Source organism: Pyrgilauda ruficollis, unplaced genomic scaffold (genome assembly GCF_017590135.1).
Source record: "Pyrgilauda ruficollis isolate IOZ18807 unplaced genomic scaffold, ASM1759013v1 scaffold11, whole genome shotgun sequence".
Taxonomy (NCBI): Eukaryota; Metazoa; Chordata; class Aves; order Passeriformes; family Passeridae; genus Pyrgilauda; species Pyrgilauda ruficollis.
In genome coordinates this window covers 6,012,538-6,075,908 of record NW_024509210.1, presented here as the reverse complement: position 1 = coordinate 6,075,908, position 63,371 = coordinate 6,012,538, and the positions used below count along the sequence as shown (strand labels likewise).

The window sequence follows — 63,371 nt, the reverse complement described above, 5'->3', positions numbered from 1 at the left end:
GCAAAGCACAAAACATAAATACTATTCAATCCTACTTAAGACCTTTTCTGTTTTTGCATTGGAATTAATTTAGTTACTGTGACTGGCAGGAGAGTGAATGCAACCACACAAAATCAAAGAGCAATAATTAGAATGAACAGGTAAATTTGCAATATAAGGAAGTCTTCAAGCTAGAGTTATAAATACCAGTACTGGTACTCATATCAGCTTTGCATCATCCCGCTTGAAGGGATTTATATTTTATATTTTTTAATAGCAGAGGTAGGGTATCATATTCTGCAATACACAGTAAATTCAACCAGGAAAGTGGAAATATATAGTGTCTGGTAATTTCTATTTTATGTGAATGTTATCCTGAGGTTTTTCTAATTCTCTCTTTCACTCCCTGTAAATCCTTCCTGGGACCGGTATTTCCAGTTACTTTCTCATGAGGTCAGTTATGCTGCCTTACTTAGAGGTGTTCAGTACCATTGTTAGAACACAACTTACTCACTGACTGAAGACACTCAATTCCAAACTCCAGCGCAGATCCCGTGCTGCACAAGCTGGAACCCACTCTGAGGCCTGGCCAGGGATTGCTTCCTTGCGTGTGGAGAGGTGATGTTCTCTCTTCCTTTGTAAACCGAACAATCACACCTTTAAGCACTCTGAAGCCTAAAAGCAGAATGGATTTATTGCAATGACCTAGAGATGCAGATATGTTTCTGTTTAAGAACTCTAGATACAAATTCAGGAGATTCTATGTGTCCATGATTATTTTGCTGCCTCTTTGGAGGTGCATACATACAAGTAAGCAATCTGCTGGAAAAAGGATATCCCAAACCCCATATATGAAAGCACAGTGGGCCTGATAATCAATTAGAGCAAGTAGCTATGTTGAAGTAAATCAACTATGATGATTTGCAGACATTAAGAGCTGGGCTCATTTTTTTTAAAGTTATTATATTTCACTGAAAAAATATGTATGTTTTATTACTCCATGAGCTGTGGTTCAAATCAAAGATGAAATCTGGATTTAGATTACATCAATAGTATTATAGCATAAAAGCTGCCCCAAAGTTACCATAGAATGGTTTAGTTGGAAGGGATCTCAAAGATCATCTTCTTACCACTTTCCTGCCATGGGCAGGGACACCTCTCACTAGACCAGGTTGCTCCAAGCCCCATCCAACCTGGCCTTGAAAAATTCCAGGGATGGGGCATCCACAACTTCTCTGGGAAACCTGCTCCAGTGCCTCACTGCTGTCACAGTAAGAGAACAGTGAGTAAGTCTCCTAACATCTAATCTAATTTAAAAGGTAAGATGTAAAAGCGCATGAACAAAACCCAAGAAAACTGTTGCTGAGACCCAAAAGTTTGCTTAAAGAATACATGCTCAAAATAAAGCTTTAAATTGTTCCTATACATTTTCATAATTATGAAAATTTCTTCAAAACATTCCCAGTAATTTTTCTTTGTATCATTTCACTACAAAAGTATTCTGCATTTCTAACATAAATGTGACATTATATATTTTTGTAGAATTATATGTTATAATTGTAGTCATGTTTTAAGTGTATAAAAGATACTGTGAATAGTTATTTGATAATTTATTCATTTTCTTCTAATTAAATACATACTTTTATTTTGTAATCCTAGCTACATAAGTACAGATAGTTATTTGCAAATATTACCTGTTTCTCATTTTACTTTTTTTGTCTGGAATCTCAACAGTAGCTCAGACACTATGCTCAACGCAGTCACTGAGAACTCAGGAAGCACCTACACCCACACCTAATACTTAATACCAATTTATCATTAAGAGCCCCTTAGTTGTCTACAGCTGCTGTAACAGGTGTTTTGCATTCTCCAGCACTGGAAACTACTGGTGGTGGAAAATACTGACACTATATTTTTACTCAAGGACTAGTGATAACCCATACTTCCTATTTATTTAGCTAACCATTCTGTACTTGTATCTTACTGATCTGGTTTTAGTGTTCAGCCTGAATATCTGAAAGGAGCAGCTTTGATGACCTCAGTCCCTGCAGAAGTAGTCTTTTGTGTACATGGTTTACCTTTGCCACTTCCTGTGCTAAAAGCACTATCTATCTGCAAGGTACCTGAATTGGTGCAGGAAGCTTCAGGCTCAGTTCAGGTCTGTTTAAATTGGAGGCTTCTGGTTAAATTACAGACGGATAAAAATTCACAGGCATTACAAACTTCTCTGACAGCAGGAGCTTCACAAGGGACTGAACTTCTTCTCAGTTAACACACTTCCCTGCACCTGTGTGGTGTCATCCCATGCTGTATCTATCAAGGATTTCAGGAAATAAGTTTTCTTAAGTTCTTATTTAAAATTATTTGTGTTATGCAGATGAAGTTCTTTTATGAATTGTAAAAATACACACCTTTATGCACTTATGGAAACCAAACATGAAGCTTTTAAAATGTTTCTAACCAGAATACTGTGGAATAGATTGTTGAGTATAAAAAGAGAGAAAATTTTGATTTACAAACTAGGTGTAATTACATAAATGTAACAAGTGGCTATGATTTAATGAGCCCTCTTTGTGGGACCCGGGGCACACAATCCCCTGCAAGAGAACTTTCAGTAGGTCATTGTTTCGCTCTCCCCGTGGGTGTACACCAACGTACACACAGTGCTGGGGTGCAGAAATTAAAAAACAAAATTTTAAATGAAATTCCATGTTCACAGTGATCAAAAGTAAAAGACGTCCAACTTCCAAACAGGGGTGGTTTCAAAGAGCCCGACCTCGCTCCTTTGACAGGAGTGCTGCCAGAGCCCCGGTGCCACGGGTAATTTGGCAGGACACGGCTGTAAAAACACAGCGTGAGTTGCAGAAGACAGAGAAATATTTTAGTGATACTTTTATTTTTATAGAAAAAGTATATATTTATGACAAATGTAAATGTGTATTTACAGCACATGTTGTTCCTGTTATGTTTTGTCTCTGCTGAAATATATTTATCTGTCTATATCTATATGTATGCCCTGAAGTGTACGCTGGTAACGCGCATTCAGCTCGTTCACGGACGGAGCTCCGCACCGCAAATAAAAATCAAACTATCTATCAAACGAAAAACCTTGTCGCCTTTTTGTGCCTTCAGCCCCGGCCCGTCGAAGCCTCGGGGGTCGCCCGGCGTCCCACCCTGCGAGCCCGGCGGGGAGGGAGACGGGGCCGGGACCCTCCGCCCGTCCCGCCCGGCGGCTCCGCCCTGCCCTGCCCTGGCCTGCCCGGGAGGAGGTGCGGGCTCCTGGCGTGCGATCGTGCGGCGTCACGAGTCGGAAGGACACACAAGGATCAGCGGCTCCTGGCCCTGGACAGGACATCCCCGGCCATCCCAGCACGTGCCTGAGAGCGTTGTCCAAACGCTTCTTCAGCTCTGTCAGGCTGCTGCTATGACCACTGCTCTGGGGAGACCCAGCCACCCTCTGGGTGGCTTTTCCTGATACCCAGTGTCAACCTCCCCTGGGGCAGCTTCAGGCCGTTCCCTCGGGTCCCTACTCGGGTTCCCGGTGGCCGCACCGTCCCGGAGGCTCTCGGTGTGGCAAGGCTGGCAGGCCGCGAAGGGGGCTCCAGCAGCTGTGCCACGTGTGAGGCAGGGGAAAGGGCTGCTCCTCAAACACGCCTCAGAAAGCACAACCTCCATCTTTTGTGTTTGCTAGAATAAGCTTGCATTACAGTGTGCATATATTTTCCAGTTACACAAACCTCGTTAAAAACACGGGCTGAAATAAACACATAAACCAATGATGAAGACATCTAAACCCAAATGCAGTTGTAAAGTGAAGTACTTGGGGGTAGTTACATTTGCTGCTCACAGCTCAGCTATTATTTCCAGCAGGCAGCAGATACCCCCAGGCTCGGGTGCCGCGTTTTGGAGCAGAGCTGCTCCGAGCTGCCACACCCGCAGGTGAGGCACCGAGCCAGCTGTGCGGCCCGGGGCGCTGCTGCAGGGCTTCAGAGGGCTCCACGGCAGCTCTGACAGAAGAGCAGTGCCGCGGGGCTTTACAGAGTCTGCAGGTGCTGCAGAACTTCACTACCCACACCTAAAGCTGCAGTGATGTGTAGCCCATAGAGAAGGGTTGTAGCTATTTTTTTTTTCTCATTCATCTCATTAAGGACTGGTGTAGTCTATTTCCTGTTTATGAGGGAATGAGTAACACATTTCCTCTGCTCCAGTGCTCTCCAGCTGTAATAATAACCATTTCTGCCTAGCAAAATTCATCTAAGGTTGCAAGACAAATCAAATTGCATGCATGTGATCTCAAGTATTCAAATAAGTACAGTTTCGTGAATTTATAGGCCTTAGATGACATAGAACCACCAAAAAAAAAAAAATAAACTAAGCATCAGACAAATCCCTATTTGCTTGACACTGAAAATTTACAAAAAAAGCATGAGTCAATGCAATAAGTGGGCTACAAGCAACTCATTCCAGTTTTTCTCACTGGGGTCGGTAGATCATTGCAATGCACCGGTCATGGCCCTGACCTGGGGGAACTAATCAGGTGGGTTTTTAATTTAGAGCCCACAGTACAGAGATGTCATCTCTCTCACCCATTTTATAAGTGTGAATTAATTGTCTGAGATTACTATCAAATCTTCCTAGAAAGCAGTGAGAGCTGTCTGATGAGAATGGCAACACAGCAGCAGAAGCTGAAAGCATGCTACTTTATGAAAGACACTTTCCTCAGCCACTTCTACTTTTTCAGTAAGCTGAATTAAAATATGGCAAACAGCCCTCACAGGTGGATGCAGTTAAGTTAAATGTTTGAGAAAAGCTGACACTTGCAAGTCATATAGCTACAGTGGAGCTGGGACAGAGAAAGAACTTCCACCTGCCAGAGTAACTGAGGTGTCAGTACAGCCTTAACACAGCTGGTAGAAACCTGGAAAGGTGAGACCCTGAATGTTTGACTGTACAGGAATTTTCTTCTGCTTTGTAAAACAACTCAATAGAAAGTGATGAATTAAAACAAATTTAAATCTGGGGTGTGCCCAGGCAAGTACTTGGCATTTCTGTGTTGCTGGAACTGCATTATCAGTCAGTTTTCTTATTTCCCCAGTTTTGATTAATTTAACATTATACAATGTACCATAATAAACCTGAAAAGCACCTAATTCGTCTAAAAAAATACGTGGATCAAGAGATTATTTTGTCCATTCTGATTTGATTCTCAGCTTCACAAAAATCTCAAGTGTTTAATGTCCTGAGAAATTACTCTTTCAGTAGAAGAAAGAGGAATTATGCGTCAATGAACAATTGGGTTATCAAGGTGGTTCACTTAATGTTCCAGCTGTTCTATAACACCATCTTAATGCTTACTGGAGAATTCTTTTGAATTTAGCCTTATTCTCTGGTACTTACAAATAAATGCGTTTTTTTTCTTACAGCTGCTCTGCCAGTTAACAGCAAATGCAAGTACAAAATTAATTTTTTGCCTTTTACCCCTAGACCTAGAAATGACAGAGGCTGGAGGCTTCATTCAAAGGAGATCCATTAATGTAATAATAGTGAAGATGGAGATTGAAGCGGATAGGCTTTGTGGGGAGTTTTGTACAGCACTTAACTACATTAACACTGGGTTTTTCTCATCCTCATAAGTGCTAGAACTTAGATATACTCAAAATTCACTGGGAACCAAGCAAATACAGTACTGGCCACTGCTTCTTTGCCCTTTTCCAGCTGGCCTGAAGGCAGATGGACATCACCTTATTGTGGAAGTGGTAACAAACTGGAATGCTGTAGACCTGGTGGTTAACAGGGACACGGTATTTCATTGCAACATCTATGAACTTGATTTTGGTAACTCCTGAATTTTATTATTTGCAGTTTCTCCAAAAGCACTTGAATTTTGAAATGAGCACTTCCTAAGGCATAAACAGTCCAGGTTCTATCAATGTTTACACTTTTAAGCTCTGTACTGCTTTATATTCAAGGCAGTTTGAAAGGCACAGTCAGGAACAGAGACTGGCTTGGGAGTTAAGGCCATGCTTGGGAGAGCACTGTCTGGGGCCATCCCACATGCACCAGCCCACAACCACATGAAAACCTGCTAGGTTTTGGTCCACAGAGGTATTAGGGCTTCCTTCTTCTTTCAAAATAGCAATTTTCATTTTTTGCTTGAGCTGAATCCATCTCAGATTACAGAATTAACCACAGCAGAGCCAAACTGGGTCCAAGTACTGTGAGGGAGAGCACAAAGGGCTATATGTGTTAGGGTAAGAAGGAGAAATGTAAAAGGTAAATACCTTTACTTGCATATATTTTGTAAGTTGTAGTTTTCTCCTTTAGGAGGTGATGGCAAGTTAAATCCACTTTGTGAAGAAGCCAGAAAAGCAGTGTTAAATGCCTAACAATTTATGGGGACACTGCCCCTTTAATCTTGGGTTTCTGTCAGGCAGTTTACTTGCATCACAAAGATTGGGTCTTTACACTTCTGGGTCTCTTAATGAAGGGGATAATCTTGTTACATCCCTATGTCAACCAACAAGAATAGAACACCTTTTCCAGAAACAGTTGTATGTTATTACCCTGAAAAAAAAAAAAAAAAAAAAAAAAGGGTAAAACTGACTTGTATGGCATTTTAACAATTTGAATTAAATTAAAAGACTGAAACTCTGAATATCTTTCATTCTTTCAACTTTATAAAGTTTCTTATGTCAAAGATACTTTCAAAGTCATTAATAGATGATGATATGTCTTTTTACAGTTTATCATTTGTACTAGTTTACAGTTCAGCTCTTCTCTTGGCCACAAATATCTCACAGAACATTTGTGCATCACTAGGGAGCCCAAAAGTAGAGAGAAAGAAGTTGTCATAGCCATAAGGACAGGATTAAAACTGACTGGGTGTTATCACAGCTGATATTCCATGTACCTCAAAAGTAACTAGAGTATGAAGCTTCTTTTTTGCTCCTTATTTGTCAACATACATTCAACTTCAATTTTATTTTAAAAACAATTTACACTTAGGTAAATTCAGCAGTTTGAGAATAATCATATGCCAGAATGCTGGTGCCCTAAGCAATATTCAGTTTGGCTCACAATTAGTTATGAAAGAAGGAAGTGGTTAATCTGCATCCTAACAAAGGGGGTTGGGTCAAGAAACACAAGGATTTGCTGAGCCCAGGAACAGCAGGCAGCAAAGCTGCAGTTTCCTTCAGGGCTGCAGGAGAGCAGGCTGCCAGCACAAGACTAAAACCCATAGAAAACCTGTCACTCAGTATCTTCTACCAGCTGAAATCTGCAGGGAGATAGCAAACCACATTTACAGTAACACTGATCCAACATAAAAGTGTGTCAAAATAACATTATCACTATGACCAGGTTCAGTCCCCTTCCCTCGAGGTGACAGAGGCATTAAACCAATATTCTTGAATAAGGAAAACAATACTCATAGTTAAAGCTGAGCAAAGCAGCAATTGTATTGTTCCTTTAGAAGACTGAAACATTTTTGCTTTCTACCGCTCTAATATAACAAGATTAGAAAGTGGGAACATCCAGAGTGAGCTGGATTGGGAAGATCAGTACAATGAAGCTTGGCACAGCTGGCCAGGGGCACTTTTTGCAGGAAGCATTCACACAGACAGCAAACTGGGTTTGCAGCACCTGCCCTGGGCAGAGGGAGTTTGTTCACACCTTGCTGTCACCCTGAGCCTCCCTGCCACTACTGAGCAGATTGTCCTGCCCATAAAGCAGCTCCAGTGCAGCTCTCAGCAGAGGCAGGGCTTTCTCAAACACACCTACCGCATTCATCACTGGGACACCAGCAAATGGCTTTCTGCTCTGGCAGTAAATTGTTTATTGGCCTCTTAGGTAAGTGCAAATTAATTAGACTAAAATAGTTTATAATGCTAGTTCTGGGCAGGATTTACTCCCAAAAATAGCAGAATAAACTCCCCAGATGTCTTGAGCATGGAAAGCTGTGAACATCACTGGAAACACAGCAAGCAGATGAGCTCACTACTGTGACTACACTTGGGGTAAATTTTTTGGTTTGTTATTTAGTTTGTTAGGTGGGTTAATTTTGCTGTATTTGGTTCCCTCTTTAACATCACTCTGAGGACATTTCTGACATACCTCCAAGTCAGAATAACAGCAGTTATGTAGGGAGATATTAGACCTTAATAAATCAACATGTTTAACTGGAGTAAATACAAACAAGCTTAGAGGAACACAAAGCTGCAGGTTTGAAACAGCAAGCTTTCAAGAAAAGCACAGGTTCAGGGCAACTGCTCTGACTTTGCTTTAGAGTAATATTATGACCAAATTGTGAGTGAGGCAAAAAATCAGCTGCACCAAAAGAGATCTCACAGCTCCACATAGAGAACTCGGGCCCCGTTACTACGTTTTTGTTACAGAAGGAAGAAATAAACACAAATTTGCAGTAGCCCTTTGAGTCTGGTAGCTGCCCCCAAACACTGCCTGCAGTTAGTTGCCACAGCACTAGCAGGCAGCTGGATATTGAAAGGCACTACAGTACCCACATGGACAAAGGCATGGCATTTTTTTATAATGAAATATCCATTTTTTTTCTCCTCACTTTTTTCCTCATTTATAAGGGGATTATCTGCCCTGTGGATAATCATGGCCATTCAAAACTGAATTTTAGCCTCCAAGTCTTCTCTACAGCAACTTCCAGCCAGACTATTGTGACAAAGTCAAATCAGGAAGAAGAAAGCAGCCGCAGCAAATTATTCCAGTAGTAACACCAACTAAATTGCTGTGCAGCTTTTATGGTTTGACTAATTGTCTCATTAAGGCACATTTCTGATCACTGAAATGGATCTCAAGTATTATTAATCACTGAAAAAACGGTACCACTAAGAGCCTCTCTCCCTCCTATCCTTGGCACTCTTTGCAATGGAAAAGGCTCACAGACTCCTGTTGATTGGAGCCCCACTGCTGCACAGTTGGCAGTCAAACGGTACTAATGGCACAATAACCCAATATAACTAAAATAGTTATGCCTTTCACAGTAACAGTCTCTTATAACATGATTAAGCTCCATCATGTGCATTTCCTTGTGCTTTGCAAATGGCTCCAAAAAATCTGACAATTTTTCCAGTAACTTCTTCAAAAGGAGAGGGAAAATACATATAAAATTCATTAGATATCATGAAATAAATTTTGAAAACTCAATAAATTCTAGGATAATATGAAAACAACTGCGGCAAGCATGGGCTGCATGGCAGCGTGATTGTGTGGTGCCCAGTCCACTCCCCCTTGCAGAACACACCTCCAAAGACTGGCTTTGGCTCTGTTATTTGCAGGCATTTCAGGGAACCTTAGTTTAGGAGCTGGCTTTCCTTGAGCTAGCTCTGTAACTGATGGAGACAGACACCTCCACAAAGCAGCTCAGATCTCTGTGTACAGACTGTAGCACCTTGGGCTCCTACTCTAGGTACTTCATTGCTGTTTGGTTTGAAAGAATATTAGGAAAGATGAAGGAGCCCATATAAGGAGCCAATTTAAAAGGAGCAAACTGGCATTATCCAAGACACCACTGGTGGGCTCTCTTGATTCTCAGCAAACAGGAGGACTTTGCTCTTGGCCATCACTCCCAGTGGCTGCACAAGCCATACCCTGCAACAGGACAGTTCTCCTTACCAGGGGAGACCTTTAGGTGTTTATCCCATGAATTATCATGTTAAAGACAGCAGACACTTAACTTCCAAGCAGCTAAATTTCAGAAGCCTAATGCAAAAGTGGCACAGTCATTGCTGCAAGACATACAGACTTTCATGGTTACCAGTTTGATCAAGCAGAAAAAAAAAAAACAAACACCTGCAAAGGTCTGGGAGCTCTTCTGAGGAGATGGAAGTGGTGCATGGGAAGGAAATTACAAAGGTAATCCTCAGTATAGGCTCCTTCAAGTGAGAGACAAGATGCCTCACTAATTTAAAATTAATTTAAAATTTATTTGAAATGCAGCCATTCCTTGTTACAGCTTTCATTGCTTGCCTCAGTTTTTTGCAAGGCAGTTTTAAGAAAAGACAGGGTTGTTCTGCACCAACACAGGCACTTTTCAGGCACATAAATATTTGCTCACGTATAGGTGTATATGCAAATGTGCCCAGGAATGACCCACCAAGGCTGTATGAAGTATAGCCAGAAACATCACAAACAAGTGGTCTTTGTTGATGGCTGTGGAATTAATTCTGGGGAACAGAACATGGCTACAGAGATCTCCTTCCCTTTGGGCTTTGTTACAGAAAAGGTACCACAGAGCTGAAATCTGCATAAATCTGTTGAGCTCCTGAGCTGGTCTATATTATGCTCACTGTGACAAATACAGTTTTACTGATGAGTCTAATGAGGGCCCTCAGGGTTGTGGTAAATGAAAATGAAAAAAATAACAAAAATAATCACACTTCATGTAGCATGTCCCTGATTTTTTAATGTACGTAAATATCAGAAAAGTAATGCTGAAAAGAAGGAAAAAATATTTGATTTTTTTTTCCTGGCAGTCCCTTCAGAAGCCCTATTTATGAGCAGTCATAAACTGACATGCACAATCAGATATATTTTCCTGAAGCCTGTAGAGCTTGGTCTAAGCAAAAGCTTCAGAATATGTGTGTGTAAATAAATTAAAGACTGTCTGGTTTATAATGAGAAGGGTGTATTGTGGTATAAATATTGCAGAGCACATTAAATAAACATGGTCACATATGACCAGGTATCTATTAAATGAGCACATCACAGGAGAAGTTAATTATCTGAGAGTGTAACTAGGAACCGTTTAGAATCACTGGAGATTAAGTTGCTTTATTTCTGTTTATCTTTCCTTCTGAATAGGCAGTAGGTTGTTGCAATGAAGAGTCCCTAAGCAACACAGAGCTTCAGCTCTTCATCAACTCTAAGATGACAGTTTTGTCAACACCAGTTAGAAGTCAGGATAAGCCAAAAATTTTATTCAAAGTAATTTTGTGCAAAATGAGTTGGCACAAACCAGTATTTTAAGATGCAAAAGTGCAAAATATTTACAGATACCTTACAGTGTTCAGGGGAAAGAGGAAAACTTTAATGCTAAGTATTTATTTGTCTCACATACTGCAGCCTAAAAAAGTATATAAAGACTTTTTCAAAACAGATTTGTAGTGTCAGAGACTAGCATCCTGAGAGTAACATACAACTTTACCACAGTAATAAGATTTTTCTAGACTTCACACACTTATTGTGTATTTCAGTCCACATGCAAAAATTATCAGTGTTGATGGAATTTGATTTTGCTTGGGTTGTGAAACTCACAAAGAAAGCTGTCCACTGTTCATCCTATACAAAATAACCAACATTGCAAACATGGACAAATTAAGGATATGTTTAGGCAAACTGCTGTAGCACAAAGAACAAGTGATGAAGGAGGACTTAATCACATACAATTATTGAAAGCAAGACGAAGCCAATCCCCTTAAATTACTTAAGTACTGCTTAAACGCTATAATTAACATATAGTAATAAATATTTCATCTTTAACAAGCCTACTGGGAGCAGTTTGTTAAACATTTATTTCTAGTCATGGGAAATCATGTGCGGTCATTTTGTCATGTTCTATATTAGACTATTTTATTTTATCCTCTATTTTACCCCCAGCAGTGGGTATGCTAATTTGGGGAAATATAATCATTCCTCTAATGTATATGAAACATACTCTTCCTTCATATGTCTTTTGGCTTTTACTAATTAACTTTACCCTTGCAAAGTCTGGGCCAGCACACAGTGGCTGCTCACATCTACTTCCCAGCCTCTCCTGTGGAACTGACTCACTCCAGCTAGGGGAGCTTCAGTGGGAACCCCAGCAAAAGCACCCTGGGCAGCACTGCAGAGCTGACCTCACAGCCTGGGCACGGTCACTTGGGGCCAGAGAGAGAAGAACCAGGGCTCCTGTGTGGCACAGCCAAGCCCCAGACGCAGGGTGCAGGGGTGTATTTTCAGGCAGCTTCTAGCACTGATCTGCACTTCCTCCTTCAGCCCAGGTAGCATCAGAGGTGCATGGGAAATTTTGTGAGAACACCAGACATCACTGCCCTTCAACCAAGTCTATGTGCAGACAGCTGTTATTCCACTGCAGGTGGAATTCCAGGTGGAATGCAGCCACTTAAACCAGTACAAAAACAAACCCATTACAGGGATAATCTAGGACCCACCCAAGGAATATAATCGAGAGCCAAGCTGAGCTCTCACACAGACCTCCTCCTCCTGTGGCAGGCTGAATGCACCCTGTCCTGAAGTGGAGGAGAATCTCACACTGGCTGTGTCTGATATGGGTAGAAAGTGTCTATGTGCTCTTTTTGTAAGAGTATCAGGGAATTTATGGGCTATTGAGCAGGAAGTAAAGACTTCTGAAATTATAATTCAGGGTTTCACGCAGCATCTTTAGTAATGACTACAACTGTTTTCTCCTCTAAACAAATTAGATTTCCATTTGCCATTAATGACTGAATCACTTAAGTATCACAAAGGAACTGCCTGGTGCACTTATTAATAATTGAAAACTTTGAGGAAATCCGTGAAACATTTTCAATCAAAGCTAATAATTCTCTAAAATATTATTTTTTGTGAATAATTACTCCTTTTGTTCTTTTATTCCTTTTGGATAATAGGCAACATTTTAAATAAAGGCATTAAAAAAAACCTGAAGTAACTGTTAAGAGGTATCTAAAACCAGAAGTGATTTCAATGTTAAAAAGCACAAATTAGAAAAGAAAAAATATTAATCTGTTTCCTTCCAGCAAGCATGCTGAATTTCTATTTTAGACTGCATGCTGTTCCTTGATATCTTACACCAATGATGAGGAAAATGTACTCACTTAATCTCTGTCCTCGTTCTATATAAATATGAAGAAAAACTTTCAATTGTCTGTTTGATCAGTAGAGACCATGAAATCAAGATTTCTTTTGCTACACAATTGGACTTTGCAGAACTACTCAACAGTCAAAAGGAGCAAAGAAAAAAAAAAACCACCTTTTTTTTTTTATCAGACCTAATAGGAATCCTGAATGCCATATTGTAGTTACTCTACTCAGTAACCTTTACTATTCAGGAACAAGGGCAGAAAGATATGTGCAAAATTACCAATATATGCAAGGGGGTTTTTGGTGTCTAAAATGATCATCAGCACAGAAAGGTTGTATGACAGGTACTGACAAAATCTCCAAGACCTGCAACTTTGTCCACAGGACACAGAAGGAGGGAGAAGTAGAGGTTCAGCGTCTCTCCATCCCAGCAGGTCTCACCTGGGGATGATGGCTGCAGCCTGGAAAAATCCAGGTTATTCTATAGTCCTCCCCAGGAAAGGAGAATTAATTTTTTAAGTGTTTGGCGTTTTTTTTGCAAAAACAACAAAATGCATTTTTTTACCACTGGCAGGTCCCCTTACTTTTCCCAAGCCAGCCTCACTGCACTCACACTGCAAGTGGCAGCATTCCCCACTGGCTCGCCTCAGAGATCCAGAGCCACGCTGTACTTTACCCCAGGCCTGACAGGCCTCAGCAGCTCTGACAATAACTCAGTGTTCCCTTCACCCCAGGGGCAGGACAACGCGTCCCCACCCAGTTCCTGTCTCTTACCTGCCCATACAAAGTCCAATATCTGGGAGCCTGAGGCCACTTCTCCCTCCTGAGCCTTTCCCAGCAGCCATCCTTGGCCTTGCTCCCCTCACCGTGACTCCATAACTTCTTCCTGCGGAAATGGCGGCAACGCCACACAAGGCCCTCACAGGGCGCAGCCACAGCCCTCCATTCTGGGAAAACAAGGTAAAATGCTCGAGGTATTTAGGGCAGGACAGCAAATTAGAGAGAGATGGGCCAGCTGCGACCACAACCTGGGCTTTAAGCCCCACAGCGCACAGGCCAGTCCCATCAGCCATAATTAATCATCCCCACCTGCACTGGGCTGCTCGTTAGCCTGGCAGCGGCCCTGGCGCCCCTCATCACATCCCAGGGCCCAGCTCCAACCCGAGCAGCTGCCTGGAAAATCAAAACATTCTGAATTCACTGAACCTATATAAGAGACAACAATGGACTCTTCTTCCATCTTTGACCAGACTTGTTAACCTCACAAATCTATTCTATCTGCTTTTACAGCCATTCTGGCTTATGTAAGTATTGAGTGTGCCTCTGTTTCATGTTTTAAACAATGTTTGACATCATCTATGCCAACAGCAATTAAAAGACGAGATACACACACACACATATATATATATTTGCATGTGTGAAAACACAGAGGACATCATCTATGCCAACAGCAATTAAAAGACGAGATACACACACACACACACACATATATATATTTGCATGTATGAAAACATAGAGGTTCCCAAGCTTTCATTTTGTTGTTATTCTTAGCAGCAGTGGGTATTCCAAGCTCTTTATCAGAGGCAGCACATCTGCTGGTTGTGCACCCAGGTAGGAGCTACCCAGAGCTCTTGGAACAGCAGCCAGAGATTCTAGCAAGGGATACCTAAAGAAAAGAAACAGACAACACCTCCCAAGGCACACACTTTCATCTACTCAGTTCAAACAATGCACACACATTCCTGGCTTTTGTCTAGTCTCATACATTAATTTTTACCTCCTGGAACAAACAGAATGTGTTTTCTTCTGGAGAACAGGTTCCTCCTCTGTTCTAGCACAGACTCTGACTGTGCCATGGGCAGAGCAAAGGTTGCCATCAAGCACACTCCTGCTGTCTGTCAGGAAGGAAGAACAGAAGTGACAGAAGCTGATTATCTTAGCAAATCTTGCTGCTGTGGGCATGCACAGCATGGTGTGTCCCCAAGTAGAGGAAGTCAACTCACTCTCACATTTGCTGTTTCTTCCAAATTGCAAAGCTGTCATTTGAATTTCCATGCCAACTTTTTTCACAAGAAATCTATATAATACTTCAGTCCTTGTCAAACATTATACAAAGATGAATCTTTTATTCATATACCGTCTCAAAGCTGAAGACACAACATGTTTAGAGAAATTATTTACAATGTTGAGAAATAAGGGATATTAATTCCAGTATTTTAAAAACTCTTCTTGAAATAAAAATGCATTAATATGTTATTTCAAATAATTACCAAATGATAAAATGTTCTAATATAACCTCAATGTTATTGTCAATTTTCACTCAATGGTTTTGAATCATTTTCTTTTGCTAGTCCAAATGCTGTCTACCTCACCGCTTTTATGTTTAAATAACCCAACACTGAGGAAACAAATAGGAAACAGAAAAATGAGCTGTCCTAACACTTTTACAAATAGGATGTTAATGTCCCTACTCAAAGGAGAAATTGTCAAAAAGAACAGCCATAACAGAGAATTTTCTTCTTATATACTTTTATTTTAATGAGTTTTTTTGCATCTTTGATGGAATTTTTATGCAAGTATTATGCCACAATCTATGATACAAAATGAGAGTGAAAATCTATTTACCATTTATATTTCTATGTTAATTTTGTTTTTTACCTCTGCATATACTGTGGCAAAAGTGCATTTATCATATTTCATGCAGCGCTGACTGTTTTATGCAAACTGAGAATACAATAAACAGAGCCAGAATATTTAGCTGCACTCAATTCTTGCTACAGAAACAAGCATTCATGAAAGCATTAAAATACTTTGGGTGATGGTTACTGTCTATCAGCTTAATGGTTTGAGCTATAGAAAGGGATAGGAAACAACATTTGTGGCTGTCAACTGCAGTACTTTCCAAGTTCATTAGGTTTTCAAAGACTGAATTAGCTTAAATGCTTCAGTGAGAGAAAAAGCCCAGGGCAACCAGCCTGATTTTAAAGGATGCTACAGAGTTTCACAAACATTAGACTAAGTTCAGTTCTGGATTCCATGGTAAGTACCTTTCCACATCAATTCTTTGCTCTGACAGAAGGATTGTTTCTTCACCATCACGGTGTATCCAAGCCAAATGAAAGGACAATACAAGGCACACAGGCCTTTTTGGAAACCTGCTTGGGTATGTAGTACCTGATCATAGCTAAAGTTTTTAATTACAGCTTTTTATTTTGATGAGACAAGAAGCTTTCCAGCATCACCCGACTCTTTGAATCAGACATAAACTGATATGCTTCGTTATGTCACAGTCCATACAGCAGCAGCAGGGCAAAACATACTCCCAGAGCAAAAGCATGTCCAAGTAGCACGCTCAGCACAGGGAGGTGGAGATGGGCTGAAGCCTCATCTCTGTGTTTTCCAGTCACTGTCTCCAGGTAGCTGCTCAGGACATCCAGTCTGACCCTCAGGGCACTGCTGGGGCACAGGGCCTGTGTGCAGCTGCTTCCAGCTCCCAGCCCAGCACAGGCATGGCCATCCCTCTGCACCCCACTATTGCTCACCTCACCATTCCCTCTGCCAGCCAGTACAAAGAGGGCAAAAAGCCTCCTGCCACAACACAGGTTAGTGCTGCAGAAACCTGCAGTCACAAGGTCCACTCAGAGCCAAGCTCTCCTGGGGCAGAGGGAACAGGACTTCTCACAATACCAGTTCTTACATCAAGAGGGGAGAGGAAAGCTGGGCTCACCTGCCTTCTAGCACTATGGAGGAAGCACAAGCAATGGTTCTCAGACCACCCTGCCATGCAGTGCCTCCCCAGAAACCAAGCACTACTTCCCAGCAAGAGAAACATCAGCCCTCTGACACAGACCAGCTCTTGAGGTTGTTCACTTTTATGTCCATACTAAAAGTACATGGCAATTGAGATCCTAATTGACAGATAAATGTAAGGGACCAAAAAAAATCAATCACTACTTGTGCAAAACCACAGCACGTGCCTTTGGTAAATCAGCAGCTGCTGCTTGCCCACCTTACTCTAAAAAAAGGGTGAATAAATCAGAAATAGCTACTTCAGAGCTGAATTAATATCAGCAAGGAGATGTGAGGTAGAGAATAGCACTGGACAAAGCAGAAAACCAACTGCTTGTTACAAAAACAGAGATTTCGCATCCAAACACCATCTTGTAGTGGTCAAGGAAAAGCATATCTTAGTAATATGGTGAGGGAAAGACTGTTCATCCAAAACAAGGATGTTTACAGGACCCCACAGTTCCCTAATACCACACAGCATCAAAGCAGACAGCCCAGGGAGCAGGAGTACCTCTTACTTTTGAAGTACTTTGATGCCAAATTCTCCTGGTGATCACCCACTGCTCTGTCAGCTGTGGTCTCATGTACACTTCTTCCCTCTTCAAGTATCCCCAAACAACCTTGTCTTGGTCCCTTTTACTTCTGCCCTTCTTGACCTCATATCTAAGGGGTTTATGCTACTTTCTGTTATCCCCAGTTGAACAACTTTGTAAAGTGACTGCCTGTTTCCAGCCTCCTCCTCACATCTCCAGGTTACCTCACCATCTCCTTCCAACAAACACAGCTGGTACATTTCTCCACCAAAGTCATCTACCAACTCTGCTTTTCAGTTTCATTACTCTTCTCTAATATATAGACAGAAATAAGTAATTTCTTTTCCTGGTGGTAATGACTCTTGTGTGCATAACTATGCTGCTGTCCATGCCTGCTCTACTTACTTACAGTAATTAGACAGTGCCCACAGACTGAGATATGAGCCTCACCAAACACACATTGCATCCTGGGATAGGAGAAGCTTCTTGTGTCAAAGAGGTCCCAATTTAAATAGACAAGTGACAAAAAATGGTGGAAGGTAAGCTGGAATTGTTTTTTCCTTACAAACTGGGCAGCAAGGTACAGAATAATGAAGTCAGCTGCTGGATCCTTTTATTTGGTAAAGCAAAAATACATAATTTCCAGAATTCTCCCCACTTTCCTTTTGGATGCAGTGTTTTGAGGGACTACCAGTCAGAGACAGGTGGGGGCCCTGCAGTTAGAATGTCTTTCCCTCAAAGGCCTCCAGGTTGAAAGCTGTATCCAAGAACCTTCTGAGTGACACCAGATGTGTGTTCTTGTTGCCTGTGGCAGCAGCAGCAGCAGGCTCTCGGCCAACATACCTTCACGACAAAAAGAATTGGGCAGACAATGAGGTGAGAATTTTGATAATATTTTGACAATAACAAGCATGAGAACATGGTGATAAATGCATTCAAGTCAGCTTGGCAGGTTTGGATATTTAGTCATCAATCTTTTTAAAATAAAAATCAATCTAAGTTGTACGAAGTTATACCTTCTGGTCAGCTTCCCTCTCTTTCCTCCCATCATTGTTAAGCTGTGTCTTCTTCCCATCCCTCCCAGGACAGCCAGGTACACTGTCTCATAATTAGGTAACTTGCTTTTGGCAATGAAGACTCTCATTCCTTTGACACAGGCAGATCTGAGAGTCAATCATCTAAAATAAATGCCTGGACTGAGCTCTTACAACAGCTGTTTCCTGCAGAAACCTAACATCTGGAATGAAATTCTTAAAATGACAGAATCTTCAAAAAAAGAGAGCTAAGTGCTGGGCTAAGTAGCAATAAATACAGACCTAGTTGCTACTGATCTTCTTTTAGATCTACAAGGAGGAGCAATAAGTGCATCTTATATTTGAGAAATAGTAGTCTAGATTTTTCCCTCCTTCACCCAAGAACCCAGACTCAGAGGTTTTGATTTGTGAAGAACTTGACTTACCCATACATACCCATAAACAACCCCAACCAAATTTAAAAGCAAACATCAGCCCAGGAGACAGAGCAGTTGTTTAAAGTCTCATACCAGATGGGTCGAGTGCGGTTCACAATAGTGCGGAAACGAGGTCTGACATAATCGTAATATCCACTGTTTTTGTGCTCCTCCTGACACCAGACTAGATCAGCAGTTGGATACTTATCAAGTTCTTCTTTCAGCAAGTCAAAGGGGAATGGTGAGATCTGGAAAAGGAGGGTAATAATTGTCAAGGCTTTCTCTTATGTGGTATTAGCCCATGGTGAGTCATGACTTTTCCACGGAGAGTGTGACTCATGTTTCTCTAATTGATTTAATGCTCAGAAAAGAATACACAAGTATTTTATAGTTGTATTAGTAGGAACAGAAGTAGGTCTAGTCCAGACCACCTGCACTCCTACAGCTTTTTTAGTGAAATACCTGTAGCATATCTTTAATCAGTGAATGACAATATAGCTTCAAAGTGCACTATTCACAACATTTAAACCTAGTAGACTGCATATAAAAATTAAGGTGCTATCATATTTTAACTTAACTTTTCCAGAACAACATAACAAAGTGATCAAGTTTTCTGGATCTCATTGTCCAGTATGCTATTGATGTGTTCCTTCTTCACAAGTCCACAAAGGATTAGAATATGTCTTGTAAGATGCTAAGTGCTAGAAAAATGCTATCACCATCCATTCTAGGAGGGGTCTGCTTAAATGAACAGAAACTCCATCACCCAGTCTTCTGAGGATCAGGGAGCTCACCTGTTCAAGTCTGGTTATAGCCACTTCTTTCTCCAGGTCTTGGTTCTTTCTCTCTTTCACAAGGTCATAGTAGACTTTTCCTGTGCAGAAAATCACTCGCTTGACCTCATGTGGTGCCTGAGCTGCTGGCCCATTCTCAGGAATCACACGTTGGAAAGTGGTACCTAGTTGGAGCACAAATTAGAAAAAGTGCCCTCAGTGGACCTGACATTTCAATACAGCAGCCCAAGAAACAGTCCTTTAGTCTTTTACTGGGCAAGCAGCAGGTTGCAGTGATTGAAGGGCTCTCCTGCCTCTTTGGTCCTACTTTTCACACTGGTGACTTGGCTAAAGTGACTTTCAGCAGTTCTGTTTCAAGAAGATAGAAGATTTCCTAGAATCCAGTCTTTCATCACACTTAATAGACAGAATCACATCAACAGTAGACTGTTTTTCAGCTTTGTGCTGTGTATTACATCTTTACTTTTAAATTGATTGGGCAGCTCAACTTTGCTTCCAATTTGGGGTTTTTTTTTTTCAGAGAATCACCTGAAATACTCTTTCTTCTTTCCAAGATTATCTCAACCATGCAACATTAATACAACTTTGCAAATTTCAGAATATTCTATAAAAATAAAGTACATATCCATAATGCAACTAAATCTGGCAACTCCAGAAATATTTACCCAAGCACACATATTACTGCTGTATATTTGATTTAAACTTCTGTTTGAGACCTAAAACAGCAATAACCAAAGCAAGAATTAGCACAGAACTTAGCCATATGTTAAAATGCATCTACAATTTCAGATGCATATCTTCACTGCTACCACCTCCCAGAAGTATCATGTGCTTGGGATACTGGAAGAGGGACTTGATGGTCTAAAAGATCCTTTTCTTTGCTCTCATATATGATTGAGTAGAACTATTTCCACATTAAACAACTGCAGGGTAGCAGACAGCAGCTCAACCTCCTATTCTGAACCAGCACACCCACTTACCAGGAGAATAAGCTCCTGTTTGACTCATTTATCTTGGGGAAGAAAAGCAACAGCACAAACATATCAAAGAAGAACTGATTTATATCAGAATTATCCTGTCCCACTGAACAGCAGAATTCATCATTAAAAAAGACTGAATCTGTGCTTCATTGGGTCAGCTGGAGTTAATCTTCCTCTCTCTCAGCTTTCTATTTAAAGCAGGACAAAAAGGGTTAGCTGAGAGTCAGAAACGCTTTATTAGGTGCTGTCCTCTTCAGCAGAAACATGAAAGTATGCCAAAATTCAATGTTAATTTGGAGTTTGGCCACTACTGAGGTTAGCCTGAAGTAGAGGGGACTCCCAAGACAAAGTGACAAATCCCAAAGCCTACAGAATTTCTAATCTGACCCATTCTACAGAGCTTTTAAACAGTAATAAAAACAGCAAATGCCTTTGCTTGAGAAGAAAATTTTACACACTTACAAAAATAAGATAATACACTATATAAGTGTGCTTAAATATGGTAAGTTGCTTTGAAAAAACTGAGCAGTTGCTCTCTTCTGACAGCAGTCAAGACCCTCACTGGAACTGGAGATAGACTAGCACATCTATGCCCACATTCTCACTCTGAACAGTCACTTTAATCCCTCACTCATTACATGCCACTGCATTTCCTGATGCCACTCCAACACAGTCTAACCAGTGCAAGTCAGGACAAAACCACTGCAGTGTTTGGTATTCCCCTTGCAGCCACTGTGTATCTTTTGGTGCTGATGGCATGCCAACAACAGCTCTGAACTCACTGATCTCACTTTAGATGACTGGTGTGACACAGCAGCCCCAAACAGAGCATTGTAACAAGAACTGGGCACACTATTCTTCCAAATGGGCCCAGTGTAATGACAACCTATCCCTCAGTCATGGGGCAGGAGGCATGGGCTGTACAAAGAACAACTACATTTATATGTGAAGACAAAAAGAGCAGAGGGACACAGTAGCCTCTTGAGGGGAAACTCCCTGCAGAGATGGGAATGCACGTTCCATTAAGGGCTGGTTACAAGATAAACCTGTTAAAACTAAGAATCTATATGTGAAAGCAAATTTTTCAGCAGAAGTCCCTGCCAGCTCTCACTATGGCAGCTCCACAGAAATTATGCCGAAAGATAAACTCTGCAGAGCAGATTCTGTTCTTCACAGTCTGACATGCAACTTGGTATAGCTAATTATTTCCCCACAGTACTTTGAGGTGACCTACCAGACACCATTTCATCAAAACTGGATTTAGCTTCTGGATGCCTCAGCAGTGACTTGGGTGTCAAAACAATCAGCTGTAAGACAGAAATTTTTCCAAGTGTCAGGAGCTGCTTTATCTCCATTACACATGCAACATTTGTAACACTGTGCACACAAAACCCACAAAGTGAATATGCTATAGAATAAATTAGTATGAATAGCAAACACAGTAAATTATTTTTTTCCTGTTTTGAAAGACATGAAAGTTTCAAAAATATTCAGAAGATTTGGTAGCCTACTCCTTTTACAGGTTCTCAAAACTCACTGCTTATGCTTTTTTTTTGACAACAAAATCAAATCACAGGCTATGAACCAGTAAAACATTCAACAGTTGTATCATGGGTCTTTGAAGTTCCAGCAATTAGACATGCAGATGATAGTTCTGCAACCTGTAAGCTACATCACTAATATCTTGACAAGCTCATCTGAAGATCTGCATAGCCACATTGGAAGCCAAGCTGAAAATCAAGTTTTAGAGCCATAACAAAACAGACATGAGCTTCTTTCCATCAAACTGGCAACTTCAACCTGTGTTCAGTTAAGGTTTCTCACCAGAAATCCTCATTCTTTTCAGCAGTGTGTCATATGCAAAGGCCACTCCTTGTTTGATGGCTAATTTACCTGGAATAATCAAGTCCATTCTGGTAACCTTACCGGCTTTCTGAATGGCAGCAAGATCTGCCTTCGGAGGACATGAAAGTAATTGGCTGGAGTTGAACAATTCACCACAATCCAGTTGCATTCATACAGCTGGGAAACTTCAAAATGCTCAGTGAACTCCTGAGAGAAACATTAAAGGCATTAGAAAAATGTCTAAAAGATCAGATAAAAGGCTTGAAAACCATCCTATTTCTGACTCTCACCAACTCCCTTCCTCAAAATATTTATTTAGCAGCTCTCAGCTGAGCTTGTTTTATGGGCGATGGAAACACCCCTACAAATCATTTTTTTCTGTTTCTACTTCTTCCTAAAAATTTATGCAAATTAACATGAAAAGGTTCCATTAATTCAGAAAAGATGGGAAGTCCAGGAAAGAAGACTGAGGAGGACTAGGATATCAGCAGATGGAAGAAACCAAATAGAACCGCTTTGAAAGAATGTTAAACTATAATTCATTTTTTCAGTGTACAGTTGGCTTTGACTCTCTTTCCCATCCTGTAGAGCTATGTACTTTATTTGTAGAAGTGAATTATCAATCTATGAAAGTCTTAGCCCAATCAAAATTAGAAGTTGCTTATTTTCGTGCTCCTAGCAGTACAATTTAGCTCCACTGCAAAGGGCCAGGGTAGTCTCACTTGACCTCCTTTAGAAATTGGCTAGAGACATCTATTTGCAGTACACACAGCAATACAAACAGCCATAAAAAGATCATGCTGCCAGAGATTAACTGTATGTGACCTCAGCTTTGTAATGAGCAGCAATGCTACATGCTTCCATTACTTTTACTGGGATCAAGTTAAAGTTACACCAAGACTTGAAGCTAAATCCTAACCTGCTATACCTAGCTAAAAGGATGCTACTAACAAAAAATCTCTGGGATGTGAAAGGCAAGAAAAGGACAAAGCTACTCACTGGATAGGCATCAGAATCATCATTGCTCATCTGCAGAAACCTCTCAGGCCTGGCTGATGAATGCTCTGGACCCTGGTAAAGGTATAATTTAATACAACGTTAAAGAGCCAAATGAGCAGTTAGACATCAGTCTAGATCACTCACTGCATAAGTACCTCCTGTCCCCTCTGCACCAGCTGCACACCTGCCCCCCAGCCAAAGGCATCAACAACAGCAGTGGGAGAGAGGACACACAGCAGGACAGAATTCCTCATCTTCTGTTTTCATAGGAGTTTGGATTATCACATGCATTTCCAACATTTCTACCAGCTACAAGTGATTTCTACCCTCAGACTAGCTGCACAATGAAGACCAGAGGAAAGGCAGTGGGTCCATGTGGGCACAACAGTCACCTTGCTAATGCAGAGCAAACAGGAGCACGAGGAATGTCAGAAAGAGAAATACTGGGTGCCTCAGAGTACTGCAGTTACTCACTCTTTGTGCATGCTCAACAGGAGCAAACACGGTGTTAACTGCTGACTACTTTTGCTGTATTAGCAACAAAAGCAGGCACAGAATCTGACCTACTATTGTTCACTGTTCAGTACAGGACCAAATACTGAGATGAATGCTTTAGCTAAAATGGATCAAAATACACACACGCATTATCTGCCAGACTAACCTATGATTAATTTCTGCCTCCTCAGAAGATATTTTATGTTCTGTCATTACTGAACACTACCATCCACTGTCTCACTAGCAGTACCCATGGCAATTACTGGAATTGCACAAATGCTGTTAGCTTCATTTTATATTAGCAAAACATGCATGCTGGTCACAGAAATTATAAGGAATAAGGAATGTAGCAGAATCTGCTGTTTTTCCTTTTCATGTCCCTGTTTATTAAGGATAAGAGAAAGCTGTGAGGAGCGTGAGAATGCAATGTGCTTTTTTATGTATTTCTGTTGTTGACAGCCTTGGCTTGTTCAAGTGACAGGAGCCCTTAGGAAGGGTTTTCATTTTGCACACAGCTGTTAAGGATTTTAACCCCAAGATAAACTATTACACCTCTCAACTCTCTCCATGTCTCCTAAGCTAATAATGTTCATAGAGAGATTTCTTCTTTATATGGCTATCTCTCATAGTAACTTTTTCTATTAAAATCTTAATTCATTAACTCCAAAATCAGTCATTATTCTGACAACTGGTAGTCCCCCTTCACTGAACACATCATCCTTCCTAATTCCAAGTGCAGGATTCCAGATACATAGGAGGGACACAAAGGTGATCCGAGGACTGGAGTACCTCTCCTATGAAGACAGGCTGCGAGAGTCAGGATGGTTCAGCCTGGGGAAGAGATGGTTCCAGGAAAATATTTTACAGCACCTTACATTACCTAAAGGGGACCTGCAAGAAAGCTGGAGAGCTACTTTTTACAAGGCCAAGTAGCAATAGGACAAGGGGAATGTCTTGAGGCTGCAAGAGAGCAGTTACAGGTTTGATACAAGGAAGATCTTTGCTGTGAAGGTGGTGAGGCACTGGCACAGGTTGCTCAGAGCAGTTGTAGATACTCTGTCCCTGGAAGTGTTCAAGGCCAGCCTGGATGAGGCTTTGAGCAGCCTCTGGTCTAGTGAAAGGCTCCCTGCCAGAGTGAGCAGTTTTGAACTAGATGGTCATTACAGTCTTTTCCACAAAAACCATTCTATGACTCCATGGACTACAGGAATTCAAAGGAAAAAACATTCTGTTGGCAACAAAGGTATAGCACAAACAGCCTAGAACTGTGCCTTGTGTCACTGCTCCTTTGAATTCTGCCTCCACTTTTGAGGTGCCAAATAATCTGGTGACAGACAGGAAAGGACTTGAGAACAAGGAGCAAAGCTGCACAAAACTGTGGTGCACAGTAGCAGCCCAGTTTATTGTAGCACCTGTGCTGTTCACATCTGTTTGCTGCAAATCAAATCCTTCACCAAGCATGGCACACTCAGCACAAAATCCAGTGCTTCACAAGCACACTGCAGAGTACACTGGGAACAGAGATGTTACCAGCAAACAATTGCAGGAGAGGCAGGTGAGGCTTTCCCATCACTCACACACTGCCCCAGCAACAACCTCAGTCCAGAGCCTCAATGTTCACATCCATCTTCGGTTTCTGTGCTGACACCACCAATCAGACTGCCAGCAACTGCTGCGTGGGATGGGGTAGGGTTTATCTCTGCTGTGACCACCTATCCAGTGAGACCTATACTGAATCCATTAGCTACTTTCAGATGAGTCCCCAAGGAGCCATTAGGCCGCAGACTCTTTCAATCACAGCCAACTTGCCTGTGAATGCATGACCTAGAGGTGAAGGGATCCATATCCCATTAAGAATCCTTCCCCAAATCATCTTGCCCCCAACACTGTAGTTATAGAAAGACTAGTCCTCCGGTAATGAAAAGGTCCTCTGGGAAGATAAAAAGATTTCAGCAGCCTGGTGGGATTCTTAAATATCCCAAAAGCAGCTGACACTAGTAGCAAAATAAGCATGTTTCAGAAGACTTGTGCAAATCTTCTCTGCCAAGTGGTTATGGGAAAAGAAAGATTAAATGTATTCTAAGTAGCAGAGAACCAGCCCCTTAAGCTGAGTGCCTCCCTGCAGAGGACCACACCTCCTGCTGAGGGCTCATTCAGGTTGTCCCCTCAGGATACAGTTAAAAAAATTAATTTATCAAAACCCTTGTGAACAGCATCAGACCTGTTATTCTTTAAGCACAATGGATATGGAAAGCCATTCATAAGATATGAATGCACCCCAGTGTATTAGGACAGGATCATAATTGAATGGAAATAAACTAAATTGTTTGTGAGAATAGAAATGACACAGTTTGCAGTGAAAAGGTCTAAAGCATTTATACAGATGCAGATTGCCACTGTGGCACATACTATGCCTTTTTAAATAGAAAACTAGAAACATACATGCAACAATTCATGAAGGTTAATGTATTTGAAAAGGAGAAAATTAACCTTGCCTGACATGATGCTCATGTAATCTTAAAAAGAATTTAAAATATTTGAAGAACAATTCCACTGCTGATATGAACTTCATGTAACTTTACACATAGGGTGTGCCCACGCCCTTTCCCTCGAAGACATTGTCTTGTTCCTCCTACTAGCCACCAAAGAAAAGACAGTCAACAGCCAGAAGAAACATTTTCCTTTCTAGAAAGAGGAAGATTTCTTATTATATCAAAATTAACCAAGGTCAATGATTTTTGAAGAAGTTTTGAAGTTGTTTTATATCATTTCATAGCAAGAGAATTTAGTGCAGAGTTTACAGAGATATACTTTATGCAAAATAAAACCAAGCAAGCACTCTTAAGACATGATTTTTTTTCTTATTGTACACTGAGAATGCAGCTTTCTGGGGAAAGAAGGCAGTGTCTTAGGGAAAGATACCAAAAAAGAGAGGGGAAAAAAAAGGAAAAAAATGGGAGAAGTGCACATGCCACTAAGAAGGACACAAAGCTAAGAGCTCTGAAATATTTCTCAGGGTTTTCACCAGTCACTCTATCTGAAATCTTCTCGTAACACTGAGGCAGCCCCACATGCTTAACAGTGCCTTCCTCCCCCGGGATCCCCAAGCCACCCTTGGCTTTTCCAGCTGCAGAGAAGGCAGTGCAGCCAGCACTCCCCTCCGGCACGTGCCAGCCAGCAGCGCTCACCATTCCTTCCATGCCGTGGGGCAGGAGCAGGACGATCCCGTTGTGCCGGACCCACTTGGCCTGGCCGGAGCTGATGAACTGGTCTATGATACACTGAGCCGTGTTGTGAAAGTCCCCAAACTGGGCTTCCCAGCACACCAGGGCATTGGGACTCGCCATAGCGAAGCCAAGCTCAAAACCTGACAAGCAAACAAGTAGGAGAAATAGAAAATAAACAGGTTTCCTGAAAAATTTATTAATTCCTCACTAAAAATTAAAAATAAAATTCAAAATTTGAGCATGTACTGGATTTTTGGAGCCCCACTATAAATTGTGCAGTTTTCAACAGTACTATTTCCAAGCCTGACTTCAGTCCTTCAAGCTTTTCCTCAAACACTTCAATATCATACGTTTTTTTAAGAAACTAAACTCCCACCCTCCGCTCCAACTTTAGTATAATCCTTTCCTAAGAGCTCACTACTATCTCTTCCTGTAAAAATGCATTTACAGCCCAGTTAAAGAGTTATTTATTAATTTTAACATTTCCACAGCCCTCTACAACACTGTCTTTCTTTCCCCCTCTCAGACGCAGATGATAATTACAGGTGACATCATTTTTCAGTCTACAGACATGGTCCTAGTCTTCAGATCTTCCCAAAAAAATTGAATATAACAGCTGCATGGCAAACACATCTGGGACTTGGATAAAAATCCTTTCTTAGGTAGGGCTAAGGCCCTTTTTCTGCTTCAGTGTTAAAATATTTTTTTTCCTATTTTCCTTTGACTCCTTGATATAGCAGAGCCTGGAGTGCTGAATGAATACCTGTACTCAGATTCTTCACCTATAGTTTGGAGTGATTATAACCAAAAAGGTTAAAGCTCTCAGTATAAAGCAGAGCTATATAGCAGTGCTTTGGGTGTAGAGGTTCTGACTGAGGCACAACTGATTCAATACACACAGAGAATAAATATTCAATTGATAGATACATTTCATGTTGAAGCTTTACACAGAATATAATGATCTGGTTTCAAATACAGAACTCCAATATGGGAGTACTCTCATTGAAGCTTACCCTAGCAGATCAACTAACATTTGGGTCTTCATAGTCTACTCCTTGGTAATTCCAACCCAGTTTTCCATTTACCATCCCTATGGCATGAAATCTTTGAGTCACTTGGCTTTTGGACTACTGATCTCTGAACAGTCCATCCATGTCTCCAGCAGATGCTCACAGTCCCACTAAAAGGCAACTGATACATTGGAGGCCAAAAAAAAGACTGCAAAGTCAGACAGACAGCCCTTTGTCTGTGAGTGCCCATGACAGGTCATTACCAAAGAGAATGACTTCTTCTGGCCTTGCCTTCGGCCTGACTGCCTGAGCAGCCTTTCCTTCATCTCTGGCCTCCTATTTGTGTAATTCCATGGTTCTTAACACAATGAAAACAAGGGAAAAATTTACACAACTCCTTCAATCATATTCCCAAAGGTATCTGAAAAATAGATTTCCCTAGATAGGCTTGAATCCCATTCTAATTTTACACAAGCATTAAGAGACCATTTCCACTGATGGGGTGACATGGTTGAGAAAATATGCAATATGTTCAAGACTTATTTGTGCATATGCCTGCTCTCTGTAAGGGTAAAATCTAGCTTTTAGAGAAGAACAAACTGAGATCTTGACCACTCAAGAGTTATCAATAATCAAACAGTGCTTTTCAGAGTATGGAGCTCAGTGCATACTTAAAATTTGGTAACAGCACACACATAATTCTACTTCATGTATGAAAGATCACCCCTAAAATTCACATGGAAAAAGGAGTATAATTTCTCATTTCCTATCTTGTTGACAACTTCATACTAACCTCTACAGGTTAAAAATGTTCTAGGTGAAGCTGTATTGAAAAATGTGATCTTAACACAGATACCATTTGCAAGCTTTCTGACAGCTATAAAAATGTCTAGGAAAATATATCCCAATGTAATCTATACATTCTGATTAGTATTTTGAGAAAAATGTTGCTGAGACTACTATTTCATGGCATATGTGTCTGTGGTACAAGCATCTTTGATATACCAGAACTCAATTTTCCATCAGGGAAATGGCAATGAGAGTTACTAAATTAAAACTATTCCAATTGTGATTGTAGCAGTGGAATACCTTTAACTCTCGACAGACTAAGCAGTCTGTGAAGAATTAGTACTACTACCTTCACGGGGAGAAAATCCCTTAAAGAATGAGAGCTGAACTGCTAAATTAAAAAAAAAAGTGCTGGTGGAGAGAGATCTAGACAGATGCAAGGTAAACAGCCCAGGAGATGCAGGAGATGGTGGGGTGTTCTCTTCAAAGGGAATTGTTCGGGCACTAGAGTCAAGATCAGGAACATGACCTGAAGTAGAAAGTCTCCACTGTTCTAGAGATGGGACATCTAGAGATGGAACTGCAGAGGAGCAGGTTCCTACTCAGGCCCCTCATGAGGGCTCAACCTCAGACCAAAAAAAAACCAAAAAAAAAAAAAACCAAAAAAACCCAAAAAATCAAATAAAAACTACAGCAGAGACCTTGCAAACTTTATTGTTTGCATCTGCAGAAACAAAAATGGAACATTTCTTCTAAATCCTCTCCAATATGGTGGGTTTAAAGTTTAAAGGATTAACTCTTACAGAGCTAAAAACAGAATAGGTTGAAGCTGTGAGGAAATCCAAGGCAACCAGGCAGCAAAACAACTTTGAAAGAATGTCAGGTAAGGAATCTGCACACCCAAAGGGTGTTGGAGAGCAACCAGCCAACTCCAAACAGCAGGCAGCTGCTCAGGGCACAGGGAACCAGGAACCAGCACAGCAGTTTGGTAAATTTCTACACTGAGGAGACAGAGGGAAGGAAAATACACAGCACTTGATTAAGGCTGCAAAGTTAATGTTTCAGTTGCTGAAGTTCATTAAGGTCCCTAGATGACAGACCTAGCAGAAGTGCTTGTTTCTATTAGTCCAGTGCCTGCTGTGCTCCCTCACTGTTCTTCTGCCACTCTGGCACAGAAAGAAGTGTTGTCAACCAAATTGGCAGCTTACACAGCATACTGTGCTGTGTTTTTCCCTACAGCATTTTCATGATTGTCATAAGAATAGCTGTTTTTCAATTAATGTAAGTAAGGCTACAGCCATAACTTAATTCAATATGATTTTAAAGTGACTTAAGGCATGGATGTTAACTAATGGTTAAAAGGGATTATCAGTACAAGGATTCTATGTCAGAATGAAGAAAGCAAAAATCTATCTTTGAACCTATCTTTAACAAAAATTCTAAGCACATGGACTACAGAGGGATATGCATCCTTTCACAAACCCAAACACAGCTCAGGTTAAGGTGAAGTTAGTACCCATCTGGTAGCTGACTGTTAAAGAGGGAGACTGATGCCTTCTGAGAACTCCATACAGATGTCATTGTTTGCTACAGTCTGTCATAATTTTACCTTAATACCTGTCTTCTTCCTTTCATCTTTTGCTTAAAACTTGACTTTTTCCCTTGAAAAAAATATACTCCAAGTCCCATGGTTCACAAATTTCCTGAACTACACACTAGTTCCAAGTCTATCTTGCCTGATTTTCCTTGAAAGCTCCCAGTATGGAATGCCCCAACCCAAGATCTCTCAAAGGCAGTACTGAATCTGACAAAGAACCTCACCTCTTGGATAGAGGTTCAGCACTACACAAGTCATTCTGAGGGCCGTAAAGAAAGACAGGAAATACTTTCACGTATTTCAAAAATGCTGAAGAGCTAGAATGGAGCATCTGTAAGTTACTTTTGTTTTTCTCCTCTATCCTAATCAACAAATAAGTTCAGACAAACATCTTTTGCTTAAATGACTTCTCACGGCCATCACTTACACTTCCAGATATTCAGTTTCAGTACAAGGGAAAAATTATAGCAAGGCAAGTGGATGCACAACTAAATTTATTATAATTGGGTATAACTAAAAATAGTAGACTTCGGATGTCAAACAAAATTATCAGAGATTGTTAAATACTCTAAATTATGAGAGTTTGTTAAGTACTCTGATTTAATGCCCAGGTTACACCCACTCCAGAGCTTCCTGTAGGCAAAACATAAGCAGTTGTCAGAGCTACAACTGAACAAGACTGACTTTGTTTTCTTTCTAAGTGAAATCAATCTTGCTGTCATTTTAATGGAGCAGTGGTTCCCCAGGTGTTCCTAAATACCTTGACTATAACTTTGTGCAAACCTCACAGCTCTGAACAGACACCAGCTCTTGGCTTATATACCTGCCAAGGAAATAATCTGTAGTTATATCATGCTGGGCTGTTTAATCCATTTTTACTTAGCTCTCCCTCACAGATATTAAGTAAATTCCTAAAATGCTTCTGAGATGCTGCATGTTAACACAGTCATAAATAAATTCCTAACACTTTTTCACCATTTTCTTCCCTTTATATTATCTCACAACTCTCCCTACAGCCACCAAACACTTCAGTGCACTAATTCTAAACTGCTTCTTTTAACAAAATTAGATAGTAGAAACAGCAGTTAGAGAAAATAAAGTGTTCAGGGGTTTTGGTTCTCCTGAAGAACCAGTTCCATGAACTGCAAGCCTTCACTTGTTCTTGCATGTATTAAAAAGGAGACCCAGTTACCAGTGAAGTTACCAGCCAAATAAATATAAATTCTGATAGCTCTTCTTTGACTCAGAGCCTTTAACTGGAAGAGACATGTTCACACACTGCTGCTTATCCCAAAACTGTCTCTCTATGGAGGCAATACACAAGAGTAAACATGTTGGAAATGGTCACTAAATAAATGCCAGCAAGAGAGAGAAAACTTCATTATAAAATCACTTCAACACAGAACATGGCATTTTTAGTTTAAAAAAACCCAACCCAACAAACACACAAAAAGCCACATCACTTACCAACTATTTGTACCAATTTAATCTCCTTTACTGTTAGGAAGCATCTTGGATGGAAGGGATTTAAAATTCTTGAAAATTAGAAGTTATTAAAAGTAAATATTAGTTTTGGAGAACCTGTCATCCCATCTGCTGAAGCAGAAGTGCACAGAAATGGTATTCTTGTTTTCACCATACAAACAAAACCTATTTTACCCTATTGCTTGTATTCAATGAATTTTATTAATTCAACTTTCACCCATCTTTTGCTGGGTAAGGTGGAAGGGAAATGTTGAGCAGGATGAGATCAAGAAAGTGAAAGAAAGAAAGCCCACTTGGTTAATTCCATTTTAAAGAATGGAATTGTGACAGACAGAATTGCCTTCACGCCATATCAACACTAGGCTTCCTATTGAGGTGTTATTTTTGAAACAAAACCAGATTTCAACCATATCCAGACATTTGTCACTTCTTTTGGAATGTAAAAAAAACCAAATCCAGAAACCTATGACCCACTTACCCACAAGTTTTGCAGCAACACTGTAAACAGGCTCAAATTAAGAAAACCCAGAACACACTGTGAGAAACAATAGGAAATTTGAAACAATCATTCTCTGAAATTAAGTCTTGAATTTTATCTATGCCAATTATTTTTCTCCTGTTTATACACTCCTTGCTTGCACTCTTCTATTAGGGTTTACCTTTACATGTTAGCAATACAAAAATTGTGATTCTGTTCACACCAATTCTACCACAGAGCTAACAAAAATACCTAAAAAGTCTAGTCTCCAGGCCGTGCTCCAGCCTGTACAGTTTTATACCACTTTAATTTTAATATTATTAGCAATGGGCAATATGTAGCATTGCGAAGATGACTAAGTAACCAAATATTTCTGAACTTTGAAACAAGCAGCTGTCAACTACCACCTTTACCTACTACAATGTTTCAAGTTTTTTCTTCACACTATATTTTATTATCCATAGAATCAGTAACGCTTCTGATGTATTATTAGATGTATTTGTTTCATGCTTCACATTCCTCTTGCCACCCTCATCATGTCAGAGTAAAGTTATCCATTCTCTGTGGCTGAAGGTAAAATAATTCACTATGATTAATGCTATCACTAAAAAGAATTTGTTTTCTTGAAAGAGCACATTCAGAACAGCAGTTCAGATAAGGCCAGGATGGATTTTTTATACCTCTATGACAAAGTGTCTCTGGTTTTCTTGTCAGTTCCTCTTAAGAAAGCATCAGGTGCACATTCCAGCACTTCCAAGATCAACAATAGCAGATGGATGCTTTTAATTGAATCCCAAAACTGTAAAATGTGGGGATGCTTGTTTAAGGGATGTCAGAATCTGAGAGGAAGAGCTCTGATACCTGTTTCAAACATGACCATTTCACAGCCTGTTTTCCCCCCACATGCTTTTCCTTGCTGAGCTCTGCTTCCTGTCTAGCAGCCATAGCAAACCCCAGGCACCCTGAGACATACCTAAGACCCCGTACTCGGAGAGGGAGCTGTTGCACACAGTGTAGGGGGCCTGCTGTTCCCACAGGTGATTCATGGGAACACAAATTCTCTTGTCAACTTCCTGATCATGAAGCACATGGTGACGATGGCTGCAAAGAGTTGTTGAAAGACATTTATTAGCCAAGAATAATTTTGGGCTTTAACTGAGCTATTTTCAAAGCTAAAGCAGCAAAATTGTGGTCTGGAAAGCAAGCAAGCACCACGGTTATCTTTGCTACACACAACACCCTGGTCTGGTTGAAGCCATGGGAAATACAATCACATGTCTAAATACAATTGCTGCACTGTAAGGACTTTTACTGACTATCCAGGCTTCTCAAGCACTCACAGAAACTGAAAATACCTCATTGCTAGTAGAACTGGGAGAAAGAGAAAAGGATGGGGAAATTGTTGATATAAAATAGAATTATTTTAGAAATTCAAAGGAACAAAATTGTTATTAAAAACATTTCCTTCTGCCTTCCTCACAAATTCTAATATTTTCCTTGAAATAACTGTTGTTTGTCTTTAATGGAAAAAAATGTAATCTTCAGCAGCGAAACGTGAAGGAGTTGTATCCTCTTTCCTGCTATTTCCACTCGCACTCGTGTGCACCATTTACAGTTCTCTAGAACACATTAATCAGCATTAGAATAGGCCACCAAGGAATACTACCAAAACAGAGATGACTGAAGTAATTACTGCAATCCATTAACTCTCTGAGCAGACTGAGGGAATCACAGCAATATGCCCAGCTTTACAACCACCACCATCAGGCCAGTTACTGTACTGATAACAATACTGTGTGTTGTAGAGCTGCCAGCACTGAAGACTGAATCTTTTTGCACTTCCCTTTGCTATAATGAATGCTAGCAAAAGAGCTCTGAAATTTATCTAGAACTCAACAATGTAAAGCCAGAAAAAGACTCAACCTTTGAAAAGCAGCACAGGGATGGAAGTAGAGACAAAGGGGGAAATTCACACACCAGGCAGCTGTTTGGCAGAAATAATTTTTGCCACTGTAATTTTGATTTTGTCATTAAGCCAATGACAGAAGACCTAGCTGTTAAGCTTCTTGAGTACAAAGTTTTGTGTTTCCCTAGCAAAAGGTGAATAAGATGAGCATAGATGGCCAGCCAGAAATATACAGACATACAATTTGCAAATGTGCAATTGTGAGAGTTATTGACATCAAACCAGTACAGAATCAAGGCTGTCCCCCCTTTCCTCTGTCCTCAAGAGTTTGTCTCCAAGAGGAGAAGGGGTCTGGTGCCTCTGTCAGCAGCTTTATCTAGCTTCTATCTATTGATAGAGTTGAGAACTGAAACAGGAAGAAAAGAAGCCATCACATGGAATATTGAAAGAAAGAACTATTTTCTAGACATCACTTTAGAAACTCCAAAATAGTGAAAGCACCCCATTGTGTTGTTTTATTATGGCAACACAGTATATTCAATGCTTCCCAAATTCTAGCCAATGCTATACTGTATTGTATACCAGAGAAGACAGGCACCAAAATTTAATTCTCTCTTCTGCAAGCATTCACAATGAAGCACTGTGCAGCATTCATCCCAGGAACTGGCATCACATCAAAGGTTTCAATTAAATACATCATTAATATTTTACCCTACAGAGAATCAGGTAAGGCAGCAAACTGTACATATTTTACCAAGTGATGAGATCCTGCCTTCATACATGCCCCATAGGCATTAAAATTCTCAGTACAAAGGACCTTACTTCACTTTAAAAGCCTCACCAAGTGGCAACATGTTTGTTCATAGGGTACACAAGCCCAAGCAGCCACCACTGGAATTTAAGAGACTCAGGATCTGCTGCAGCAAGTATCCTCTCTTACTTCCCAGCAATTAGATGGAATACAACTATATTTCTTGTTAGAAAGCAGAGGGAAAGATACCATTTCTGCTTTTCAGCAAGAAAAGGTAGAAAGCATCTAAAAATGTTTGTTCTGAATTTAATATTATACTTTAAAATGCTGCTTAGACATACACAAGAAATTTTATTATTAATGACTGCAAGAACCTATAACATTCAGATTAATGCTGAAGAAAGAGCCCCAACTTCCCCCTCCCTGCAGAAAACCTTATTTTTTAAACAAATGCCAAGTTGTTTTTTGTTTAACTGTGGGACATCAACAGTTTTAGCATCATTTAACAGTTATCTCAGTACTGACCTGAAAGTACCTCTCTCCACATCCTGCCCACTTAGTCGGACATGGATCCCTTCTTTGAGAACAGAGCCAAAAGCCATGTACTCTGCTAGGGCCCAGTCAACGAGCCTGTTCTGGGTCATTTCCGAGCGGGCTTTCAAAATCCGAGAGAGTCCTACATGAGAATAAAGACCAGAAATGAATGGCTCTATTTCAGAGAAATTCTCTGTTCACATTGCATTCACCATTCTCCTTTCTCATTGCCTAGACTAAATGCAGATACCAAATCAGGTCTACAAACTGTTTTTCTAGAACTGAACTGCTGGCAAAATAAAACAACTTGCTTCCTGAGCAAACAGTTGTGTAATGTTCATACCCTTCTGTCTGAAGAAGTAAGGCTGACTGTGTCAGAAACTACTGAGGACAATTAAAAAGACCCATGGTGAATTTCTTCTTTCTCAAGATTTATTTTCACATCTCTAACATCAAGTACTGTTTTATAAGAGAGTGAAAATAGCAACTTGGTTTCTGAATTTTTGTCTTCCTTCCTTTCCTCCTTTTTCCTTGGCATTTGTCTTATTGCACCTCTGGAGATGTTATACAGTGAAACAGGCTAGATTGATCAATACTATGAATATCATATAAATAGAAAAACTGTAGCAGCTGCCAATGGATTTTCAGTTGATGGCAAATGGCTGACTTTTCAGTGAAGACTTTATAACCCCTTGAGCCAAAACACAAGTTACAACACTGTCACTTTCAAAGGGAACAAAACTTCACAGCTGCACACAGGTGCTTCCAGCTTTGAGGCCACAAGTCTCCTGTATTCACTGTCAATTAATAGCATCTTATTTTCACATCTGCACTAATGATTTTGGTAAGCTGTCCCATATGCTATTTTCCCATTTTTCCCTTTCCTTACTTTCCACAATTTTACAGAAAAACATCCCACTTTCTTTCCACATAAAACTCTCATTGAAATTGCCTCATTTTAAGTTTAAAAAAAATCTTGAAAGTTTTTCCTTTAGAATGTACTCAATATTTGATAAAAATTAATCTTACCGTTGTTTTTTGCAAGACTATATGGTAATAAGCTTTTTCATTCTAGTGAAAGGACAAAGTACTTCAAATTTCTGTTTCTCTCCCCTTCTGTTTCTCCACAAATTCTCTCTCACAGCCTTTTAAATTGCATAAAAGAATCTAGCATATCATAACTGTTTTGAACCATAAATCTACCTTATATACTGGCAAGTGTTCCCTAGTGTCAATGGTTAATCAACTTACTAACAAGAGACCGATTCACCTTTCTAAATAGTACGTCTAATACTAAATTTTATTGGGCAACTACAAGTTTTAATCAGTGTCACAACAAAGTGCACAAATGTGTGGAAGAGTTAAATTTACCCATTAATTCTATCTGCTCAACAAGCCTGTAATTAATAACTGGGAATGCCCCACCATCATTACTTGTGTTTCATTTCCCAAAGGAACAGAAACACATAGAATATTTACAGAAGGCAAACTTTATTCTTTGATGGATGACTCCAGAGAGGAATAGCTTTCTCTGTTTTTAAAGAGAAAGAAATCTCTTTATTCCTTATCCTTAGTATGTGCCCTACAAATCAACAAAAGAAAAAAGATCCCTAAAAAAAGGGTCTCCATGTTTCTCCATGGAATGAGCAGGTTACTGTTCCCAATAGTTGCTAGATTTCAACCTGCCCATAAAATAAAACTATCTCAGAACTCTGACACAGTGTTGGGGCTCCCCAGTGACACAGGCACTTACTGTAATAGATGCCAAAGTGAGGACTGAATCTTTTCAGAACGAAAGCTAAGACTTTTTGGGGGGAAAAGGCAAGGACTTGAAGAATGAAAGGAGTTATTAACTTAAGGTTGCAAAGAGACTTCTACCTCCCTCAGAGGAAAATCTATTTTAATGAGGTATGAAACAGAAGTAGTGTGATACTGAAAGAATATTATGCTGAGAACAAGCAGCAGGAACTTAAATGTCACATTCTCCTCACCCATGGAATGGAAGAGTCAAAGTAAAAAAAGTCACAGACATTTTTCTCTTTGAGAAATGGCCCAAGAATAACTTCTCTGCAGAAATACAAAAACTTAGCAGGACACAAAGCTAGGAGGAGACACAAAGCCTTCAGCTGACCTGAATGTATTTTGAAGTCTTCGACTGGCACTGAACTGGCGACGTTGCCGATGTGAGTCAGCAGCTCCTCGGAAATGCCCGTCGGGGGACAAGACATGCTCTTGGGCTCTCCATCCGCGTTAAAGAAGCCTGCAAGGACAACGTTTGGTGAGATGTTCAAGGACTCTTTAGGAGATATGTACACTACCTATCATTTATTCAACAACTCAAGTGACATGCTAAGCAGCAGACTAAGCCCAGTTCTTTCCCTTTTGCTAGAAAACAATAATTTTGATTGCCTGCATGACAACAGAAGCTGATCTTACAGGCATACAATGATCTATTTTGTTTCTGCGTTCACTCCCTGTGAAGTCCAGCTATGTGGGCAGAGGCTGCCAATAAAAGGCATATGGCACCTCAATCTCTCAAATGAAAACAAATAAATGAAAAACTAACATAAGACATACTCCTTCTTCCTGACAGCCCAGCCAGTTTAAAGTACAGGAAAACTACTTCTCTGCAAAACTGGAAAATGGCTTTTTCAAAGTCACAGCTTACTTTGCACATTTTTTAACAAAATCATTTCTTTCATGTTGATCTGGCAGAATGCTATATTTACTATTAACAGGGGCAAATCAAAGGTCACATATTCCATTTTAAAGGAATGTTATCTGATAAAATCTATTTAAAACCTAGATTTTGGACTCAAAATAAAAGCATATTCAGGTAACACTACAATAAGTGAATGGACACTCCTTACCAGGCCAAGGGGAATCCAGCCAGTGCTTTATATGAAGGATCTTCTTATCCTTAGATCTAGTATATGCTTCTTCACATATTCTGTCATACTTTGCAATTTCTTCCTGTAGAACAAAAAGGTTTTAAAATTAAAAAATATAACACCCTCATATCTTACAGATGACACCTCTCCTTCAGCATGACAATACCAGCTATTTAACTCCATGAGAAAATTCAGTTACAATAATACAAATAAATAAAATTAATTTTATCTAGGATCAAATTGCCTTCTAGAAACATGCTTGTACACATGACTCTAAATAAATCATTTCATTGGACAGGTGTTAGAGAGGAGTGCACCAAGAGCTGAAGCTGCAAGCATTGCTCTAGAATGAGACAAAAGTGAAATACCAAATATAATTTACACTCATACTTCTAAGATCAAAATCATCCAGCTGTCATACTCCTGGCTATGAAAGCCACTAAAGTTTGGAAAAGAAGTTTCCAAAAAATTAGTCTGTGTGGAAGAGTTGAGCAAAGAACCTGCTGGCCACACCTCCCAATGGCAACAGAGAATACCATATTCCATAGAGGCAGAACACCTCTGCAATACCTGTGCTTCAATCCAGAATCACACTGCAGTTATTGAGCTAGCTAATCTTTAAAGGAATTAACAGCAACGTTGAGCTCAGTCTGTGCAGCCAAACATCCATGCAGGATCCTAGATCCAGTCACCAAATCCCACTGTGCCTCTGCGGGCACACTCTTTCAATAAATGATTCAGGAAAGCTACTTCTGTGTGAGCTGTGATGCTTCTTACAGATCACAGACTGGAGCTACTCAAACTGCTTATTTCTTGATCTGCAATATCACATCACTACACCTTCTCAGAAGGTCCTTGAAGGTTTCAAGGCTCCTCAGAAGATTTCATCTGCACTCTAAACACCCATTCTCAAAAAAATTAAGGTAAAGACCTAGCCAGTTTAATGCAGACACCACTCTACACTTCACCATTCTAGAATACTTCAAATGATCTCTGAACTTGGTTGAATTCTTGCAAGAAAACTAAAAGGTTAAATTGATTCTCTTTCATCATTGCTGGACACAAGCCTGCCAAGGCTATCAATACGAAGCTATCAACAGGAGTGTTCAAATACTGTCTTGCTGCTGAATCAAGGTTCTAGAGATGAAGAACAGCTGAAAAGTGCTTCTATTTTCCAATGTTCTCGTTTAATCACCTTCTCCCTCAGAACTGAAGCAATTTTTTATGAGCAATATATTTTAATTGCTTCAGAGCACTTCCAGTCCTTTTGTTGCAACAATAGTATTTTACATGAAAATCCAAGCCAAATGGAATCACAAATTGTCAAAGGGTAAAGACTTATCACAGTAAGGAAGTTTTCAAGCAGGCAGCATACAGTGATTGTTGGGTCTTTCTCCTTACGTCTCCTTATATTCCCTATAACTCTGCAGGCATGTACCTCAAACTCCTGCAGTGTCACAGTCCCATCAGCAATCAGTTTGTCAGCGTATTTCTTCAGCACTGGCACCTGCTTATGGATCTGCTTGTACATCAGAGGCTGGGTGAACATGGGCTCATCCATTTCATTGTGCCCTCTCCTACGGTAACAAACCTACAAAGGGAAAGATTGTTCTGTTGATAAGGAAAAAGGTAAAATAGAATATTTCCATTTCATAATTTTACAGAGATTTTAAGCCACTTATTGTATAAAAAACATCAATGGCTTCATATTGGCCTGTTCGTTCCTTGGTTTTTTTTTAAATGAGGAAACTAAAGGCCTTTAAAATCAAATATGTTTCTTGACTGGACCTTCTAAGCCACAAAAAAATAAAGAGTAGTACATAATGCACAGAATGAAAAGTAAAGAAAACCAAGACTTACCAAGTCAACGACCACATCCTTATTGAAAGTGTTTCGCCACTCTGCAGCCACGCTGCACACGTACATCACCGCCTCAGGGTCATCAGCATTCACGTGGAAAATGGGAGCATTCACCACACGAGCAACATCCGTGGGATACGGAGATGAACGGGCCATACGGGGGTCTGTAGTGAAGCCAATCTAAAAATTCCAGAAACTTCCATTAAAATAATTTGGGCACCTCCTGCTACTCTGTTTTGAAGTTTGCATTTAAGAGCCATTCACATAGCAACAGCATCAGCTTTTCATTTTGGCCAGCTAGCTTCTTTTTGCTCCCTTAAAACCAAAGCAAGCCTAATCCAATTAAGTAGTACAAAGTGAATGGAATACATGCAGGTGATAAAATATTATCCACTCAAGAGCTGCTAGATACTAGGATCATTTTCAGAAGCACCTCAACCATTCTAATATCCTGAGGGGGAAAGGAACCCAGTTAATAACAAACAATAAAAAGAGATAGATGGGCAAATATTCAGCAGAGAAGTTGATTGCAAAAGGCTGTACGTGTTACCTGGTTGTTGACCACAACGTGAATAGTGCCATTTGTGGTGTAGGATGGGAGGTCACTAAGATGAAATGTCTCATAAACCACTCCTTGTCCTGCAAAGGCAGCATCCCCATGCAATAATATGGACATAACCTAAGAGGGAGAATTGTACACACATATTCACACATATATTAGAAAGGAAAACTGCAATTTGAGGTTCTCAGCAGAATTTCTTGGCTCCATATTTTTGTAGTGCTTATAGAATAAAACAGCAATTTCATAATAAACCATAATTTCTCAGCATTCTGCTGCCTTTTCTCAGTTTGCAAAGGAAATAAAGCTTTAAGCCTACTTTCCAAAGTTACTCTTGAGGTCTCCTGTCAGAAAGCTTACCTAGTTCAACAGGTGATATATCCTTTTTGAAGGAGGAAAAGTGGAAGATTCTGTGATATGAAACTACTGCCAAACTATTTTTATTGGGAATACCATGAAAAACTAGCATTAAAAGTTACTGTATTAAACAATCTTTACCTTTTTCCCTGCTGTATCCCCTCGATAAAACTGTTCAGCTTTTGTTTTGCCTTGCACAACAGGATCAACTGCTTCCAGGTGAGAAGGGTTAGCCATCAGGGACAGAGTGATTTTCTTGTTTGTTTTTCGGTTGATCCTCTCATGATACATTCCCAAGTGGTATTTTACATCCCCAGATCCCTAACAAGAAAGAAGTAATCACAATTCAGGAATGTCATTCTGACCTGCTCCATCTGATTCACTAGGCCCAAAATTTATGCTTCAGCCTGAAAACTGCATCTGAAAACTGCATAACCAGATCATCAGAACATCAGTGTGCACTATGGGTTTGACACCATAATTTCAAACTAGGACACTGTTCCAATTCTATTATCTTACTGTTGTCATCAAATATTAGATAAATACTTACAGCATATTAATATTCTGCTCATTCATATAAAACAAAAAGAGATGCTTACAGGTTATGAACTCTGTCAAATGGAACTTATTTATCAACAGTCACTCCTGAGAGACCTTCTCCATGTTAGAAGTATATTATAATTTTTTAATTTGTTAAGAAATTTCACCAAATCATGTTTCTCAAACTGGAAAAGAAGGCATTGCAGGTGATAATGCTGTTTTCATAGTAAACATAATCAAACGACTGAAAACTATCTTGAATGTTGACCTCTCCATACAGATCTAATGAAAAAGCATCTTACCTCATCAGCTGCTTCAAGTTTGGGATCAAACTGACAGAAGATCTGCTCCAGCTCTTTTCGGATTACATTAGCCAATACATTCAGCCGACCTCTAAGAAAATTCCAAACAGTTATATCTCAAACATGGTACTAGCAGAGGCAACAGTATAAAACTCACAAAAATCTGTAAACCTCCCTGTAAGAAATTTGGAAATGTTCTCCTCAAACTTTTGAGCCTGAAACCCTTGATTCAACCCTTATTCCCATTACAAAGTTCCTCCAATGCATTCCCTCAGACATTTTAGAACACCCTGTTATCCAAGTGAATTTTGTAACTATCCAGCAGTCTTCAAATAACCACATTATAAATTAGTTAAAGCAGACTGCAAAAGCAAGTTCAAAACTACCTCACCAAGCTTTCCCAGTTCTAGAGACTCTATGCAATGGCAGAGATACCATGGCTGCTGCCACATTTGCTTGCAGCTTCTCTGTCGTTTACTTGTGAAGCCTGTAGCCTCTTACTGCCAGGCATTTGCTACAGTTCCATGTTCCCATTACTTGCTATGACTGACTCTTCCTACCTCAGTTTCTCTAATATCAACTTTTAAAATACATTTCTAGAACTCAAAATAATCATCCCAACACAGTAAGCCTATTTGTTGGGGCATTTCCATTGGCATTACCTATGAGGCATTCCCATTATAACATATTCAATTCCCATTTCACTGGATTTATCAATGATGGTTTTAAGTGCAGGAATCATTACTTCACATCCTTCCAAACCAAATCTCTTTTCGGAAGACCACTTTCGAGCAAGGAAGTCTTCAAATCTTTGCCAAAAAGAAACAAAAAAACCAAGAGAAATTATTTGTACTAAGGTAATGTAGCAAATAGAAATCGTTTGCCATCTTACAGCAAATAAAGTTACATTAAATTGTTTTAAAACGTCTGTGAATACAAGTTACACACCTCTGGAATTCAGTCACACATGGGGAGGTAAACACAGGAGAGAATTCAGTCTTCTTTCTCCCCCATCTGAAAACTGTTATCTAGGACTACCTCAGAAAAAATTCACTTCCCAAGTTGAACTCTGTTCTCATGTACACAAATCTGACCACTGGGAAGGCAGAGTGACAGCAAAGAAGCTTCTTTTATGAATTGAAGAAAATAGAGAACCTGTATTTTCTAATACTTGTAACAAAACCAGAGTAGAAAACACACCTATTCCATAGGTCTCATTCTTCTCAGACTGTGTGATGTAACACTTAGGAATGGCCAAGAAGCAGGACACTGGTATCCCTGCCTCAGCTTCAGCAGCAGAATGATGTCAATCCGTGACAGCTCTAAGCTCTTTCATTCTTTAATGCATTTGGGCCAGAGGCAATGTGAGTGGTTAAAAAGTACCTTTTAACAAGCACTGAAAGGATTATACATTGTAAAGCTTGGAGATAGGAAAGGCAAAGAAAATACATCTTCATGAAAGTAACTGTATTGGTTACATCATCTGTGCAGTGCCTCGCCTCACAACGCTGCCATAATCCATTAATACTCAGCTTATTCCTCACTTAGAATCCTGACATTTACCTCTTCAGACTGAAGTCCTAAAGGCAGTGATATGAATTGTTGCCAAAATCTCTCCTAGCTCATCCATCAATACCTTACAATCAATCCAACCATCTAAGCAACAAGCCAGACCCTCAACTGGTTGCCAGAATTCCTGAGGGAAGTCTGTGGGGCTATGCCAGTTTCTATACAAAGGGAAAGCAGTGTGCCATGTGTGCAGCAGGTCCCACAGGGCAAAGGAAAGCAGTGCACACATTGATTTTTTCCTCTTTGCAGCAGCAAGCTCAGCTAGTAATGGACAAGCAGCAAGTTCATTACTTGAGGCCAAGTGCCACTAAGTGTGTGGAGCTACAGTATTTCACAGTCACACCTTGCCAGTCCCCCACATGCCACTGGGGGTCACAGAGCCCCAGCCTCTGCCACTGCATGCATTCAGTACCCCGTGAGGAAAACATCTGGTGAAAGCTGGTTGCTCTTAGAAGGGATTGATCTGGAAATGCTTGACCCTGCCCAGATCAGGCTCCACATGAGGGTCTAACATGTTTACTAATGCATTACAAAGTAGCTCAGAAATATACAATAAGTATTTTACATAAGGAGGAGTTTAAACTAATTTGTTAATTTGTTCAACAATCTCTCAGTGAAAATCACAAGGGATGAGAAATCCAACTTGAAAATTCTGTTTCAAGTACTTGAACTCTGTAGTTATTGGAATGAACATTTTTAAAAACAGTCTTGAACAAAACAATGAAAACCTGCTTTACAAAGCCACAAATCTCAAGAGGACAAGCAGTTTTCCACAAAACCAGACATTTTTTCCTAAGTAATTTTTAAACAATAAAATAAAAAAGCACTCTAAAGATTGCTGGATAGAAATTTTTGTAAAACTTTTTTCTTCCCCATTCAGCAGACAATTAATTTGGCAGAAGATGAACATTAGGCTCCTTCATGCCACTAGAAACCCCAGATCTTTCCACAGCTTAGGCAGGAATAAAAGCACAAATTCTTGTCTTAGGATAAATGGAGATGGTTCATACTGAGTACCTGTTAAACAAACTTACTCAAGTGTAATATTCACTTGACCAGTAAGTGTCATTTTTATTGCTGTTTAAATGAAACTTTTAATGAGACATAACACTGGCAAACAAAACATCTGGCAAACGTATCTTTTGACACCTCCAATGAGCACTTTATTATTAGATGTTTGAACACAGAATCTTAAGCAAAAATTGTGCCTTTCCAAATATCTGACTCTTGGAGTTTAACAAAAGACATACACACTGTTTCAGATTGTAGGGACTGAAATAAATCTTGTGTCTGAGAAGCCTTGTTCCAGGAGTAAGAGGATAATTCATTCTGTGGGATCACAGCATTTCCACACAGATAGCCACAATGGGAGCAGTCAATAAGCTATTTCCAAATGTGCTTTCTTTTATTGTAGATACTAAAATTGCTGCTGCCGGGTCATGCAACAGCACACCACATCTTGGCATATCTCAAAATGAAAAGTGCAGAAAGGACTTGAAATCACACACCAAAATTGTTCTGACACTTATTTTCTGAAACAGGCTACAAACTTTTAACACGAATATATTACTAGTGTGTTGAAACAACTTTTTCCTAGTTTACCTGTGCAAGCCAATGAAAACACTGCCAGGCATGCCACTAAATGCCTTTTAAGACAACAGAATACTAAGTCACAACACAGACCCTGACAGATTCCCCACAGCACACACGTTCTTTGAGAAGGCAGCCGGGTTAAGTACACCCACCCATACTCTCAGACTGCAGTGAGACTGTTCCCCCACATCAGCAGCTTCCAGGCCCCAGCTCCCAGGCAGCAGGAACAGAGCAGTGGCCCAGCCCAGCCCAGCGTACCTCATGGAGCGCACCAGCCTTGCCAGCAAAGTCCTTTTATCCTCGTTGGTGAACTTCATAACTCCTGGTGTCTCAAACTTCTGACGGATCCACTGGCACTGCTCCACATCGTTGATGAACATGAACTCCAGGCCAATGTGTTGGCAGTAGGTATGCTAGCAAGTGAAAACACCAACAGAGAAGGTTTAGGAGCTGGTGGGCCACAAAGAAATTAATATATTTTTAGATTATATCCTCTGTTACTCTCCTGAAAGCTATCTTGTCTTCCTCTTCCACAATATCTCCCCCAAAGTAATTCTAGAAATGAATAAATTGTTTTACTGAATCTAGTTTTGTATCACAAAGCTTTCTCTACAAAGTAACATTTCAAAATGTTTAAACTGGAAGATTCTCATCTCATGCTACACTCAAAGTAGGCCAACAAACCTACATTACACTATCTGGCACATTTCACGTAACTCTATGCTTTTCTTACAGGCATAGTAGACTCTTCTTTAGATGCGTTAGCAAAGATTTCAAGTAATTTATCAGAATTTGTGTACTTTATTACAGCTATTGTAAATGTAACCTTAACCCAAGAAATAAAGACAGTGAGAAGACAGCTAGGAAGTCTAATGCAAATTATCTGATAACTGTAAAGTTTCAGAAACTGGAAATGTGAAAAACGATTCAAGCAGCAGAGAGCAGAGAAAGGGCAAGGAGAAATGCAAAGACACAGAAGTAATTTTATCTCCTTGTTCATTTTTCAAATTTTATTTTTCTTACTTTAAAAAGAGTATTTCATTAGAAAAAATATTTCCAAAATACAAGTCCACAGAAGTAAGACCTACTGTGAATTTGAGACAAAACTACTCTCAACATAGTGTGTATTCCCTACTGCCTTTAAGGAGTTGAATGTTAAACTCTATTAAAAAAAAAAAAAATTAAAAATCAAAGCTCTAGAGACAAGAGGAAAGAAGAAGGTTATTTCTCCTTAACACAAATCAATTCCTAAAGGCTTTTGTATTTTGCAATTGATTTTGTCCTTTTATTTGCACATTATAATTTTAAGGATTATTGCTACACAGATAAGCTAGAAGTGCAAAAAACAAACAAAAAAAAAAGCCCAACCAAATATAGAGCTCAAATGCACAACAAAGATAATGTGGTTTAACAATTTACCATGCCTCAGCTAAGCCAACATAAAAGGCAACCAACTGGGAATACCCAACAATGACTCACTCGGCAGTCTACAAATTCATTACCATTCCTATCTGCTGCTTTGCTATTTGGAGTTTGCCTCTACTTATATTTAGTCCTTCAAATTAGTTTTTCTTTGAATTATTTTAGCTTTGATGACTTCTGTGGCATAAACAATGTCACCTGTCAAATAATGAAACTCTAGAAAAAAGACTGGGGATGGAAAACAAGAACCATCACAGTCTACAAGCTACAGCAGGGCTTTCATGAATTTGGTACCCAGCTTTCATATTTTTCCTCAAGTAAAGGTCTCACTAGAGCTGGGGATCTGAAAGCAACACCTGAATATCCTGAGCACTGTGTGTACAGGTGTTTTATCTGTGTTACAACACTTACAAGACAATTTCTAAAGGCTCTTAAGGCTCTTCTCCTTTTAGACAATATCAGTTCTTTCCAGAATGAAGGCTGGAATTTATATTCTACCATATTCACCTCTTTTATAATCATCCTTAATCTATGTATTTCCAATATCCAGCTAATTGCATCAGTGATGCTGCAACCTCTAGAAATAGTACAAAGGTTGTTTTTAATGTTGTTGGAATCCTTTATGTGCTCTATTAACAACTGGCAATGATAAGGGGGTTTTGTGACTGACACCTGGAAAAAGTTCACTTTGGTCTGAATGAAAACATTCCAAAAGGAAAACATGTCCCACTGACCTCCAGGCGTTTGATGATCTCCCGCAAAGACAGACTGTTCTCATTTCCTCCTATGAAGGTGGTTGTTGGCAGCTGAAAGACTTTGTCCAAATCTGATTCATGCAAACCATAAAACCCTACAACAGGTACGTTATTGATTTGCAAAGCAGAACAGGAGACCAAAAGGAAACCAGCATTGTTTTTCAAGCCATGGCAATTATATTTAATAAGGCAGTATTAAGAAAGAAGATACCAGATTAAAAATTGAAAGTGTGAATATTCTGAAGGTATCCATTAGTAAAATGGACTTTAGTCCGGATTTTAAAGAGTGTCTGAATTAAATAGTCATTACTTGATTATTTCTTAAATGCTCAAATGAAAGAACTGAAATTAGAATTATTTCAGCTTTTTTTATATTTTACCATATTAAGACACACATCATTGATTTTCCACACTACTTCTCACAGCTCACTGTTTGATAAAATAACTGATTATCATGAGCAACACACACAAAAAGAATCCCTTCTCATCAACAGAACCAGCTGATTGGAAGCATTTTACATTAATAGACCAAGAGAATGCACAACAGGTACAATAAAATGCTGTACAAGCACTCTGGAGAACTTTCAAGGTATTTCTATTTACTCTCTCTTTTTAGGGAAATTAGTTTGAAATAGCTGTGTGATGACCTGTACAGCTCCAGTTCCCAGGCAGTGACCCCTTATAAAATACACAGACTTCCTCACCCCCACCATCTAAAACTTGTTTAACCACATTGACCCATCTTGATTTGGACACATCTAAACTTGTTCTGGCTGAGAATGTTACTTAAGAAAATATTTAACCTAACTATTATGCAGTTTCAAAAGCTAAAACACTCAACAGACAAGACTGAAAGACTGGTATCAATGCAAGTTGAAGGCCTTGTATAATACAAGTTTAACTTAGACCTGTTAAATAAAGGAAAATAGTTCCTCATAACTCTAAGAAGCAAAGGGACAACACCTATAATACACATCACCCACAGTTATAGAACCTTATATATACATTAAAACTACATATGTTCCTACACATGTAAAAATATCTGAAAAATTAAAAACACCTTATTCATTTTTAATTTTGAACACTTTATCTTGGTTCCAGATAAGCTGTAGACATCCACTTTAACACTGATAAAACAGCATGCACATAACTCTTAAATCAATGAAGTGCTTAAATGTTAAGTGACTTTTCTGAAGATAAAAGCAACGCAGCAAATTAAGGATGAAATAATAACAGCATGTAAGAGTTGAAGACAGGCCATAGGACTGCACTGCTACTGCTTTTACTACACAGCACTGCCTGTAAATAACACAGTTTTTGCTTTAAAAATAAAAAATTGTAAAATGGTAATTTTGGTTTTAATAAAAATTTTAATAATATATGTAATTTTCAAACCTAGAGTGGCCAAAAAAGCATAGGTACCATTACTTCTCCTTTTTGGTATCGTAACAAGTTTTTTCCCAGCAGGATGGGAGAGTGACACAGAGGATGACACAGGGCCTTTAATGTTGTTTGAAACAAAGCAGTGCATTTATTTCTTTGCTTTTGCTGACTTTCCCTCAGACTTCAAAAGCTCTTGATGTCCTCTCATGCATAAAACAGAACACGTACAGGAGAGATTTGGGCACACACAGAACATCTGTGCTTTGTACCACAGCACCACATATTTACTGAAGCATCCCCTCGTGTTTAAAGAGATATACCCTTACTGAAATCCTGAAAGCAATTCCATACTGTGACTCAAGCAGTAGCTACATCTGCATTTTCAGAAGCAACTCTCAGAAGAAATTTCCTACCATAAGGTTTCTCAAAAAAAAACACCCAGAAGATTGGACAAAGAAAAGGCACAGAAAAATCAAATATTAAAATACTTTCTGTCCTCCCAAAGACCTTTTAAAAATTTCCTGCCTGGAACATTCAAGGATAGGATTTGAGATCTTCCTCTATTTTAGCTGTGCCAAGACTAGGTTGGAAATTTTGCTTTCCCTCACAAACTGAAATCTCCTCAGTTACACTCTCAAACACATCCCCCCCTCTCATTCAGAGGTCTGGCATATCTTTCCTATGGGCATGAGTGCTTCAGTGGATGCCTTCTGATCAGTCACAACACCCTGTACTAAATCATCTGTAGAGTGTAAAGAAATGTGTACTGACATGCTAGTAGTCACCCATGCTCCAAATTAATTATATTTGCTCAGTAAATGTCTCATGTGTTTTCTAGTAGGTACTTTTCTTTAATTAAAGCTGACAAACTTCAGAGAGAAGACTCAATTTGTCTAAGCACCCCTCTAGTCTTAGGCATCCACTTCCTTTACATGATCAGAACTGCTTCTTTCCCTACACCAGAAATAGAAAACAGAGCAGCAAAGAATAGATATGATTATAGTAAAATTAGGCAGAGAGTGTTTTATTTACTTCCTGCACTATGTTTTATGTCTGATCGAAAAAGCTTCCCTACACATTAAAGAAAAATTGATTCTGTGTCTTCATCAAGTAGAAAACCACATTTTAAACTAACCAGGTAGATTGAAGAGCAGAGAAAAATCAATCAGGTGTTTTTTTATTCAAGTAGAGAGAGGCAAAGAAATTGATCAGTGCCAATTTCTCAGACACAAGCCCTCCTAACAATGAGAACAACCTTTGCAAAAGCAGACCCTAGTGCACTACACTTTTTTAGCAGTAAACTGAAGTTTATAATAGAAGATATAATCACCCTTGGATTATATCCACAGGTAAAGAATTCTATGCTTTCCACATTTTCTTCTGTTAACTTCAAAGAGACTTCAAGATATACATAAGGAATAAGTATCAGACATTAGATTCCAAATTTGGTATGAAATTTACCCTAAGTTCCTCTGTGCAGTGCTTTCTTTACTGCTTGGTTTCCCTATTGACTACCCTTCAGATGTCCCCAGTTCAAACAAGTATGAACTGTAATGCTATAAGAGTAATTAAGATTATCAGAATGTATTGATCAGTATTCATTTCTGGTGTGGTTCAAAAATAAATATTTAGGGGGTTTATAGAGCATTTATAAGAATCATTCATCAGAAGATGAATTCACAGGAACCTCACCTGTGATCTCAGAGTAGAAACTCTTTCATCCTGAAATTTCAGCCTCCTTATAGATGCTCAAAGGCTCTATGCCATGGTATCAGCAAGCAGAAAAGGTAGAAGCATCCCTGAAATGTGGCATCCCTGTCCCTAGAGGGGATTTGAACTAGGTGATCTTTAAGGTTTCTTGCAACCGAAGCCTTTCTATGAATCTGTGCAATGTTTTATTAAATCACCTCATCACCTCACAATGAGCATTTCAATAAGAAAGCACACAGCTTACGCACCAAGTTTATCGATTGTGGTGATAAGGTCGGATGGAATAAACGAATCCAAATCTGCATCCAGAATTCCAAGGGGATCCAGCTGAGCCACATGATGGCCACGGATCTGAAAAAGGAGGAAAGGAGAGCAAAATGAAATCACACAAAAAGTCAGACAAAGGGGAAAAGTTAGTGATATCTCTCCATAATATCAGCCATTAAGCTGAACATGCAAACACCACTAATGTGGTGACAAGGTTACATATTCCCAAGTGTTCCCATAAGAACAAAAAATAAGCATTATATCACTAAATACATATATACCTCTATCAAAAATTACCCATTACAACATAATCTTCATTGTGTCTGACACACAATTTAACTGGGATTACATGGCAGTTTTAGTGAAGAAGGCTACTAGAGAGTACACTCTCAGTCTCTGGGTAAAATTAAGTAACTATGATGAGCCAGTTCAGTAATTTTTTAATTTTTGCCTGAATCCTTCTTTCTGCACCTGCATTTTATTGAAATACAGAATTTCTGACTTAAAACAGACTGGTGCTGAAGCAGTTTATATTGGAAGTCAGGGGATCACTCTTCCTGAGCTCAAATCAGATAGCATCTGACAGCATCTATTTTCCTTCATGAAATTTCAGAAATTTGATCTGATAGAATTCATATTCAAGACACTGAAGAACACAAATTGAGTGAGGAATTTAGCCAGCTTTCAACGATCAGTGTGACTGGTGTTAATGCATGCCACAGGTTGCTATAAACTAGTGAATTATCATATAATATTGCTACAGAAGAAATAACTAATTGATCCCAGAGAGTCACAAATATAAAACAATTTTTAATATGCCTATTATGTGTGACTCTCATATACCAAAATAACTCATTATAAGATTTGTATAGATGAATATATTAATAATGTCTCCTTATAATTTTTCTTCTTAACAACAAATTTGGGTAGAATTGGGTAGAATTTTATTCATTACTAGTATCCTAATTGTCCCTGAAAAAAACCCCTAAATTATAAAGTGCAATATTAACAGTGAAGTGCATCACACAGTAATAAAATATGATTACAGTGTTGTTCATCAAGAAGGGACCTGTAAAGACATTGTTCAATTATTGTATTTGTATGTATATTGTATTTGCATGAGAGTTTATAACAAAATTGTTTCCAGTCATAAGAAACCAGAAATGCCACATCTTTTTTGGAACTACCAGCCCTCTAAACTCAGCCTGACTTCTGTGATTCTTTGCATCTCATGAATCACCAGTAATGAAACTCTGACAGGCCAAATGATGCCCACAGTAACATCTGTGCCATCTGACTGTTTATAGCAGCACTAAGTTCAGCTGACTGGAACAAAGCAAACAATTCTGTCTCAAACATCAGCAACAGGAAAGAATTCACCTCCCCAAGTTACATCTGCTCTTCAGTATTAACAGGAAGAGGAAGAAGATCAGCAGGAATGCCAAAAGCCAGAAAAGCAGAGTAGTAAATGCTGTGCTGTATTATTCCAGGGGCAGTTTGGTCTTTCATTAAAAGACAGTATTTCCCTCAATATCAAGGCATTTTTAATAAGTCCTACTACTTTCACTGAATACAGAAAATAGCAACATCTGCAAAAATCAGAGATCGACCTTGTGAAAATACATACATAGAAAATTTTCATTGATTGCCATATGACTAAATGCAAGTACAGACTACCAGAAACTAGACCTTGATTTCTCTGGTCTCACTTTTGTTAAGCACACACATCCCACTGAAAATCCTTCTTTCAGTGTGCCCAGTGCTCTCTGTTAGAACAAGCAATAGATTAACTGCCTTCTCAAAGTCCAGCTCAACAGACCACAAAGCAGTTTACCACAAAACCATAAAACACTGACAGGTTTGAGAAATGAAAATTCTGTATCCTTCTCCATTTCATTTCATTATCAGGCAAAGGAAGGTCACAAATTATCATACCCCTTCAGCACTGAATTCAGAGGGTACTAAATACCTTTTAAAAAGCAGACAGTTGCCTTAGGCAATCCTCTGTGACTGTTTGTTGCAGACACATGGGTGCCTGCCATTTCTACAGACATTTCTGTTTTATCACTTGACAAATACAGGGAGCAAAATGGCAATCCTCGAAGTATTTTCAAGTAAATTGTGTCAAAGCAGCCTAACATTCTCCAATTTTCTCTAATACTTCAGCAAATTTTTACTGCAAAATTGGTTATTTTCTGCATATCTATTTCTAAGCAAATTTCACATATTCTTTATATTCACAACCATTTCTACTCTTTTACAACAACCTTCCAACTCAATGGTGACAATGCAATGTGTACGAATAAAGACCTTTTAAGAAGTTCCTCTTCCACTCCCTTCATGACACCAAACAGGATTTAAAATACTAAGGGCAGGGAGGAACAGACCTGCTCCAATCAAACTGTAGGAAACTTCTTGGGAAGTTACTAATTTAAAAACACTTGTGGAATATTTTGTTGAACACAGATCTAATTTTATGGGTTGGTTATTTTGGGGGGGGGGGCTTTACATAATTTGTAAGCCTTTTATTGAAACTAGGATACTAAATACAAGTCTAAACAAAAATATTTAAACTTGTTTTTTGTTTGGAAAATATCTAACAAAACCCATTGTCCTATTTCCAAATTCCTTCTTCTTTTAGAGGAAAAATAATTAAATTATACTTAATTTCTTAATTTACTGAAAGGGTTAAAAATCAGAGTGTAAAACAAAATCAATTTTGATGAACAGCTCTCTAAAAGAATCTATCAAAGTTAACCCAAACACAGTACTGTCAGCCTCCCAAAATTCACTTTCTGGTTAATTCATTTCTCCTCTCTCTTTTTACCTATAATCCTGCTCAAATCAGGAGTCTCAAGATTCACCTTAGATGCATGAGAAGGCAAATACATTCCATCCATTCCTAAAGAATGGCAGTAACATTTAGATCTGCAGTACAAACATTCCCAGAGGTGAAGACAGACTTTCACAAACCACTGTCTCCATAAAGTCCTTCTGGGCCAAATCAGATGACCAACATCAGGTCTGTGGGTAATCTGGATTATGAGTTTGCAAACCAGAGGATCACCCCAGTCTGAATCCCACACTTCCACGTTCAGACACTGTGCTGGAAAGAAAAGCTGTCTAGTTCAAGGCCTTTTGGATCAGAAGCAAGACAGCAGTTAAGACCAGAACACAAATGAGAACATAAAAAGGAAGAAGGGTGTTTGCAGAGAAGAGGCCATCCCACCCCTACCCCAAAATGCACTTACTTGGTATGCCCTTATCAACGACTGCACAGCGAGGTGGTCTTCAACAACCTTTTCAGCCGCTGCCGGTGTCGGGGCCAGGCCGTGGCTCTGCAGGAATGATCCCTTTCCTTCCTGCCGAGCTGGCAGATGGGCTGCTTGGCCAGCGGTAGCACTTCGGAAAAACACATCCCACGACTGGACGTGTGTACAGAGAAGAGAAATATTTATAACTTGAAGTCTCATCCAAAGCAGCTCTTTCAAACTGTAAATGGAACCTCACTGCACTACACTGTTAAACACTACTCACAGATAGCAAAAAAAGAGCATTGATATGTCCCTGTCTCAGTACAACTGTGTGTTTTATTTACACAGAAGACTTTTCCTCTCATTTCTTACACCAAGCTTGCTCAGCAGAAAACCCTGCAGCACACAAGACTGTAAAGATCTCCATATATTATCCAATCACACAACTCTTTTTAATTGTGCTGTTTATTCAGGCAGCCAAGAATGGGCACAATATAATGCTGCTGGTAAAGAGCTATCAAGCCTATAAAAGAAAGAACCTTAATAAACTAAATCCATTCCTTTAATGACACAGAATTTATGGTACTTCAAGACACTCACTGATTATGCTAAATCAGAATCAGTCCTTAACAGCTTTTCTTGAAGAAACTTTAAAAGCAATTAAAGCTTTTTTGAGAGGCTTGTTCTAAGATCCTTTCCTCACCAGCTTAGGTTACCTTACCATGAAATAAATTACGGTCCTGGTTTCAGGTACAAGTCATAATTTAGAAAAGTACTTATCTCAGAAGCTGAATCACAACAAACAAGAGATCCTTTTATTTCCTTCTGTGCTTTTACACAAGCTGCTTCACTCACATATGCCCCAATCTTGTTTTCCTGAACTGTTTTCATTCTGATGAGGTGGTCACTGTGCCAGGTTAGCATGGTATCAGATATATGAATGTTAACAGAGCAGCAGAATGGGACAAAACATATGAGACACTTGTACTCAGCAAAGAAGGAAATCTGTGTAAAACACTTCCCTCAGCTGGCTAACTTCAGAAAACAAAAAGGAAGCTATTTAAAAACTTACATATCTTTGTGACTGGAAGAGAATAACTGCAAGAGATAAATTTCTGCAAGGCTGCAAGCCTTGCAGATTTCCATTACATTTCAAAGAGCCAAATGCCAGGAAAACGAAAAGTAGTCCAAAGCAATTCTTTTTAAAAGATGACTTAATATATGCACTACAGAACCCACAAAAGAATCAAAATAATATAATACAAGTATGGCATGACAGAAAAATATTTACAAAATCCTTTTTGCTTTCATTAACAAAACATCTTCATACTGACATTTCTTAAAGCTCTAAGGTATTCAGAAACACCAGGAGAGGGGCCAGCATAAAGAAGCTAACATCACCCAATAGTCTAAATTCAAGTTGTGGAAGTGGGGGGATTCATTGAACCTGTGGGTGGGAATCTCATCATTAGCATGAGGCCACAGCCCAAGAAACACTGTTTTAATGCACCCCTCTTCTTTACAAAGCTGCATCAATACAAATACAGTAAACTTAATTTATCACCCTGCTCTTACACAGGTTTATCTAAACATAGCCTGACTTTTATATGCCCTGACAAATTAAGGCAGATCATGGGTGGTAGCCAGATCCAGACATACTGATGAAGAATTCATTCCTCCTCCCTTCTCTTATTTATGCCTGTTTCCTATATTCTTCTTACCTTGACATCTTGGCAGCCATGCTGAGATTAGAAGTCTGAATTTACATCCTATAAGTGGTCTACAAGAGCCTATTAGTGGGATTCTCTCTATACACCTTCTTGGTCTGTGTTAAGAACAGTATTGTTATTCCATGCCTACACAGCACCCAGTCTGAGAGTCTGGAGACTCTGACAGTGAAAAACAATCATAATCCCTTCTTTAACTACTAAAGCTACTTAGACTGGAGAAATTATTTGGGCAATACACAGTAACAAATTATCATTAAACATTAAATTAGGAAATTCCTAACATGGATCCATGGCATCTCTCACATTCAAAGTTTTAATAAAGAATTTGCTTTGCTTATGTTAAGGTTTCTTCCTTACTTTATCTCACACAAAGATACATATACAATGATGATAATAACATAACTATTCCTTTTTTGAGTAAAACCTTTAATTTAAATGCAAAAGTTAGCACAGCACAGTCACACAAACAACTGAATGTGTTGTTAGACAAGTGCTCTGCTGAGAGAGTTGTTAACAAACTCCAAAAAGACTTGCCCAACAAGTGATCTGTTTAAGGAGAGTCACTTCATGCAAACTCACAAATATAAAGAAAATGTTTCCATCTGAAGATTCAGCCAGCTGAGACAGAATGGACCCAGACTATTTTTTCCTATCACATTTTTGAACTTATTGATTTGTTGGACAGGCTTGACATTTAATCAGAGGGGAGGGAAAATACATCATTTGGCTACAGAAAATTAGTTTTTACTAGATACACATCCATCAAAGCCTCTACAAATTTCTATAGTGTCTTTCAAGATTGATACCAGATTATAGTCTTCAAGTTCTGTGTATCAATGTCAGTCTTTGGCAACAGCATTTGCCATGTGACTGAACAGACAGAAGACCAGCTTGCTCTCACTGCAAACCTGCAGCTTCTCAACTAAATTAGTAAAGTTCGTCAAGAAAATGGTAGAGGGGATTTATAATACAGAAACACATTCACAAAAAAAAAATACTATAGTGATAGATGATACATTTTCTTTCCTTCTACCAGCAAATCTATATTGTAGTTAACCATAATTTTCTTAAGCAATATAACACAATTCAAGTGATTCAGGGGCAACATTTTACTGTCATATAATAAACAGTGTTGCAATGAGAATAACAAGTAACATATGCTTTATCTTGATGGTTTGGGTTTTTTTCCTAGTGCCATCACAATATTCATCAACTGCAGTGAGGACAGTAAAGCCTTAGAAGACACACACTGAGAACCACTATATCATTTAAATAAGAAAATGAATAAAATGAAGTCAAAGTAAAACAAACCCCCACATCTTTTCCTAGTCCATAAACCAAGGGGGTGATTACACACTCAGAGCAGAGCAGCTGCACACAGGATAACATGGCAGGCATTATGTACACCATAGCAAACCATGCAGTTTTGTAATTAATCTTGTGATAGTAATAACTGAGCCTTGTCAAGCTTCTCTCTTATGATCTATGGCCCTGACACCAAGCTTCAAGGAGAAATAATGATGCCTTTTTCAGAGCACACGTCATTTTATTCTGACTGTGATTTTGGCTACTCTGACAGTAGGAAATTCAAAAGGCAAGAAAAAGCAGGAAATAATCTGAAGTGGATTTGTACAAAGAATAAAAACTCTTTATATATGCATATTCCTTGATACACAACCAGGATACACATAGAAAGGAGAAATTCTTAGAAACACTGCATATGCTCATTGGAATGTGACCACCATACTTCAAACAACTCTAAATAAGCATACATGGGAGGACATGCCCAGTCAAATCTTCAGAGAGGGAAAGCAGTTCAGGAGCCCTGATTAATTGGAGTTTCTAAGTACAAGTGAACAGAGTAGGACTTTTAAAGCCCAGGAAAAATCAAGCTCCTCCATCTAATCGATGAGGAGGTACATCCCCTCTGAAAAAGGGTTATCTAAGAAAAAACATGAGGAGAAATATGGTATAAAAAGGAAAATGAGGAAAGAGAACGCAATGTCTAAACAGACAAACTGGTTCTCTAAATCATGCTGGACATACCAAATAAAACAACAAAAATGAGTGGCTTGCAGAGAGCCAAATCATTAACAAAACCATAATCAACAGCACGTGGTGTCTCTTGACACTATTTTCCAACACTTTCTCTCCTTTCCATACCAAAACGCCAAAAGCACAACTTTACAGTCAAAATCACAGCATGAATTTTTCTGCATTTTCAAGAAAACAGGGTGATTTCAGCCCTAAATGTTTTAAACTTGTTTTATGAAAGTTCAAGTTGAACAATTTCTGTCAACAAAAATCTTGGGAAGGTATTTGCAGTTTTCAGCCAATTAAATGAGATGGTTTTCAAAAAACTAAAAATTAATTTTGTTGATGAAACAAAGTAAAATTAATTGACATTATTCTCCTTCTCCCCTTTCCTCACAGGCTGTGAAAAAAGTAATAATTTAGGCAAGAATAGCTGTAATCCGTTATTTCCATCCATCATATTCTTTCAAGCCTCATAAATCAGGGACACAGTGAATTTACTTCAGTTTGTTACTGTCGCAAGTTTATTAAACACAGTTAACCTAGGAAAGAATTCACACAGTTTTATAATTGTGCTGGTTTGGGCTGAGGTAGTTAATTCACAGTAACTGGTTTGGATTTCAAAAGGGGGCTGGCAATACAGAGACACTTTTGTTATTGCTGAGCAGAGCTTACACAGTGTCAGGGCCTTTCTTCTCCTCATCCCACCAGTGAGGAGGTTGGGGGTGCACAGCGAGTTGGGAGGGACACAGCCAGGACACCTGACCTCAAATGACCAAAGGGATATTCCAAACCACATCGTGCTTAGCATGGTGAAAGAAGAAGGAAGGGGGGACATTCGGAGTGGTGGTGTTTGTCTTCTTAAGTCACCATTACATGTGCTGGAGCCCTGCTGTCCTGGGGATGGCTGAACACCTGCCTGCCCACCCATGGGAATTGATGAACGAATTCCTTGTTTTGATCTGCTTTGCTTGTGCATGCAACTTTTGCTTTCCCTAAACTGTCTTTATCTCCATCCACAAGTTTTCTCACTTCCACCCTGCTGATTCTTTCCCCCATTCATGCATGTGTGTGAGAGAGAAAGCACAAGTGGCTGTGTGGTTGCCAGATGGGGTTAAACCTCGACAAAATGCATCTTGAATCACCTGGGATCCACTCCCTAGGCCACACCCTGCATTCCTCAGTCAACTCATTTATTGCTTGCTGTTCAACCCACAACCTGCATCACCTCAACAGGATCCATATCAGACTGTGCCTGAACAGCCAGATGAGTCGGCTGGCCTTTCGGCAGGATTTTTAGCATGTCTGCCTGCCCCGAGCACCAATCCGTAGAGCGCAGGTGTGCCTCTCCCGGCCGCCTTGGTTCAGCACCCTGGCCAGCTCCGGGCGGAGCGCTCCAGCGCTGCCGCCCCGCTCCCGGCTGCGGCGGGCTCTGCACTCCCCGGCTCGCACCGCGGGGAACTTCCCACCCACAGAGACCACGGCAGGGCTTCCCAGCAGCAAACCCACTGCAAAGAGGCTGAACCAGGAATTTCATTTATCTAAAAGGAAAGAAGTTAGCCAGAAGACAATATAATACAAATACAAAATGTCACCTTGATGTCACCACACGCTCCTTTTGCATGAATTCATCCCTTCAGTATCCCCAGTATAAAAGGGCTGATATTGATCTACAGCCTTGACACACCATGAGGGCTTTGTAGAAATTCAGTGCACCCACACAAGGCGCTATCCCACCCCACACAGGTGGAGCTCAGCTGGCAGCTACAGGACAAGGGCTCAAATCAGATGAGAAAAGCCATTCCTGGAGAAGGTTTCTCCATCCCAAATTCAGGTGTAAGATAAAAGACTAGGATCAATCTGCGATGTGAATAACAGTCTGTCTTCAGAGCTGGCACTGCATATGTCATCTTTCAACAAGACTAAGTTCATACATAACATCCAAAGAAAGAAAGAGTTACAAAAACACCCTTTTTGGTTTCCTTCCTAGCTTCTGCCCTTGGCATGCCTCACTTCCTCATGCTCTGGACAGATTATCAGACTTAGAACAACAACTTCTAAGTGACATTTTGATATACATGCCTCAAGAATAAGGGAACAGACAACCAATTTGGTAAACATTTTGGGCACAATTCACATTACTTCCTGGAAAATGACTTGTCTGTCATAGAATTGATCAGACTTCTCATCAACTTCTTAAGTAACTATACATGTATCACCGTAACAGAGCCCTCTTTGTCAGCAGAAAGCTTGTTAAAAATAAGCCTATGTATTTTGTCTACAAGAAAGGATTTGGGTAATAGAGTTTTTAGAAAAGAAAAAAAAAATGTCTATTGCCTGGAGAGAGAAGGAGAGACACAAAACAAAATACTTTCCAAGATACTTCAGAAGAATATTCTGACAATTTCAGATTGAATTTTAAGGTTACAGCTTCCATTAATCCAAAGACAACTGAACATTTGTCTTCTTCAGACAGCTTAGAAGTACCAACATCAACACATTATTTAAATATATTCTCTGATACAGCCTTACTATAAACCAAAAATTAAATGTATTTTATAATTGGGTCTTTTTCTGGATGTAATTAATTACTTAACTGATTGCTTGACCAGCATTCCCATGGAGGAATAAAGTTTCAGAGCAGCTGTCTATTTCTGGTCTGTATTTATCCTTCTTTCTGCTCTGCTCACCATGTCTGTGCCTCCTCTGTACTTGCATAGTTGCAATATCATATCTTACACCAATCAATAGGTGGGAAATTAATTCCATGTTTTTTATTTCACACAACACCTTTTCCTGGACTTTTTATTAAAAAGCAAGTGAAAAAGTAAAAGAAACCTATTCCACTCTTAATCCAGTATTACAGTCAAATTTAGACTTACCTTATGTACACTTTTAGGGTTTTCAAGCCATGCACAGTACATTTCCTCCACATAATTGGAATTACTCCCACTCAGGAATGGCTCTGAGGTTCCTGATGAAACATACCGTTGGCCATGTAAAAATGCCCTTCTGGCTACATCCTGATTTTCCAGAAGTTTAAAGCCATGCCTCTTCAGTGTAGCTGCAAACAACTTCAGATGACTCATGTTTGTTTATTAGCCAGACGATCCAAGTCTATTAATAAAATAAAACCAAACTTAATCAGAAAAAGAGCCAATGAATTGTAGACACATTTCAGCCTCACAACAAAAACTGCCGTTTCTGGCTACAGTGCCCTAGTACAAAGCTCAGGCCTAGGCATGAAGAGTCCCTTCAGAGTTAGGGCCACAGCAGTGGAGTGGCTGCAGCTGGCCATCCCCACACCAGCCAGCTCCTCTCACAGCTCCTGCAGCTGGTAATGCCACCCTGGCTCCCTGAAGCAATCACCGTTTGTACCGCTGGGCCCAGCTCCCTGGAACAAATGGGCTGCTAATCACTGACCTCTCCGGAGCTCCTGGCAACCCCAACTGCTTTCCCTCTGTTTGGAAAGCTGAGGCCTCTTACCCAGCCAGGCTGGGCTGGGGTCAGGAAACAGTCTCAGCCACAGGTGCTGTGGAAAACAAAAAGCCGCTGCCTCAAATTTCTGCCACCAGTAATGGAGCTGACCAAATAATTAGAAGTGTTAGTTAAGTGTTCATATTGACATTAGCCTTCAACAAACAGTAAAACACTGAGAAAAGGCTCACTTTAATTTGTTTTCCTAACTGGCAACATTTATCTTGTGCTTCCAATGATCTCTTATGAGCCTGGTAACAAGGACAGCAGACTCCATGCAATTTTGAATTGAGATATTCAATTTTCCAATTCACTTTCCCACAATAAGGGTTGAATCTACTAAATGCTGAACACCATCAGCTCCAATGCTAGCAAAGGGAATCAGGGCTCACCTTCAAAATAAAGAAGAACAAATGCATCTTAAAGTTAGTCCCTAAATAATATAATCTTAATGCTGAAACTGCTAAAACTGCAAAGAAAGAGCAATTATGTGATAAGAAATTATTAGTTTTGTTTTCATTTTTTAAGTATTTAGAAAGCCACAATATCATGAAGGATAAGTTATTAATTTCGAAAAAGTAAAATTCAGATTTAACTCCAAAGTGGCTCTCATTTGTTTAGCTGTCCATCTGGAGAAAAAATTTATTTGGTCCAAGGTAAAACCCAAGGTCTTTTGTTGCTTGGTGTGACTGAACAACTGCTGTAGCCATGATATTTTATGAAAAATCCTTTGCTAGGATTTTTTCTCCTGAGGAGCCTCAGGAAAGAAATGTAAACAATAACTATCTGCTGCTGTGGAATGCAACAGGTGCAGCTGTGATTGGTGCATCTTGGTTGTTTCTAATTAATGGCCAATCAGTCAGTAGCTTAGACTCTCTGGGAGTCAGGAGTTTTTGTTATTGCATTCCATTCTTGTTCTTTCTCTCTATTCTTTTAGTATAGTTTTAGTATATCATTTTAATATAATATATATCATAATAAATCAGCCTTCTGAAACATGTTATCAAGATTCACAGCTCTTCACTCGTCCCTGTCTCTCACACAAAGCATCAACCAGAAACTGCTAAAAACAAAAGTAATGACCTGCCAAATTAACTTCAAAGTTTTTTTTTAAGAACAACACTGTTATTTTGAGTAATAAAAAATTTTTAATGTTGCCTATTACATGTTAAGATTTTTTCATCTCTAATTCAAAAATAGATACTGTAAAAAACTTCATAAACATTTCTGTATATAAATCCCATTAAACTATTTTCTCACTGTTTCTCCTCTTACAGCCCAGCCTCCTTTCAAAAAACAAAATACATGGTTATAAAATGCCTAATTTTGCAAGGGATAGGAATAGCTATGTTTTACATCATCCAATTTGAAAGTTAATATTAATCCTAAAAAAAAAAGAAAGAAAAAGGGCTCCTAATAAATAAAACAGTATTACTGCTTGTTCTTCTCTGACATCACATTTTTAGCTCCACATCTATTTTAAAAGCTGATGACTAGACCCTTTCCTCAGTCACTACCTATCACCCCAGCAGTGAACTGTCCTTGATCATACCAGATTCCCTTGTCTTCAAGACTTCTGCAGCCTTTTCACTCTCACCCACCAGCAGACCTGAGCTGTAGCTCCTCAGAGCAGCAGCCACCATCCACTTACTGAATGCTCTAAACAAGCACTTGTCCACACTCTCCATGTGCCCAAACATGTGGAAAGTGTTCTTCCAAGGCAGCAACACTGAAACTAGCACCCAGTCCTCATTTAAACCTATGAGCTCCTCAAAACCACACACTCTTCTCTCTCCACCTGGCATTTGCAACAAATTGGCAACAGCTGGGCTACTGGCATGATGAACCCCTACTCATCAGTCTTCTCTCCTACCTGCTTACATCCCCTTGTCATTTGCCACTTTTTATTTCGTTTACTACAACACCTGTATCAACACCCATCTCTGACCAGGGCTCCCGGGCAACTAGAGGAACAGGAACACCATCAGCATCATTTTGGAAGCAGATTAAGTCCTGCAAGAGCTCAGTGACTGCAAGAGCACTGACAGAACTCATAAACTGTCTGCATACATAACTCTCTGTAAGATTTACCAGCAAGCATTCATGATGTCATTTTGCAAAATTGGGTGAGACTTCAGCATATTATAACAGTAAGAACAGAGAGGTCACCATGGCACATACAACTTTATGTCTGTGCCC

At 39.5% G+C, this 63,371-nt stretch overlaps 1 protein-coding gene across 2 annotated transcripts; it reads right to left on the bottom strand.

The window, feature by feature from the left end:
- Positions 1-17,148: 17,148 nt before the first annotated feature.
- Positions 17,149-60,792, bottom strand: OGDHL (oxoglutarate dehydrogenase L). Of its 2 annotated transcripts, XM_041474314.1 has the most exons (22): positions 60,578-60,792; positions 53,929-54,102; positions 50,659-50,761; positions 47,297-47,412; positions 45,399-45,553; positions 42,641-42,787; positions 41,979-42,069; positions 41,278-41,457; positions 40,771-40,899; positions 40,221-40,400; positions 39,799-39,951; positions 38,340-38,442; positions 37,601-37,729; positions 35,461-35,611; positions 33,252-33,379; positions 26,881-27,059; positions 23,198-23,269; positions 22,280-22,405; positions 21,588-21,660; positions 19,374-19,537; positions 18,673-18,827; positions 17,149-17,972 (listed from the first exon to the last, which is right to left on the bottom strand). In XM_041474314.1, exons 1-22 carry the CDS (start codon positions 60,782-60,784, stop codon positions 17,849-17,851), a joined length of 3,039 nt encoding a protein of 1,012 aa, XP_041330248.1. In that variant the 5' UTR covers positions 60,785-60,792; the 3' UTR covers positions 17,149-17,848. The 2 variants fall into 2 exon arrangements, with proteins under 2 accessions (XP_041330248.1, XP_041330257.1); XM_041474323.1 differs by lacking the exon at positions 40,221-40,400.
- Positions 60,793-63,371: the final 2,579 nt, after the last annotated feature.

Excerpts from the sequence above, each read along its gene's own strand:
- OGDHL (XM_041474314.1), bottom strand. The coding sequence starts at position 60,784 with ATGAGTCATCTGAAGTTGTTTGCAGCTACACTGAAGAGGCATGGCTTT. Across the intron at positions 40,900-41,277 it reads GGGATACAGCAGGGAAAAAG|GTTATGTCCATATTATTGCA; the intron begins GTAAAGATTGTT and ends TCTCCCTCTTAG. Across the intron at positions 27,060-33,251 it reads CTCCGAGTACGGGGTCTTAG|GTTTTGAGCTTGGCTTCGCT; the intron begins GTATGTCTCAGG and ends TTTGCTTGTCAG.